The 72,089-nt window shown below is 46.4% G+C and overlaps 3 protein-coding genes across 4 annotated transcripts; 1 reads left to right on the top strand and 2 right to left on the bottom strand.

The window, feature by feature from the left end:
* Positions 1-16,766: 16,766 nt before the first annotated feature.
* Positions 16,767-18,520, bottom strand: LOC133910011 (protein trichome birefringence-like 20). Its single transcript, XM_062352533.1, has 2 exons — positions 17,892-18,520; positions 16,767-17,786 (listed from the first exon to the last, which is right to left on the bottom strand). Exons 1-2 carry the CDS (start codon positions 18,327-18,329, stop codon positions 17,040-17,042), a joined length of 1,185 nt encoding a protein of 394 aa, XP_062208517.1. The 5' UTR covers positions 18,330-18,520; the 3' UTR covers positions 16,767-17,039.
* A 17,226-nt stretch (positions 18,521-35,746) lies between these two features.
* On the top strand, positions 35,747-37,643 carry LOC133910012 (uncharacterized). The gene has a single exon (XM_062352534.1). The coding sequence runs from the start codon at positions 36,004-36,006 to the stop codon at positions 37,519-37,521; it is 1,518 nt and encodes a 505-aa protein (XP_062208518.1). The 5' UTR covers positions 35,747-36,003; the 3' UTR covers positions 37,522-37,643.
* Positions 37,644-38,595: 952 nt separating this feature from the next.
* On the bottom strand, positions 38,596-50,681 carry LOC133908388 (uncharacterized). 2 transcript variants are annotated; one of them, XM_062350384.1, is made up of 21 exons: positions 50,381-50,681; positions 50,170-50,251; positions 49,444-49,483; positions 49,104-49,352; positions 48,230-48,329; positions 48,067-48,141; positions 47,754-47,852; positions 47,507-47,623; positions 47,311-47,426; positions 47,113-47,212; positions 45,917-46,275; positions 44,919-45,249; positions 43,861-44,057; positions 43,178-43,396; positions 42,531-42,717; positions 41,429-41,676; positions 41,154-41,246; positions 40,978-41,079; positions 40,434-40,803; positions 39,839-39,976; positions 38,596-39,627 (listed from the first exon to the last, which is right to left on the bottom strand). In XM_062350384.1, the coding sequence occupies exons 1-21, from the start codon at positions 50,510-50,512 to the stop codon at positions 38,842-38,844; spliced, it is 4,140 nt and encodes a 1,379-aa protein (XP_062206368.1). In that variant the 5' UTR covers positions 50,513-50,681; the 3' UTR covers positions 38,596-38,841. The 2 variants fall into 2 exon arrangements, with proteins under 2 accessions (XP_062206368.1, XP_062206369.1); XM_062350385.1 differs by lacking the exon at positions 50,381-50,681 and having other exon boundaries at positions 49,104-49,342.
* Positions 50,682-72,089: the final 21,408 nt, after the last annotated feature.

Below are 72,089 nucleotides of genomic sequence, written 5' to 3' on the forward strand. Positions count from 1 at the left end.
GGGAGCCGACCGAGAGCTATTGGTTCCTCACGGTTAGGTGCGGCCTCCGCAGTTTGTTTAAGAGTCAGTTCATCAAGTCTTGCCCATAATGCATTGAACTTACGTTGTTGGTTCTGACTGCACAATTTCTTGAAGAGCTTCATTAACTCTTTGTTTTTAAACTGTCTGTAGAAGTTCGCACCCATATGGCGCATGCACAACCTGCTTTTGAGATCTGGCCACTGTACTGGTACACCCCGTCGCACGCTACCGTGTTGCATATCCAGCAAAGCCTGCAACAATCCTGCATGTCTATCATGAATGAGACACAAATCTAGTCAGTCAAGAACAATTGCATGCTTCACCCGCTCTAGGAACCAATACCAGCTGTCCCCATTCTCACTCTCCACGAACGCAAACCCTAGTGGCAGCACTTGGTTGTTATCGTCGACCCCTATTGCAGACAATATCTGCCCTTTGTATTTTTCAGTTAGGAATGTTCCATCTAGGCATATGATGGGTCGGCAATATCTAAATGCTTTGATAGTTGCACCGAATGCAAAGAAAGCACGCTGCAACACTCTTTTTCCGTTGTACTCCACATCAGTAGAGGGGTAATGCTTGATATCATAGTAGCTGCCTGGATTTCTTGCACAAATTGTGGCTAATTGACGAGGTAGATTGTGATACGAATCTTCATATGTACTGAACCTAATCTCAATAGCCTTTTGTTTCGCCCTCCATGCCTTCGCATAATTTATTGTGTACTGAAACCTTTGCTCAATAGCACGGATTATTGATCGTGGCTCCTACCTTAGGTTGTCCACAATCTCTCCGTACATAACATTTGCAATGAAAGCAGAAGACAGGTTTCGATGGGCGAACTCTATTTCCTCAATATGACAATTATGTTCCTTAACTATTGAGCATTGCCAGTAGTCTGCCCATTTCCCTCTAAATGTGTGCACCCGTCAAGGGTACTCAGGAACCAAGCACTTCACATCGTACTCTCTTTTACTTGATTTAATAATCTTGAATTGCCTACGAAGAGACAACGACCAGAATTTCACAGCATCAATAACTGCCTCTTTTGTAGGGTATATAGCACCCTGTGACACCTCATTCTCATGGTATGGCCATGGTGTCTGGTCAGCCTCGCTAACCACCAACTTTGAAAATTCTTGATCCCGCCACTCTGCAGGAACTGCAGCATTACCCTCCTCATCAGAAGAATCCCCCTCGGCAAGGCCTTCCTCCAACTCTTCATCCTCCAAATCCATATCTTCAATGATGCTAGGGACGTGCTCCCCTTCATCAGCTACACCCATCGGCTACAGGTCTGGAACATCACCAACCTCCTCTCTGGACCCTACATTAGCCGCCTCTGACTCATCTTCCACTGCCTCACTTGGTCCTGCTACTGTTTCTTCAGAGTTCACCTCATTTTGATCTTTCAGGTACGCCGCAGCTAATAAAACAAGCGGCATGCCACGTTCACAGCATATATCTACATACTGCCTCCAAGTTGATGTGGCTTCGATGTGAACAAGCTCACCAAAGTATCCATGACTAGCACGGCTCAGAACACCTTTCAACTTCAGCTCATATTGCTGCGGATCCAGTTGGAAAAACCGCATGAGCCATTTGCACACCCCCACAATAGTCCTCTCATGAGCCTTACTAAGCCCCTTCATAACATGGCGAAATCCAGAGAGATCTACACCGTTGGGACCGTACATAATTTCACCCTCACCATAATATATCTGAAAAATTAATTTATCTCCCATTCCTGGAAACACCCGCAAACATAGCACATGTTAAGACAACAAACTATATTTCTGATTATCGGATAAAATAGTTTTTAAATTCTACCCTAGGTTCGCAAATTATCATCTACTGTTGACTCATACATCCGCATGTACAAGTAATATACTATAAACTATATACTACAAACAACATACTGAAAATAATATACTACAAATAATATACTACAGGTAACAAATTGAAAATAATATACTAAAAATAATATTCTATATTCAACTATTATTGTGCAATTTTCTAACTAAATTTTACAATTTTCTAAACCCTAGATCTAAATATCTAAAATCTATATCATATATTACTACTGCACTAATTAACAACAATAAAAAGGATAAAAAGATTGACCTGAAATTTTTTTCAAAATCCGCAGCCCAAATGCAGCAGGGCTTCGCCGATCTCTCTTCCTCCCCTCTCCTCTCCTCTCTTCTCCTCTCTCTTCTCAACTTTTCTTTTTTTCCGAATTTTATGGTTTTTTCTCTAATTTTCGGAGTTTTTATAGACTCAGGGCGCAGGGGGCCGACGCGGGGCGACGGGCGGGAGGAGCCCTTACCGCCCTCTCAAGGGGCGGTAAGGACCTCTACCCGCCCCTTGAGGGGGCGGTAGGCTGTGGGCACCGGGCGGGAAGGCCTACCGCTCTCTCAGGGGGCGGTTAGCACCTGTACCCGTCCTCTGAGAGGGCGGTGGGCGCCTACTTTTACAAATCTTTTCGTCGGGAATCTATTTATTTAAATTTAAACTCGAAAAAATAAAAAAATAAAATAAAACTCGTAATAATAAAGGCCCTTCTAGCGTGCATACTTGTGGGCCATAGCTGTATCGCGCCTTGGTGTACTCTGACAACTCGGCCCAACTAACTTTCCTACGGCCATATGGGCTGCAAGTCTGCAACGGCTTCTCCATGCACCAGATATTATCCCTGACTAATCCTTGAACTTCCAATTTCCTAAAAAAACCTTTAAATCCCCCAAAAGAATAATCCTTCAAAAAAAATAACCACTGATTAATCAACGCGCACGTTTCAAAAAAAAAAAAAAATGCACATGTCTCTTCGTTTTGTGGAAATTATGATTTAGCCATAGCTAAACTCTATATCGAAAGCTTACGATTGCCTTAAACAGCGAGTTTAGGTTTTGCAAAGTACGGATAATGAAAAAAACAATTACTAACAAAGCAGCGGAGCAGGCCTAATCAACTTCCCAACGACGAAGAGTGCCTTCTGCAGCGGGTAGACAGGATAGTCTTGCTGGAGCAGCACGATTGGCACCAGTTAACAGCATCAATCAGCAGGAAGAAAACTGGAAGCAGGACGAATGAAAGAACGGTAGATGAACGCAGGGGCAGAGCTAATCCTGATCCAAGACCCGGGTAGTGTCCAGAGTTGAATACGAGCTGTGACCGATGGCCTATAGGAACTACAGGAAAATAAAGGGTAGTATACGAGCGGCGACCTGGACCACGGCCCAGGTGCCCCAGTAGTAGCTCTGCTCCTGGACGAACGGGTTATAACGGTATCAACAATGCTGGGTACTTATAGCTAGGTGCTTAAGAAAAAGATTGTTAATCATCTATATAAAAATTATAATTTTAATACAAACAAAGATTATAAATACTTAAATATAGTTAACTATCTTATTAGCACTAATATAAATCGTTACGCTTATCCTTGCAAAAAAAAAAAATAGTTACACTTAAATAAACATTTGCTCTCCGCTTAAGCACGTGTGTTACTGCAGTTGAGAAAAAAATGATTTTTTTCATAAATACTTCTCTAAATACCATATTTTACATGCTCTATGAGCCAAAATAGACATGATAGAGGAATGAACAGAACATACCATGAATCTACTGTATATATAACATGGGTATGTTCTCGGAAGATAGAAAGCATTGCAGCAGAGATGAAGATAACAACAGGGGAGAAACAGAGAATTGCTATGGAAGCAAGCTGCAGAGCATCTAGGGAAAAAAGATAATATTCAAATCAATTTAAAAAGGATAGGGAGTAAAATGTCCTCCGATCTTAACTAGAGGCAACAGGACGAGCCAAGATCTACCCAGATGCTCGAATCCTGACTGGTCAGCCATGTCTCTACTTGAGGAAGCAAAAATGTAAGCTATCGATAGGAAGAAAAAAAAAATGCAGGACGACAACCACACCAATAAACTCTTCCATTATGCAAAACCATGCCTGATAATGAGCTAGGAGTCACAAAGTACACGTATAACTTACATATTGCAGTTAGCTAATACTCACAAGCCAGTGGCAGGAGCCCCTTCTCAGTTCTCATGCACCACTCCTGTACAAGCTAACCATACAAAGACCTTGCAAAGGCCCCAGGACGAGGAACTAAACTTCCAATTCCCACGGGGGACTTAGGAGCGCAAGGCTTCAAAGCCTTCAACAACTAATTCATCCAACGATATCGAAGGACCAATACTGAACATATAGCAATGTAAAACAAATGATCCATCGAATACTTATTCCTGTTAAATAAACAACACCAGGCTGGAAGCAATTAGCAATTAGCGTTTCTTCAATCAATCTATAGCAGCAATCAAATAAATTCATAACTATTATTTAACTAATCCACCAATAAGCAATATAACCACAATTCCACTGACAAATGGCAGCCCTCTTTTTTTTTGGATCTAGGGTTACCTCTTTTTAGATGCCAGAAAATTGAAATCAAATAACAACTAGAAGTAATATGAAGGTGGCATGAATATATTTGCCAAGGCTCCTCAATCCACAATATCACAAAAAAGAGAGTCCACACCTGGAAATCAATGAAAGATGTGCTCTTGGTTGTATCCATAATGAGACAAATTACATCCTCACAGCGTGCATCCACGCTAGAACAATTTGGAGTGAGCTTCTAGTAAAGAAAGTTTTTGTTGCTCAAACTCGAGCAGGAGCTCAACATCCATTAGCAGTGGTACTTGGAAACGGACATGGATATCGGAATTTGACCTGAATTCGGATCTCCAATTGGAAAAAAAAAATTAGACACGCGAAATACAAGTCGGAATCCGACACGGGTGTTAAGAATCCAACTTAGATTCAGGGTTCATTAGTACAAGGGTTTACAACTTAAGAAGTGCAAAAGAAAACTGAAAACAACAAGGGGCAAATAGCGAAAAACCCACAAGAGGCATCGTAGAAACTACTCTTGGCTACGCACCATAGCAGAAACAACGATTAATTCTCGATATGAACAACAGACTTTGTTGCCAAATTTTACGGGACGTTAAAACCAAGACCTAATGGAATAAGAATGCACATTCGTAACTGATTACCGGTGGCTCTCATTAGATTTAGGATCATGAGAAATGAAGGCCCAATTGTCACTGCATTTTCGAAACGGTGGTGACAGAAACATTGCAATAGATGGCCAAGCGGTCGTCCCTGAGACACTCTGATTTCTCCACCCTTGAAGCTCCATGCGAAAAATTGTACATTGTGGTGTCAGAAGCCGAGCTAATCGAGCAAGCGCCCGGACGAGCTCGTCCATGGTATCACTGACAAGCTTGAGGTAGATAGCGATGTGGCGCCTGCATTTGGAGTGGCTGCCATTCGGGTAACATAGGAGACGCCAGCTGTGGCCGCCGACATCGAAGGTGCACGATTCGGTGCCCTCACAGTGGCGGATCATCTCTTACTTGTCCAGACCCAGACGCGACCTCAACATGGGGGCTGCCAGATGTATGGACTGAAGGAAACCAGCTGTGCGTGCTTCTCAGACAGCTAACGAAACGTCTTCTTCTCAGATTTACCTAGCAAGAAATGACATATTCCTCAGTTTCATTATCTCATCAAATTTCTTTACGCAAGCAATATACTGCAAATCATCTTAGGAAAACTGATACGGACCAATTCCAACCAATTTGGCCACGATTTTCGAAAAGAAAGGCCGCAGTACTTCCTGATTTATAAGATGACGAATAGAGCTTGATGTACATAGTGAAAAGCAACCCAAGTCCCAGAAAGGCCCTAGGTCAGATTGCAAACCAAAATTTTCCATTCTCGCATACCATCACAAAAAATAGACCACATACATGTGAAGGAACCGGGCAACCGGGACGAGCTGCTGCCCAAGGACAAAGGCGGCGGCGGCGGCTGCTGCTGCTTCCCTTGGCACGGACGGCGGCGCCTGCAAGCTACATGGACGGAGAGAGGATGACGCCGGCGGCGTTGCTGGGAGAGGAGCAACCGTAAGCGAGGACCACGGAGGTGGCTGCTGCCTTCGGCGCCGGAGCCGGCGGCCCAAACCCTACGCGAGTGGAGCAGCTACAGCGAGGAGTGAGTGATCGCGTCGGAAATTTGTTCTCCTGTTTTCCCGCCTAGAGGTCCACTTACTTTAAAGAGTAAAAACTAGTAATGTGATTAACATTAATAGTGTGATTAGTTTTATTATAATAATTTATTATGATAACTTTTAATTAATTGTATTTTATATGTACTTCTTATTTTGATATTTGATTTTATAATATTTTGATTTTTTTCCTAAAACTATATTTGTATGGATCCTTCTTTCTATTCTAACTCTAATTTCAATTATTATTTATTTTATTTTACTTGGATTTTTGTGAGGAATGATGACGTATTAAGAGAGTAGATAAATTAGGATATTTAGAAATTAAATCAATTGGCTTAAAAACTTCATAAGATAAACATATCTCAATTTCTATCTAACTGTGTTTTAGTTTTATTTAGTATGTCTACTCTACCGCTCAAGAGGATTGCAGCCTACTATAATAAGTTAAATTTCAAGTATATAAATATGAAAACGTAAATAAGGTAAAGAGACAAACTTAGCATAAGAGATTTTTATCCTGTGGTATTGATGATATGAATGTTATCTCTAATCCACATTGAAGCTCCACAAAGAATATACTCACATTCATCAAGTCTCTTCCGGTTACAGCTTTTGTGAGGAAACGTCTAAACAATATTTTAATTAATTATCAGGAGGATCATTATTCATAAATATCACCTCAATGATTAACTAGAATACCCTCCTGATAGTCCCGACACGTGTTTTGTGCCCAAGATCGGAACACATGCTTTTACAATATATACATCACAACATAGCTTAAAAAGAGCGAGTAGTTAAAGTTATATTACAAGTTCTTAAGCATGCAGCCATTTGTAACAGTTTACATAAAGAGAAACTACGCAGCGGAAGAATAAAACCTTAACAACAACAAAAGGAGAGTTGAGCTATATGCCCTTAGGCTCCACCCCAAAATCTACGTCTCACCAGAGTAGGATGCACTGCTCTTGCCCACCACCTGCATCGGCGGGCACGAAGTAGCCAAACATCGCATCACCCTCACTAGTAGAATCTGAAAGTGTATGCATGAGTATGAAAGTACTCGCAAGACTTAAACCATATAGAGCACATATACATAGCTCGACTCTAAAGATTATGCATTGAGCTGTTAGCAAGAGTAGGCCACAAGGTTAAGTAGAACATATGCGGTAAGCAATCTAGATACATATGTGTGAGCATCTATATTTAACTCAAAAACAACTACTTTTCTACCCTGTAAACCACAACTTGAACATGTATATATAATAACCATAGTATCTCATCAACAAACCACCAACCAATTCCATCATACCATAACCTTATCCCACATTCGTAAACTCTACGTCCGATACAAATGAAACAATAGCATGCTCATGACCGAGAGCGTGGCAATTCGAATTGTTCTTACACCCTGCAGGGGTACAACTTTACCCACACGACTCGAGGACCATTCGGCTCGTGCTACTCATGTAAGTACACACAAGGGGTACTCGAGTCAACATTTCTCATACCCAGAACCACCCACTTGCAATGCCCTTATATCAACGGGGTTACCGCGAGCGTGTCCCGGACACCTCCGGCTCCCTGCCACCTTGCTTCTCCTTTTCTTTTTCGGCAAGGCAAGTGTCGGCACGGCATATGATAATCGGCTTACCTTACCATTAGATCAACATGCGGTGAGTACGGAAAGTGCTAGAGGCAACTGTACCGACGAACGGCCTTAAACGATGCAAGCGGTCTATGACATCCGAGCTCCTCTCCCGAACTACCCAAAAGACTCCTCATGGGCAGAAGATACCCCTAACACCGCCCACATCTCGCCTCAATCTCACATCTCAACCTCATCTTTGTATCTATGAACAGTGATTAAGCTCTAAGCTCGCGAACAACGGCAGTATCGTCGCTCGACTTCTACCGAGGACCTAAGCATTGCTAAGCATTTCGAATAACCCTTGAAGCTAGACTCCAACTATATCATCAAGGCTACAAGGATAAGAATTCATCAATAAGTCAAGGTAGAGATAATGCATCAACATAAGTTTTACTCATATCAACCAGACACTAGACTCAACACATCAAACATACATAAAGTATAATTTATCAATTTAGACTCTAATTAATTTGAACAAAGGGTGCAATATGCTTAGATGCTTGCCTTTCTGCTCTGGGATTTGCTCGATACTTCCCGAACAGAACTCGCAGAAGTGGTGTGCATCGGTGTCACCCTCGATCACACTCACGTCACGCTCTGGACCTTCGTTCGCTTAAAGAAGAACGCGTGCAATGATGAGCATGAAGGAGGTGCAATGCTTCATGACATGAGTTTTAAAGCATTAACAATTTCCTTAACTTTACTTATTGTTAAATATTTAATATTTTCTGGATTAATTAAGCTTAAAACAAAGATTAGCCCTAATTAGAAAATTAACTATGCTTAGCATGAGTGTGTGTATTTTTAATGAATAGGGCATAAATTAACAAGATTTACAAAATTTATTTCATCAATTTTGGAGCTACCAATAATTAATTATGGATTAATGAAGCTCAAATATATTTTATTTACCCATGTAATTCAAATACACATTTCATAGCTTCCAGTATTTTTATCATGTACATTATGATCATACGAAGCCAACAAAATTGGTTTCACTATTTTTGGAGCAATATTCTATTTTCTATGCATTTTACGACTTTCAGCCGAATTACTAGTTATACACTAAATCCATTTCGCATTTTTTGGAATATCCGGATTAAAATGCTCTAAAACCTTTTTGCACCAGTCGGAAGCTAGCCATGGTGGCTGACAGCGGGCCCGATCGCTTTGACCCCGGTCAAAATCGACGAGGGCAGGGCGGCACAGTGCCAGTTGCACGGCCCGGCATCGCCGGCGGTGAGCGGTGGCGGAAATGGACAGACGAGGGAACCAATGGCATCAGCAAGTCCATGTGGATCCAGCTGGGGCACGGGTAGCTCGCGGTGATGACCGGAGGGTAGCAGCGGCGGCGCACAGAGGTGACAGCACGCTGGCGGCTCGGTTCCACGCACCGGCGACCAAATGGCGACATAATCGACTCGGACGAGTACTCCCACAGCATCTACGCAGGTATGTGGATTCAACGGCAAAGCTAGTTTCCGACGGGCCCAATGGTGGCCCGGTCGGCATAGTCGTGCGAGGTGGGACGTGCCGATGATGGGCCATAGGCAAAAGAGCACGCGAAAAAGGTAGTGGGGAGCGAGGCGAAGCTCACCGTGTAGCTGGCCGGAGCAGAGGAGCTTTGGACTAGCGGGCCGATGATGAGGTGCGAAGTGGGTGCGCTAGAGACGAGGAAGACGACGCAGCCAAGCTCAATCTGTGTGGGACAAGCCAGGGAAGTGACAGATGAGGTTTCTGTGAGGCTCCTTGAGCTTATTGGCAACTGGGAGGGCTTAACAATGGTAGGGCTTCGATGAATTTGGACAGCGGCGTGCTGTCGTGCTTGTGCTATGCTCTGGACATGGCCGAACAAGTGAGGGAGAGAGAGAAGAGAGCAGCGAGGGGGGGGGGAGGGTTAAGGACGGTAAACGTTTCCTCTCGAAGGCTCAGAGCTGTGGCCAGCTTCTCTGATGACATGGCATGGCCACCAAAGTCAGCAACGTTGGCGCCGCCCTCTGGAAGCAACTCGGCTAAGAGGCAGAGAGAGCGAAGAGGATGACAAGGTGGACCCGATGAACAGTAGCCGACTGAAGAAATTATCTTTTCCACTTTTCTAATTCATTTGTAGTTATTCCTGTGGTCCAAAATTTGTGGGACAAATTTTGTGTGAAACTATAATTCATGTGCAACCCATTTTAACTTGTTTGACCCATAATGCCTGAGCTAATTTCAAACTAAAATTCTCCAAACATGCAACCTTTTCTTACTTGTGGTAATTTTTATGCCTTCAAAAACATCCCCAAAAATTTGGGAAAATTCATTTATATTCTTCATATTGCATGTACTAATTTGTAAAATTATTTCCAACCCTATGTTATATAGAAATATTATGAGTTGTTTAACAAAGCACCACTTAACATTAATTTTCACAATTTAGGTTTAATTGAAACTGCATGTTAATAATTGTCCAAAACAATCAAACATGATGCTAATGATGCTTATGATGCTTAACAACATGCTTAAGCCATTCGGGCATTGACAGCTCTTGAGCTACTAAGTCATCAAGACAATATCTCAAACACGATAAGCTACCAAGATAAGTTCTTACCACTAGTCTTTCTTTCAGTCATTTGTTGTCGTGATCACTTCGGAGCTTGAGCCATCAAGGTAGGTCTCCATGTCCCCGTACACGTGTCTTGCAGTCGCCCTACACCAAGTCGGAGGATCAACAAGCTTGAACCACCAAATCTCAAGATGCCGGCGAGTCACCAAGACTCCAAGACGCTGACATACCACCCAATACAAGCTAAGATCACCCATTGATCTTTTTTTCAAGCTATAGCACCTAGCTACAACTCACTCTAGGACTATAAGCATTAAACACTCTTTAATCTTATGCTTAATTACCTTGGATGATCACTTTAAGCACTTTAGTGGCTTGTATGTCTTCTCAAATATGTATGAGCTTCCTCTAGACTCCAACAGCATGCCACACCTTCAAATAACTGAGTGGAAGCGTATTTATAGCCTCAAACACGCCAACTAGCCATTTTTCCAACTGTTCAGAAAAGTTGTTAAAACCAAATGATCCGGTGAGAACAGTAATACTTGTACAAACTCAGAAACTAGCCGTTAGAACTCCACTCACTGGCTCTGTGAACACCGTATACTCCGGTGTGCCTTCAAATCCATCATCGGATCTTCCGGTGATGGATCTTGAGTCATCCGAGGTTTTGCAGCCTCTCTGAGTAAAATACCCTGGTGTATTCATATGGTGTTCATTCCATTCACATCGGACCATCCGGTGAGTTAAACTTTCTCTTTTTTTTTTCCTGAAAATGCTCCGGTGCAACTATCTCTATGATTACCAGACTATCCGGTGAGTTGATCTCCATTCTTCAGTACTTGCAGTCGTCTTTGTAAGAAATACTCAGGTGTTATACTCCGGTGTGCACAAACCAAGCAACAGACCTTCCGATGGATTGATCTTCAGTCTTTTGCACTTACATTCTTCTCTGCAAGAAATGTTCCGGTATTACCTAGTGCAGATCATCAGACTATCCGGTGAGGTCATCAGCTTTCTCCCCCCTTGTCAGAAATACTTCGGTGAGTTTATAGAGTACCAGACCTTCTGGTGAAGTCATCAACCTTCACTTTGCCTCTGAACATAATGCTCCGGTGAATACAAACTCCTCTACACTAGACCTTCCGGTGGGATAAATATTCCTAGGATCTTTTCAATTCAATCAAACTTTGTCCCGACTACTGTGGCTCATTAATGTATTGTACTAACATATATTCTCGAAAAATATGTTAGTCTCAATGACTATATTATTATTAATCACTAAAATCACAATTATAATCTATTATGACTATTTTCGCTATAACTTTTTATTTAGATAATTCGTTTTCCAAATCATATGAAAGTGGAACTACTAATTTTTTTATAATTTTTAATTTTGAATCTAACTATTTATTAATCGTATTTGATATGAACTCTTTATTTAATATAGACTATTAAATATTCATAATAATAAATAACCTATACTTTTTTATATTTTTTAATTAATATGATAATTTCGTTATGTAACGAACGAACCTGATAACTCATTTTAACATTTTAAAAAAAATATAATAGATTAGCTCTATAAAAAAATCAAAGAACTAGTGGAATGGCCCGGACCGCAAGTCCGCAAGCACTGCGGATGGGCTCGGCTGGAGACAGGGAAGGCGCGGCGTACCACGGGCTCGGTCGGCGGGACGAGTCCGTCTTTAGGTAGACGTCGGCAGCTATCACGCAGTGGCCCCCGTCAGCGACCCCGCCGGTGGCGGTGACGGAGCTGCAGCGGAGAACCCACCACCGTGATCTACAGAGGATACAGAGGACGAGGAGGAGAACAAGTCCTTCTACTCTGACTTCGTCATGGTCAGCAATGCCATCCTCGATTCCCTCCCCGTGTATATTGACTTGTGTGATCATTGTTTAGATGCGCTTCTTCATGTTTTTTTCCTTTGTTGATGAAATAAAAACCAAGGATACGCATATCAGCATGTATATATAAATGTATATTTAAATTTTACCAAAATATGAATAATTGAATATGCCAGAGAATGGGATAGATGTAAAACTATATCATGCTCATATAGAGAGAGTTTTACGTAAATTTTATTCATCAACCACATTATTAGCACCATAACAGCTTGCGCATTATCTTGCACATTAGGAGTTTGTGGGTTTCCACTTGCCATCTCTATTATCTAATCTCTACATCAAAATCAAGATGACTTGATGGGTTTCAGTTGTGCTTTGAAATCAGATGTTACATGCTCATAAGTATCAGAATGTATCAGAGAAGCATCGACAATTATTTTATTTATTTTTAAATCAAAATTTCACGACACGATGCCGGGAAGTATCAGGGCATATTGACGTATTGGCAAGTATCGGATATGAGTACGGCGGCGTTTCTGACTGAAGTACCGGTGATTCATAGACGAGACGACAAACTAGATGTCCCAGTTGTTTGCTTGTAGACTCCATCGAAGTTTGATGGCCAAGGTTGAAAAATGTATTTGTGTGAGGTATGTATGATAAAAAAATAATTAAATATGAAATTAACCTAGTAAAGTGAGTTACTATAACGGTATAGGTGATATGTATATGTTGCTAATATGATGTTTGGATATATTTATGGTAGCGTGGTTATGATTTAGATATTGATGTAATACTCTCTAAGTATGAGCGTCGCTATATGGATTGATATTAAGTTAAGTTAAAAAGAATTTATTTAAAAAGTAGTTTTTTAGTTTTTTATGTGCAGTTGTGTCTTGAAGACAAACTTGATCGAGTATTAAAAGGCTTAGAAAGGAACTAAGATTAAATAATTAAGAATATCAATATAGCACATATGGGAGATGCGTGCGTTATGGAAACGTGATAGAATGCGTTGGCCAAGCTCGGAGCGTCATGGACCGGCAGCGCGTATGAGCGGCAGCAGTCGGACTTGAGGCCGATTGACGATTCGGTGCATGGCTGCATGCCTTGTCTTCGGTCCTGTACTTCTGTGCTTGGAGCGAATAAAAAAAGAGGAGTCTGTTTTTGTGCTTGGTTTGACCGGAGGAAAAAAAGTTGACCATGTGTGCTAGCTGGATGGTCACGATTTGATACAGTATTTACTGTCTAGGTTATAACTTTTGAACTATATATCTGATTGATATGATTCTGGTTGGATAGTTTCGTATTTTTGTCTAATTATTGCTATTAAAATTTGAGATTAATCAAAGCCACAGTTTAAAAATTACACCATTTTTTACTAATATGTATGTATTCTATCTAAATATATGTATTCCATCTCGAGTGGAATATTGAGGTTGAGTTAGGTTTTAATTAGAGTGAATTGTTAATCATTAAATTTGATTTTGATCTTCGCAGTTGTAGCATCTAGAATGACGATTAGAGAGAGGTGAATAGATGCTCAATAAATTTGTTTCAAAATTAATAATCTTATCCTATTTTCACCTAACACACCTTAAAGATCAAGCGGAAGCAAAACAAAAAGAAAGTTCAAAAAAGAAGGTATCGAGAAAATATGACTCTATAGATGGAATATTAATCCTAGATTCCATTTAAGACTATTCTATGTGTCTTAACACTTGAAAGCTCGTAACTTGCAAAGAAACTAAAAAAGATGATCACCGAGCAAAAAACTCTTCAGGTTGATGATCTAGAGGCAAAGGAACTCAAGACACTCTCATATATATGAGTATGTAAATTTTATACCTCTAGCAATAAGAAGAACGACTTCTCAAGGTGAAATGATTGCAACTCAAACGCAAAAATGAAAAACAACACGAAAATAGAAAAACTTACAAGGAAGACAAGCGAACCAAAAGGAGATGAGCATGAGCATATACAAGAGAATACTATTCATTAAGCACAGAGGTCAGCTATATTTTCAGCAGATTACAAAGTTGTTTTTTTTATAAAAGTTCTAGCCTATTACAAAGACCAAACATATCCTCTAATCTTCTCTAAACCAATCACTAAGCTCTCAAATGGTTAGCTCAAAGGTTGCAACCAGCCCTCCCCTCTATTTACAGGTCCAAAGGGGTTACTTAACCCTTAAGCTTTCTTGTTGCTAAAATACATCTCGCTTACAATAGTTTCCTACCTACAATGAGGGTATTTTGGTTTGAATTTTGCTTCATCCATCGAATGGCCGTGACACTTTCATGACTTACCTTCGCCTCGATGCTAACTTCAAGATGATGCCACTTGCACTCCATTTTTCCACGGTTTTGAGGCCAAACCACGAAACTCCCTCACACGCTTCTCAAAGCGTGACTCACAGCTGCTTGACTTAACCTTAAGCAAGCATCCCGATGTCAAAGTGTGTACTCTGTCTCGCGATCTTGACCACCGGTAAGTCTCTCTCTCCTGATTCCTTGGAGCGCCTTATCACTTGCACCGGTATCCCCTTCGTTTAACTTTGTCAATACGTCGTCTTCATCATTCCATCCATGCATTGCTTGACCTTTATGTGCATATCTAGGATCACCATTGACTCCACTTGACCTCCTTGATTGTTCGGCACCAACCACCCCGCTTGACCCCGATCTTCCTGCCATCGGCCGCCAAGTTACATCCATCACCTGCACATCATGAGAGAAACAAACATATTTCTCCAAACCTCCAAACCATCACAAGTTAGTCCATAATCATAGCTCTCAGCTCAAAGCACATCCCAGAAGAGATCATGAACGCCGGATGGTCTGGCGTGCACACCTCCTGAGATGCCGGACCATCTGGCACGTGCAATCCTTTAGACCCTCAGTCTTGTAATGTTCTCTGCAAGAAATGCTCTGGTGTGTCTTCACCCCATCGCCGAAACATCCGACATGTTCATCTTCGCCAGAGCACAGTTTTGCAACCTCTTTGTAAGAATTCCTCCGACGAAGCATCCGACATGTGTACAAAGCATCGCTAGATCATCTGGCGTGTGAAGGCCGCCAAACCCACCTTCCAGCCTCTCTGCAAGAAATTCTCTAGCGTTCACGAAGTCCATCGTCGGAACATCCATCGTGCACTTTCATTTTTGCCTCACAACAAAAAATGCTCCAGCGTGTACTTTGCCTGAACGCCAGACCTTCCGGTACATTCAATCTGCCAAGCGCTAGATCATCCGACATGTTCAAATTTTCTGGACTCAGAGACAAACACGCAAACTACAAATCCTTTGCCATTTTAGTTAGACAAGATCATTATTGCAGTACATATACATATCTAACTCAAGCAACAATTTGTCAATCACCCATCATACATAAATCAAGGCTCATCCCAACTTAGTTTCTCAGCAATCATTCACCTCCTTTGATTGCCATATTAGTGTGTATGATCCTACAATTTGCTAAAATTTTCTGAATTTTAGTTAATTGAAGCTCTCCCTTGAAACTTTAAAAGACTACGAAAATTAAAGATTCATTTCTGGAATTTGGACACATAGCGTTCTCTACTCTGGAACATATTTTCAATCCATCTCAAGATCTGAAAACGTACTTACATTTTGCATGAAGGTTGCTTTTTGAAAATCTTGAATTTTTGCCTGAACCTTTAAGCACAAGGCTCAAATCAAATCTCCTTCTGACTGCTTCATTCCATATCATCGAATGGCACATTTGAAACAAAAAGAAAACATCAAATGGGCTATAAAGTGGCAGTAAGAAAATTATTGTATGTATCTTTTTACATGTAATCCGATATAATTACGACGCTCTCCTTGACCAATGCTTAGGGATTAAGCAGCTGATTCGATTGTGCGATCATGAGGAGTTTGAGATGTTCTTGTATGTTTGATAAAAAAGAAAAAAGAAAAAAAGAAAGAGAGAGAGAAAGGATGCTCATGTCTAGGGGTGGAAATGGATGGCAGGAAATCCGAATTATCCGATTCTGTATCCGTTAAAATGCGAATATGGATATCCGTATTCGTATTCGTTTCTGAAATGGATACTAAAATGGATATATCCGAATTCGTTTTCGAGATTCGGATTCAAATGTGGATATCCGAATTCGAGATATATCCGATTCGTATCCGTATCCGCCAACCAGGGAACTAAATTTTGCTAAAGTTTTAGAAATTTCAGATATGAACGAAATTCCAACCCAATCAAATTGGAACAATTTCAGTCAAATTTCATCAAATTTTAGTTAAATTTGATCAAAAATTTAAATTTTCAACATGAATTTTGAACAAAATTTGTAAAATTCCGGCCCAATCAAAGTAGAACAAATTTCATTCAAATTTTATCAAATTTTAGTCAAATTTTTTCAAAAATTTAAATTTCCAACCTGAATTTCGAAGATCGAGTAGATATCCGAATGCGGATTCGTATTCGAACTATCCGATTCGTATTCGTATTCGAAGATATCCGGATCCGTATTCGTATTCGGATTAAAATGTGGTAAATCGTACTATCCGAATTCGATTCCATGCGTATCCGATCCGTTTCCATCCCTACTCATGTCTGCACTCTGCAGTAGCTGCTGTTCTGTTTCTTTCTGTTGTACGAACATCGGGAGAACTGTTTCTCTATTTGAAATGATGATCTATAAATAATATTATATGCTCCAATTAGTGCCTTACAGGTGGAGCAACTATGATCCAATGCTCATGCAAAAGAGGGCAAAATTCGAATAGACCTGTGCTCAAATACAGCGTGCATGGAGCACACTCTATAGAGGAAAAACTAGACTAAACCAAACCATTAACCACAGACGAGACCAACCTGTGTGTTAATTATTCTGACAGCATGTGAAGCAACATGTCGTTCCAGGCATCGACGGGACCGGGCAGGCACCAGTGGATGCAGTCGTTGTACAGCACCCGCTTCTCGTCCGGCCAGTGCCCGTACCGGCTGGGGTGGCCGTCCGGCCGCATCAGCATCGCGGCCGTGGGGTCCATGAGCACCATGTCCAGGCCCCTCACCGCCGCCGCCTCCCTGAACTCCTCTAGCTGCGACGTGTAGAAGTCCAGCTCCACCCCTTCCATTGGCGTCGTCTCGTTGGCCCGGTACGGCCGCGTGCGCCGGCAGTCCCCGCCGGCGTTGTACGGCCCGCCCTCGAAGTGCGACATCGGCGACAGCGTCCGCACGATCACCTTGCCCCGGAACCTGACGCCGCTGAGCGCCCGAAGCGCCGTCCGGAACGCCATCCGGTGCGAGTACCGGTTGGTGAGGCTGCTGGTGAAGTTTAGCTGGACGTACATGCCGCCGATGAGCTGCCCGCGCTCGTAGAAGTAGGACTGCCGCGTGAACCAGTTGGCCGCCGAGAGGAGCACGTAGTCGAACCGGGACGCGACGGAGAGCCACTTCTCCTCGGGCTCGTCCAGGTAGAGCCTGTACGCGCCGGGGCTGTCCGCGACCTCCTCCGCCCTCACCAGGAACGGCGACCAGAGGATGTAGATGGTGAAGTTGTAGCCGTCATAGTAGAGGATCTTGTCCGGGTGATGCTTCCCCGTCCCCGCCAGGTCCCTGGGCGTCGCCACCTGCCATCCATCCATGCGCGCGTCGCCTTGCGTGAGCCTTCCAACTTCCATGCGCAAGACTAGGAAACGACTGAAGCAAAAGGGAAATCACACGTGCGCACGCACCTTGGACAAGAGACAGAGCAGGGACTGCATGTGGTTCCTGGCCAGCGAGTCGCCGACGAACGCGAGCGTCTTGTTCCCGACGACCTGGAGGAACTTGTGCGGGTCGAACCGCGGGAGGTCGCACCCGTCCGGCTTCCACCGCCACATGAGGAACTCCAGGTCCGGTCGCCCGTAGTACATGCAGTTCTGGTGGTCCTGGATGTAGGAGCACGTCTCGTTGGTGTACTGCGGCGAGTCCGGGTCCGGCACCCACTCGCCCCGGAAGATGTCGCACTTGGATACCGGCGCCGGCGCGAAGTAGTAGGAGTGGCTGAGGGAGGGGAGGTCGGAGTAGCTGATCCTCAGGTACGGAAGGTTGGTGAAGCAGGAGACGATGACGACCGCCGAGAGGAAGATGGCGGCCGCGGGTCCGAAGAGGAGCTTGAGGCACAGAGCCATGGCTGCTCACCTCGAGCTAGCTCCAGTACACATGCGAGTGTGAGTGTGCAGTCAGTGGCATTTGGGAGTTGCTTAATACAGATTCAACTTTCAACACCGGATCGAGGTCACAAAGAATTTCATAATTTGGTACTACTCGCAAATAGGGGTGCAAGGGAACCTTCAGATCGATCAGTCACGTGCATGGCAACAGTAGTATATGGCAGACTCTCAGGGCTCTCGCGCGGTGTAGCATTGGTCTTGTAGGACCAAGACTTCGTTTTCTAAGTAGTAATTGAACTCCTTTCGAGAGCTGATACCCCACAATACCGACGCTAATCCTACTCTCCTAGTATTTTCTAATGCACCGAGTACCGTTTTGGCGTCAGTGTTATTAATGTCCAAATGGGAAACAGTAATCTAAGCTTTGAATTCAAGTAACAGTGTTATGTTACTCGAACTGCATGCATTTCTTTTTTGAGACAAGATCGAGAAGACTCGCACTACGTTTCTAGAAGCTACTTATGTAGATCAGATTCACCCATATCAGAATTCAGAACTTCAGGGAAAGAAAATACAAGGCATTGCTCGTCGGCGCCGATCGATCTAAGAACCTCATAGTCCACACAAAACTCTGGCAAGATCGCAAGGGGAAAAAAGGGGATCAACGTTTAAGGTCAACGATAATAAGGTCCGGTGAATAACAACGCTTGTTTAATCTTACCGAGGAGTTGAACTTGACAATGGAGGAGCAGCGTTTGCGGTGGAGAGTTGAGACTCACGTTGAGGAACGTTAATTTTAGCCCTTCGAGGAATCTGTTTTCAGCTATCAAGGCGGTACGGCATAGCCAGCTGCAATATAGTTTTCATATTCATCCAAAAAAATCGGTTACCATCTGTTGCTTTGATTCGTACTGTGTTCACCGCACCAGCCACTAGCTGTTAACAGTTCAGAGTTAGACTCGTTTGATACATTTTCAATCCAGAAAGGCAATGCAGCTGATAGGACATGTTCTTCTTAGTGTTGATGTACTGAGCACCTCGTTTATAATCCGTAGCATCATACGTAAGGCGTTCAACAACAGAAATAACTATTGCACTTTCGCGGCAACGAACGACCGATTTACAAGCAAGGATAACTAACCCGGCGAGCAGCACATAAAAAACCCAGTCTGACACTACGGCGACAGATCTTCGTCAGCAAATCGCACCCAAGATGGAGCCCGTTAGGGCACGGTCAGCCAGCGGCTTGTCTTTGGTCATCGAGATCAAGAACCAGTAGCAGCAGTAGGAGGAGGAAGAAGGAGGAACATGCTAAGTAGAAAATTAGTAGATGCATATTGATATTTGATCGATTATTTTTATGTTTCAATCGGCCATGACCGTCTCATATTTAAAGGACGGCAGGTCTTAGCCGTACAAGATTACGATTCATAATCCAAACTAAACAAGATTTACAGATATGATTCGGCTATAACACATGAGTTCAAACTTTCTATAACTAACTTATCTTTCCTATTCAACCACGTAAATTCATATATACCCACTCGAGTATATTTTATTGCAGTTCGACCTTCTTCGTTTCGACTACGTTAAACATCTGTCTATATCGCCTGCTTATAGTCATGGCTACCGTTTATCTGATCAGAGGTACTGTTCATCTAATTGGAAGTATTGTTCATCTGAAGGTACTGTTTATCTAATCGAAAATACTATTTATCTGATCTAATTGAATATACATATCGCTGCAATAACCACTATAGATAGTGAATCTTATCATGAAGACTTAGATAGTACCTGTGCTTCACAGCCAATCTCGGCTTGAGTGACCTGCTAGTAGGCGCCGTGGTTACCCCTTGTAATCACGGCAGAGAAGGAGAAGAGAGAGAGAGGGCACAGGGAGGGCACCAGAGGGAAGACAGATCAGAATTCAGAAGAGAGGGCAGAGAGAAGCAGCCGAGAGGGAGGTAGAGATGAGAGAGCAGCAAGATGATTTCTTTATTGATCTCTTCGGCCAGAGGGGCCTCTCCTATATGTAGTCGGCTAGATAAGATCCCAGCGGGTTCACAATATCTCCCTAATATCTATCTATATCTCTAATTTAAACTGAATCTATCTCTAACCCTTTATCTCTAATTTAAATAAATATACTCTATCTCTTATTCTAATTTAAAAATAATTTAATCCCTAGCCGACTGGATATGCCTCTAGTGCTGGTGCTGGACTCTCCCCTTGGCGCTGCTAGCCTCCTTTGTTGCGCCGGCTATAAACCTTGCCGGTCATAACAGCATCATTCCCATCAAGAAATTGTATGGTAAACGATACCGCACGACTTTTTACTAGATTCAGTGTAATCAATCGCCCATGTTAATTTTCACATACCTTTTATAAATGTTCTATATCCAACAAGTTGGAGGTGATACCAAAGCAAAGCTAATGCAACTGTTTGTTCTGTCAGAAAAAAACTTCTGCATCTTATAACTCTGTGGATCTTGATCGCAACTTAGCTGCATTAGTCTCAAGATATGTACTAGAGATAGATGTGGACTGCAGGAATCAGTTACTTTTTATGTGGCTCTTCGCAAGATTAAGTATTTCCAAATTCCAAAGCCAAGCACGACATATCATCTGTTAAACTCCCTGGCGGGGTTGGCACTCAGACGTGCATGAGCTGATGAGCGATAGCGTTTTTCCTTTTTTTCCCCCCCGATAAAAAAACAGTAGGACAGCATCCTACTGTGCATATGTTAAATAAAAAAAGAGTAGGTAAAAAAAACAGAAAATAAAATGGAAAATAGGTTATATAAAGAGCTTTTTTACGGTGATCCATACTACTAAAGGTAGAAGATAATATAAATTTAATCCGACGATTTACATACTTGGATATTTTTGGTAATTATGATAATTTTGTTAAAATTACCCATCATGCCATTAAAGGTTAGGACAGTAATTTGCCGATCCAATAGAAAAGAAAGTATTGCATCGGCCTCCCGCTCCCGCCGCCCCCTCGCCCACGGCCGCTCCGCTCCCGCTCCCGCTCTCGTCGCCCCTCCGCACGGCGCCCCCGCGCTACCGTGGTAGGCATTGTCGACGCGCCAGCCCCGCCCCTCCTGCTCCTTCTCCCGCATCCGCCGCCGTCGCGCTAGCCCCGCCCCTCCCGCTCCCGCATCCGCCACCCAATTGCCCCCTCCTGCTCCCACATCCGCCGCTGACGCTCCAGCCACGCCCCTTCCGCTTTTGCTCCGCCGCCTGATGCATCTAGGGGTCTTTCCCTCCGACCGGAGCCGCAGCGACTAAACGACGCAAGCCCCCCTGTGGCCAGTGATGTCGCGTCTCCCACGCGACTTTCTTGGCCGTAGCGTGTACGCGTGCAAGGGGCAGGGTGGCGAGGGCGCTCGTGACCGATATCTAAAGCGAGGGCGGAGGTGTGCGAGGACTCCGTCCTGGGCCTACACGTCGAAGCCTCCGCCGCCAAGGCTATCCGCACCAACCCTAACTTGAACCCGGTCATCGCCAAGGTTACCCAAGGTTAGAACCATGCTGCCTTTTCACTTTCTTCATGATGCATGCATGTATTTCGTCTTCTCGATTTGCCTTAAATTCGTCTACAGACGATTTCAAAATCACTTGGTGGTGGTGGTGGCGGTGTGAGTAGAAGCAAATCATTACTGGTCTACGTTTGGTGATTGTTTTTATTACTAAAATGATGGCTGGAGGGAGTACTACACCATCTAATAAGCTTCAATAGTTAGTAACTGCTTGCTAGCCAACTTCACCAAATCATCTCCAGCATATATTTTGATGCCAGATATGTTGCGTGAAAATTTATAATTTCTGAATTTTATTATGAGATTTGGTGCACCCTACTTATGAAGGAATTGGAAGCCTAGCCACTTAGTTGCTTTTAGGGCCCTTAGTCCCCACTCGTGTGTTTAACTGGTAATTGGTATGGTCAATGTGTTATTTCCACATATTCGGCTGTTTATTGAACTGCGGAGGATGTTTCTATTAATATTATGTACTATGCTTTATTTTTCCTATTGGACAAATACGGTTACACAATGCAATTACCGCCATTTGTATAAAATTAAACTGCATTCATGTTTCAGGCCATTGTTGATGCATTAGTCGTATAATGTGTATATTAAAATCTTATGTCACGAGTTTAATAACATGGTTGCATTTGTTCTTAAATAACATATTAGCGTAATGGGTGGCAAAGAGCACGTTAGCTTGGAGGAAGTGGAAGAATATAGAATGGTGGTAAACAAGACTTTTTGCAGCGAGGAGGATGGCTATGAGTTTTATAATTCATATGCAAAAGTGAAAGGGTTTGGTGTTAGAATGGGCAAGACGAGGAAGAAAGGAAGAAAGGTGATATGGAGGGGATTATTGTGCTAGTGTGAAGGATATAGGTCCACTGAACACTTTGAAAAGTCTGTTCAAGTAAGGGAGCCACGGCCACTCACCCGTTGTGGATGCGAGGCTAGGCTTGACATTCAGCTAAATGAAGAGAGTGGCATGTGGTTCGTTACGGATTTTAAGGATTCACATTGTCATGAACTTGCTAAGCCTGGTGAGGCTTTTGTCTTGCGGTCTCACCGGGGCCTAAGTGAAGCACAGAAAGCAGAGGCCATTGAGCTGAGAATCGGCGGCCTTTGTACCTGTCAGATAATGGATGCCATGGAGAAGAACCACGGCGGTTTTGAGAAGACTGGGTTTCTAGCTCGAGACCTGTACAATTTCTTTGCAAGGAAGAAGAAAAAGGTTGAAGGTAGTGACACTGACTTTGTTCTGAATTATATGAGGGAGAAGCAAGCAGAAGACTCAGAGTATTTCTTCAAATACACCCAGGACGCTCAAGGGCGGCTGGAAAATATATTTTGGGCGGATTCGCAATCTCAGATTGATTATGATTCCTTTGGTGATGTTATGGTCTTTGACAGCACGTACCGCGTGAACCGGTACAACCTTCCTTTTGTTCCCTTCATTGGAGTTAACCATCACCAAAGTACGGTTGTATTTGTGTGCGGTATCATTTCGAATGAGAGTGTGTCATCGTATGTGTGGTTGCTTGATACTTTTTTGGAGGCGATAAACCAGAAGCATCCAAAGTCACTGATCACTGATGGGGACGCCTCAATGGCAAGGGCGATTGAGATGGTTATGCCCGGGGCAGATCACCATCTGTGCAGTTGGCATATAGAACAAAATATTGTGAAGTACCTCAAGGGTGAAAAGCTTAAGGAGTTCAAAAAATTCATTTACCATTCAATGGAGGTTGCTGAGTTCGAGAGGCAATGAGTAGATTTCAAGGAGAGCCACAAAATAACTGAAAATGACATATGGATATGGAAGATGTATGAACTCAGGAACAAGTGGTCCGCCGCACACACGAATGGGAGACACTTCCTAGGCATGCATAGTAACCAACAAAGCGAGAGCTTGAACTCTAGGCTTCACAAGCATTTAGACCGGACTATGTCGCTTGTTGATCTGGTCGAGCATTATGAGTTATGTTTGTCGCGCATTCACAGGAATGAGGCTGAGCTTGATGCAAAAGCTTCGTTGTCCGTCCCATTCACTAGGATAACTACGGACATATATGAGAAAAGGGCTGCTCGTATCTACACGCCGACGATATTCAGGAAGGTTAGGGTGCAGATTAGGAAGCTACCTGAATGGGAGGTTAAAGAGGTGACGATGGTAGACGGAGTTGTGAGTTATCAAGTCGCATCCATAGGTAACAGTGAGAACAACTTTGATGTCAGTTGTACTTTTGATGGCTCAATGATGATGACAGCTAGCTGCCCTTGCTGGATGATAGAGTGTGAAGCCATTCCATGCCCACAAATATTTGCTGTTATGCGATCTGTGGGTCTGGACACCATTCCTACTTGCTGTGTTCAAAATAGGTGGACAATTGTAGCGAAGCTCGCATTCGTCTCGAATAGATGTAGCAATACCCATGTGTTGTCAGAACAGATGGACCGTTTCCATAACCTCCGTAACCCTAGTCACTGTAAAAGGATGGGCTGACCTCAACTAACCCTAGTCGCCGTCAAATGGATGGGCCAGATTGGTTCTCGGCCAGTCTATACATTGAACACATGACTTTGCACGATATAACTTCAATGCCATTTCTTTTTTTCCCCATAAATACCCTTATACTATCTATACTCCTCACATATACTACCCATACTACCTTTAAATAATAGGTATTATTCTAACAAATCTGGACCATTTGATCCAAAAAAAATGTATAGCCCACGTTCCTTTGTGACCACCGTAAAAATTTTCTATATAAAATTGTCTAGCCATGTTTGAGTTGCTAAGGAGACTGTTGAGTTTGCGATATGGACAGCCAAGGCAAATTCTTTTCTGAAAGTTTTTTCCCTATCTTGTATACTCGGCTGAACGCCATTGAAAACCATGTTGTTACGACTTTCAAGTGATCCAGGATTCCAGATACTCCACGCTCCCAAGATGATTATCTCCATATAGCATTCCACGTTCAGCTTCTATTTCATGTCACAATGCATTTTGTACTGATACTCGCCTAACTGTATGAGGGCATATTTTACCCAACATTGCTGTCCAAAGGAGCAATCAAAGAAGAGGCGTTCTAAGTTCTTCAGTTCCTTGGAGATAGCAGACACAGTTATATGAATGCAGGTGATAGTTCTTACGGTTCAATAGGTTCCCTGTGTTTAGACGATCTTAGGAGCAACCAGAAGAAGATTTTGTCTCTTTTGACAGGCATTTTTCCACAACCATCTGTAGGTGATTGGCACTTGAATTTGACCCGTTGAAAGCTTGTACAATTTAATTGATGAATATTTTTGTCCAGGTTTCCTTGTCATCAATGTATGGCAATTCTACCCGAACTTCTTAAGGCCCTATTTAGCACAGATTCTAGCTTAGCTTCTTAAAAAAAGCGATTGTGCTCCCAAATAGCTCGCTTTTGGGTGGCTTCTCCCAGCAGCGCTTCTCTCCGTTGCACTAGAAGCGAGAAGCGGCCCAGCACCCACTTCTCCCACAACCCACCGCTTTTGTGGAATGGTAAAATGAAACTGCCCCTCTAGTTTAGAGAAAATTTCCCACATTGCCATTTCTATACCTCTATCGGCCGGGAACAAATTCCATAGGATCCTATCTAAAAAGACCCTCGTGAGACCCTATGCATGCTATCCATCCTATGATTCAATGGTTGAGCTGAGAAGGAGAGAGAGGGAATAGATACGTGTCATCGCAGGAGACAAGATCCTATAAAATTTGCTTACCCTATTAGCCCGAGCGCTCCCTCCACACGCACACCCCGACTCGCATTTCATTAGAGCTCTGGCAATTAGGGTTTGGCCCCCTGCCCTCATTTTCTTGACTGTGTCATCCTCCCTCTCCGCCGCCCCTCTCCCCTCTCCGTCACCCCTCAAGTCTTGTGCTCGAGGTCGAGGAGGACCCACGCCATGTGGTGCCACAACAGAGCCTGCAGCACGAATCCAAGCAACAAACCATACGACGTTGCTTGGTCACCCATCCTCCTGCGCGCGAGGTAAGCCCGGCCCTCAAATCTCGTGCTTAGATTTGTGCATCAAGTTGTTGACTGACGGAGTTTCATGCTCAGATTTGTGCCTGGTCTTGTGCTCAGATTTGTGCCAGGTCGCCGCAGCCCACAGCCCCATTGTACCAAGTCATCCATGCCGCTAACAAGGTGAGGTCTTGTGCTTAGATTTATCCATTCCAGTATCGAGCAAACTTCCAGTATGTTTGTTTGATTCGAGGGGTTTTCTATTCACGCGATGATGCCAACTTGTTTATATCAATTTCTTTTTCTGTTAAAATAAAATCAGCCTTTTGTCCCTTATAGAAAGAAACACCACGAATTCCATTTTATTTTGGGCACTTTCCTTATACTGTCATGGATTGGGAATTCAGAAAACTTATGCTTGCATAAATAGCACCTAAAACTACGTTCACACTTGTGAATTTGGGAGAGTTTATGGTCTCGAAAATTTGGTTCTTGGCTTCTTGCCATATGTATTTTCAGTGAATTCTTGCACAGTGGACAATCAGCTCCCATTAGAAATCCTGTGAAGTTTCTGTGTTCCAAATGGGGCATGTTGGTGTATGGGTAAAACCATAATCCATTATGGTATCTGATCGAGCAAACTTGCAGTACAATGGTGCCCTTTATCCAGCACACTAACAGATGGTGCTTGAAGATATCTGATAGAAACTGTAGTGCTATGAGAATCTCACTTTTCATACCTTGGATGAAGTTGTCTATTCTTTAGAATAAAGAAAGCTGATTTTCTAGCATCCATCTGTGTGGATAATTGTACATCTTAAAATATTCTATTAAGGGTGCAATAACTAGAGAAGTCTTGTCCCTTCTACTATACATGCTATTTACTATTTCATATAACATTTTGCTGCAGTGCTCATACGAATATCAAGGCTACATAGTGGTCAATTGGTCATGAATTCATAACTCAGTTCCATCCTTAGGTAGTTTGTTCTGGGCTGATATTGCTCACGATAACCGCTTCCATGATTTGTTTTGGGCTGATATTGCTCTCTTGGCTCAAATTTTAAGCAAAAAACATTGCATCTGCTATCTTTTGAACTGTAGTAGTAAAACTCTGTTTAGCTCATATCAAATAGAACGTAAAGAAGTAATATATCATAGCTCTAACACCATTTGCAAAGCAACAACAAATAGTAATAGCATGGAGCATATGTACCCTATAGAATTTCTCAACAGCTTGAAGTTCCCTAGGATCCCAAACCACGAGCTGAAGCTAAAAGTTGGCTTGTCAGTTGTGAGGAACGGTGATGTCCTAAAAGGAGGGTGAATTAGGACACTTAGAAACTAAAATCTCCAAAAATTTCACAAGATAAATCTATCTCAATTTCTATCTAAATATGCTCTAGATTTATTTAGTGTGTCTACTCTACCGCTCAAGATAATTGTAATATATTATAACAAGGTAAATTACAAGTATATAAATACGAAAATGTAAATAGAGTAGAAAGACAAATTTGACATAAGAGATTTTTATCTCGTGTTATCGATGGTATGAATGTCACTCATAGTCCACATTAGAGCTCTACTAAGAATATGCTCCTGGTCGACACCAGGTCATGACTCTTGAGCCATTAAGATAAGGTCTCAAGCCAGATGAGCCACCAAGGTAAGGTCTCACCACTATTCTCTCTTCCAGTCACTTGTCGTTGTGATCACTTCAGAGCTTGAGTCACTAAGGCAAGGGTCTCCGCGTCCCTATACATGTGTCTTGTCGCTATTTCACACCAAGTCGAAGAGTAAACAAGCTTGCATGCGAGTCACCAAGACTCCAATCTGCCGACATACCTCTTGATATAAAGTTGGATCACTCCTTGATCCACTTTCTTGGTTGGAGCACATAGCAACATTTCTCTCTAGGTCTAATAGCACTAATTACTCTATAATAGTGTGCTAAATTATCTTGGATGATCACTTTAAGCACTTTAATAGCTTAGATGTCTTCTCAAGTATCTATGAGATTCTCTAGACTCCAGCAGCATGCCACACCTTCAAAAGATTGAGTGGAGGGGTATTTATAGCCTCAAACCCACCAACTAGTTATTTTCCCAACGACTCAGAAAAGCTATTAACACTGGATGATCCGGTGAGAACAATAATACTAACACCGGATCATCCGGTGAGTACAAACTCAGAAACTAGCCGTTTGAACTCCACTCAATGCCTCTGTCAATACCGAACACTCCGGTGTACTTTCAAATCCATCACCGGATCTTTCGGTAAATTATCTTGAGTTATCCGAGCCTTTGCAGCATCTTTGTGTAAAATGCTCCTGTGCATTCATCCAATGTTCGTTCCATTCACACCGGATCATCCGGTGAGTTAAACATTCTCTTCTTTTCCCTAGAAATACTCCGGTGCAACTATCTCTGTGATCACCAAACTATCCATTGAGTTGATCTTCATTCTTCAGCACTTAGAATCGTCTCTGCAAGAAATACTTTGGTGCTTTATACCCTTCATCACTGGACTATCTGGTGCGATCCTCAGTCTTCTCCCCCTTTGTCAGAAATACTCTGGTGAGTTCAACACACAGAGCACCGGACCATCCGGTGGGTTGATCTTCAGTCTTTTGCACTTGCATTTTTCTCTGCAGAAAATACTCTGATGTTACCCAGTGCAGATCACCGGACCATTTGTGGGTTGATCTTCAGTTTTCTGCACTTCCATTCTTCTCTGCAGGAAATACTCTGGTGTTACCCAATGCAGATCACCGAACTATCCAGTAAGATCATTGGCCTTCTCCCTCTTTATCAGAAACACTCTGGTGGTCTCATATTCTATTCACTGGACTATCCGGTGAGGCTATCAGCATTTAGACACAATATTTCGATGAGTGCAAACTTCTCTACATCAGACCATCCTATGATGTAAATCTTCTTGGAATTTTTCTAATTTAATGAAATTTTGTATCGGTTTCGGTGGCTTTTTGATGTATTGCATCCATGAGACCTACTAACATATATTCTTGACAAATATGTTAGTTTCAATAACTATATTTTTATTAATCACCAAAATCACAATTATGATCAAATAGGATTATTTTCGCTACACCGGTGATGCTCCTTCGAAACATTAACCAGTCAGTAGGTTTATGGAATTGAACGAGAGTGAAAATCACTTAACATGGAAATAAATACATCGAGACAAAAATAATTACATGAACATATGTGGACGATAAAGTATACATACTCAAATCATTATGTCATTGAGCGATTCTAAGTGGTCGTTCGTGCTGAAAAGAATGCAATATCTTCTATCCAGCTGCTTCACAATGAGCATCAATAAGAGCAAGGGTCAATCGCTTAACAAGGTCGGACTTTATTTGCCTAAATAAATATTCTGCCATCAATGATTATACATGGCGTTATCTGAGGTCACAAACAGAAAATGGCTGAATGTGCTAATCAACGACTCAGAATGTCCAAGTGAAGATAAAGACAAAAACATTTTATATAAAGAGATCTTCTAATTAATTTTCCAATATAGGTTTTGTAAACATAGATATGGGATGTTAAAGATGATCCTTTTCTGAAATATCATTTCAAACACATACATCACATGCAAAGAATCATATTAGTTCACTGCGTATATTATCATTTAGACATTCGAATACATTACCACCAGAATATCCATGCCTTTTTTGAGTAAAAACAAGACATGTACGATGCTAATGTGATTTCAACACCATCTGTTATGTCTATACTTCACTCACTACTATAAACTGCAACAACAAAAACTTGGCCTACATACTTTTTGCTAACTCGCAATTTTTCAATCTGTGGGACAATTCATTGAACAAGTTGCATACGCTCACCTTAACAAAATAAAACAACAGCAAATTCGTTTCTTATGCTGCTCCAATAAGAATTTCACAAATAAAAAAATATTTACGAATTGAAATCAACGGTTCAGCTCATACCAAATCAATTGCATCCATTCGGATTTCAACTGGAGGAAGATATCTCGCTGCTTGACCACCATGCGTTGTGATTGCCTTCTCGGCCACCTGCATCGGTGCACTCCACCTGGGTGACTCCGTCCTCAAGGTGGAACCCAGAATCGGCAACCTCACCTCGCGTCATGGTGCTCGAGCCCTCCTCCTCCCCCCCTCTGCGGCCGCTACTCCTCTCCTCACCTCCTGCAGCGATTGAACAGTCCACGCCCGCCGCTCCTGTGCCCCACCGCGGAGCCAGAACTCACCGCGCATGTTGTCTTCCCAGAAGCCACGCTGTCCAACGCTCCAAGCTCTTCATCTTTGTGTGAGATAGTGGTCGAGAGAATCGTAAGGTGGCATTGTGGCAACGAAGGTGAGGGGCACGGAGAGGAAAGAAGTAGGCAGAAAAGCAAGCGAGGTGTGAGTAACACGGAGAGGAACGAGTTGTGACTTGTGAGTACCATGTCTCTATTTTTTTTTTTTTTGGTGAAGTCATTCTGATCGGTAAAAGAGAAAACCACTCCGAACTTGGCCAGATTTGTGCACTGGATTGGGCCTAGCTACAAATGATCTGCACATGGAAGTTGGAACTCCTGATAGATTTTTTGTTCTTATTTTTTAATCCTCATAGTTTCGGCAACAAACAAACATTTACGAAACGGATAGCTTACCGAATAGGATACAATTAATTTTTTTTGGATTTCCTCACAGTTTCGGTGAGAAACAAAAATTTACGGATCAGACAGCTTGACGAACAGGATACAATACATATTTCTTCGATCTACCTGTATAAATATTGCTACGCACGGTGCACAAGGCTTCTCAGAATTGAAACTCAGCGCTAGCCGCTAGGTGAAATATACAAGTTATAAAATATTTCAGAATGGAAACCACGATTAATGACAGCGACAAAGCAACATCAACGAAGCCATGGATCAACATGACAGGTCGCAGGAGCCGGCTAGGCTATGCAGAATGCGGTCACAGCAGCAGTAGGCAAGTAATGGCAGGTATATTTGAAAGAAACAGAAATTTGAAGTTAGATCGCCACTTAAGCACTTACTTATTTTATACTCTATAAAAATATTGTGATCTATTTGATGAAGTATGACATATTTCTACTAATTTGCTAAAAAGATACTTTAACGAGTCTAGCCGTTCTATTTGCACAGGTAACCTTCCTAGTTTCACAAAAGAAAATAAAAAAAATGGCGTCATATTGAAGAACATCAGATGCAACCAGACAATGTTTAGCGTTGATGAAACATACAGTGAGCGCGATCAATAGCTTAAGGAGAGTACACAAGATCAGATTGGATTCTCAGAGGTGAACTGGGACGGGATTTCCGGAAGGTTGCAACTCTCATGGAATCTGAGTTTTCTCGCCAGTTTCAACCTCAGCTATATCAGAACTCTGAAGGTTCATGTGATGATCTTGCAAGTGTGTCCATACTGTTGGTGCTAAGCCAGATAGGCCTATTATCTTTTCGAATTTCTTGGGCCTAAGCCCAAAGCGACCTCAGATTCACACCTAGCTGCCCAAACAAAGCCCGATGGTTTCATATGATAGGCCCAGAACGATGCGTTCTGAGCCAACGGTGGTGGTAGAGTTTATTGGGGGTGATGCGTTCTCAAGGCTCAGAGCTTGTGCTGGTCACACCACCACCGAGGCGGCGCCCACTCTCAAACGCACCTTCGGACGTTGAAGAGGTGTCCTTGCCTCGATGTAGTAAGCGGGTGGCTGCGCAGAGGTTGCGCGTGTACAACCTTGTAACCCAGGTGCAAAACATGTTGATGAGGAGCTTCTGCATCACCTCCGAATGCAGCTATATTGGCCGTGTATGAACGGTTGTTTAATGCACCTTTGTCGGCCTCGCACCAGGTGGCGATTCGTAAGCTTTTCCCTGGCAGTACATGAGGGGTTCGCTAGGGCTGTTGGTGCAGGCTGGTGTAGCTTGAAGTCGGTGGTCGTTTGCAGTAGCCTGTCGCTGTTTTGTTTCCATGGATTGTGTAAACATCCTAGTGTGGAACGTCCGTGGCCTTAATGCCCGGGTGCGTCGTGACACAGTTCGCAAAATCACCGATTAGGAGCGTGTTTCCCTGCTTTGCTTGCAGGAGATAAAGCTAAATGTAATTGATGATATGACTATGTTGGGAATGCTAGGAAGTGCTTTTGACTATTGTTCTTGCCGGCTGTAAATACTCAGGGTGGAATTATTGTCGCGTGGCGCACAGATAAATGGGTGGTTTCACATATCACTGCCAAGGTTCATTCGCTTACTATCAAAGTGTCCTTGGCGGGAGGGTCGTCTTGGTGGCTCACTTCAGTATACAGTCCTCAAAGGGAGCACGAGAAGGTCGCCTTCCTGCAAGAGCTCCGTGATTTGAGGCAAGGTTGCATTGGGACATGGATGGTCTGCGACGACTTCAACATGATATATAAGGCTGAGGACAAAAGCAACGGTGTCTTGCATCAACGCTCCATGGGTTGCTTCCGATGCTTCCTCGATGACTTGGAACTCAAAGAGCTCCACCTTCATGGTCGCCTTTTTTCATGGAGCAACGAGTGTGCTCACCCAACCCTCGAACGTATTGATCTTGTGTTTGTCTCCCTGGACTGGGAAGATGAGTTCCCTGATCATCGACTGCGGGGCCTCTTGTCGGATTGCTCCGATCATGCTCCAATCATGTTGCATACAAATATGTACTCAGCTTTCAAGAACCACTTTCGGTTCGAGTCCATCTAGCCGTGGTACCTCAGGTACTTAGATGCAGTTCGTGAGGCATGGCATTGCCAGTTTGAGGACGCTGATGCTTTTCGCGTTTTGGATTGCAAATTGCATAACACCGCCAAGGCACTCAAATGGTGGAGTCAGCGTTTCGTCGGTAGCGTGCGCTTGCAATTAGCTGTTGCCAAGGAAGTTGTTTATCACCTGGATCTTGCTATGGACAGGCGCCTGCTCTCTACTAATGAGCACGATCTGCGGAAGAACTTAAAATGTAAATGTTTAGGCCTAGCTTCATTGGCGCGCACCATCGTGAGGTAGCGTTGTGTGTTCTGTTCCTGGCCGAAGGGGATGCAAATACGAGGTTTTTTTCACCTCCAGGCTTGTCACCGACGACACAAGAATTACATTGAGTCCCTACAGGTCAATGGACCGACTGTTGTGAATGAGGATGAGAAAGCCAATGCAGTGTTCGCCTACTTCAGTGATGCTCTGGGTACTCATATGACGCGTTCGTTGGCACACAAGTTCGGAGCCCTGTCCATTCCAACTCTTGAACTCGCTAGCATCGATGTTTGCTTTTCGGAGGATGAAATTTGGAGGACCGTCCAGGAGATCCAGGCTAAGAAAGCTCCGGGCCCCGATGGGTTTACAAGCATGTTTTACAAGATGGCATGGGAGGTGATTAAGGAGGACATCATCCGTGCCCTCAACGTGCTTTGGTTGCTTGATGGAAGGAGCTTCAATCTCGTCAATGAGTCACTCATGATTTTTCTTAGGAAGAAGAAAGAAGCTCAGGGCATCTGGGACTATCGGCCAATCAGCCTAATACATAGCTTTAGCAAATTATTCACTAAGTCCCTGGCCTTGCGGTTCGCTCCGAAGATGCCTCAGCTTGTGTAGCCGAACCAATCCGCATTCATCAAGGGCCACCACATTCATGACAATTTCAGAGCCGTGCAGCTTGGTGCTAGGCTTCTGCACCAGAAAAAGCAGTCATGCATTTTGATGCGGTTTGACATTGCGAGAGCCTTCGATACAGTGTATTGGATCTTTCTATTTGACATACTTCGACACCTTGGCTTCTCTCGGCGGTGGATCAACTAGATTGCTATTTTACTTTCCACTGTGAGCACTAAGGTTCTTCTCAATGGGCGTCTGGGCCGACGGATTTGTTATGCCCGTGGACTGCGCCAGGGCGACCCTCTCCCGCCGCTCCTATTTGTGCTCGTAATGGAAGCACTCAACGCTCTGATCTCTAAGGCCAACAGCCTCCTGCTATTTAGAGACCTGCATGCTATGGAGATCAAGAACAGAGCCTCGCTTTACGTCAACGATTCGGTTATCTTTCCCTCACTATGCGAGCAAGATTTGGTGTTGCTCGGAGTTATCCTTGGTATGTTTGCTGCAGCTTCAGGCCTCCACACTAATTTGAGCAAGTGTCAGGCATCGCCAATTCGGTGCGGTCATGATGGTTTGGTGACCGTAACTCGTTTCTTCCCTTGCCAGGTCGTGGAATTCCCTGTGAGATACCTCGGAGTCCCCTTGTCGCTAAGGAAGCTACGCAAATGCGAGGTTCAACCTCTCATCGATGCCATTGCTGACAGACTTCCAACATGGAAAGCAAACCTCCTCACGACTGTTGGTTGTGTCCTCCTCACCAAAACTACCATCACGACCATTCCTATTTTCTTGTCCATCGCTTGATGTTTGCTGCCGTGGGCTTTGCAGGCAATTAACAAGCGTCGACGCGCTTTCGTTTGGCGTGGCTCAAGCTCTGTGAACGGTGGTCAGTGCCTGGGCTCCTGATCGAGTGTCTGTCGCCCACTTTCGCTTGGCGGTTTGGGGATCCTTGATCTCTCTTACATCGGGTTCGCGCTCCGCCTTCGCTGGGAGTGGCTTCGCCGAGTGGACAAGTCACGCACCTGGGTTTCCCTTCCATCCACTACCGAGCACGTTGTCAACACTATGTTTGACGCCTCCTTCATGGTCAATATCGGGAATGGCTCCAAGACCTTTTTTTTGGACTGACAAATGGTTGAATGGAGACTCAATCAGACGGAGGGCACCACACTTGTTCTAGGCGGTCGACAAACGCGCCACCTGCTCGTGCTCTATTGCAGAGGCATTGTGCAATCGCCGCTGGGTTCGTGATATAGCGGGCTCCCTCAGCGTCCCGGTTTTGGTCAATTTTCTGAATGTTTGGGATTCAGTCAAGCAGGTGGTTCTATCGGTTGCGCCTGACATGTTCATTTGGCAATGGACTAGTGGACATCAGTACTCTTCCTCGTCGGCATACAGGGCTTTTTTCCATTGGCAGATGAAACTTGCTGGAGAAAAGCAGCTATGGAAGACTAAAGAGTTGGTGAAATGCAAATTTTTCTTTTGGCTGGCTCTCCTTGGCTGTTGCTGGACGAATGACCGCTTGCAAAGACACAATCTCAGGAATGGCGGCCCTTGCTCCCTGTGTTCTCAGGCCAGTGAAACCATTTAGCACCTGCTCCTTGGTTGTGTTTATAGCCTTGAGGTAAGGTTCCATATTCTGAGGCTAGCTGGACTCCATCGTTTTGTTCCGAGGATGGACATGGCACCGGTTGACTGGTGGCTTTCAATGAATAAGCATCTTCTGAAAGAAACAAGGCGTGGCTTTGACTCCCTCTTCATTTTGGGATGTTGGTCCCTCTAGAAGGAAAGGAACAACTGAGTTTTCAATCGTTCAAGGGCATTGGCAGGTGATTTGAGCAGATCTATCTTATCGAACGCGCGTTTTTGGGTCCTGGCCAGCAACCGTAGCCTCATGGAGCTCCTAAGGCCACCTTGAGCTTCCTTCCTTTGCTTGTTTTTTTTTCTTTTCTTCTCTGTTTGTCATTTTTGTTGGACGTTGTCTAGTCCTCCTCATCTCGACTAAGGGTGTCGATCCGATCGCTTGTATTCGTTTCTCTCCTCTTAATGAAACAATATGCTTAGGCGCGTTCTTGGGCCCAACAAAAATCATATGCCCAATAACTCTGTTTTTACCTCTCAAAAAAGAAGAAGAAAAAAACTCTGTTTTGGTTGACACAGGTCATATGCTTAGGTGCTCGGCGACTAGTACTCTGCAGCCTACACTATAGAAGTACATGGAATTCCGTATGGATCACATGAAAATTCACAGTGCATCAGCACCTCTGGCCACAGCTAATCACACCCCTTGCATGCATGGCCTCCTTCGTAAGTTACTTCAGCCATGGAAAGGAACCATGCATGATGCAGCTGGAGTGAAGTCAAATGCCTGTAAAGCACTCCACCTCCATTCCCTCCTCTCCAAAACCTGCGCTGAAGTCTGAACTGCCCGTAAAAACCAGCCCATTTCCCTCCACATTCCCTCTCCTCTGCCGCCATTTCGCATTGCATTCCGTGCATGCGGCCATGCACGCCTAGCTAGCCAGCTCGCGCACGGCGTGATCGATGGCCCTGCTCACCTCCCTGCCGAGGCCCAGGAAGCAGAGGTGCCCCTCCCACACAATGCTCTCCCTGTCTCCGTCCCTGCTCTCCTTCCTCCTGCTCCTCCCCTTCCTCTCCCTCCTCCTCCTCCACCGCTCCTCCTTCCCGGGCTCCTCCTGCTCCCCGGCCCTAGCGCACCTGGCGGGAACCGTCTCCCGCTCGTCGCGCCCGGGCTCGGGAGGATTCACGGGCGACCTGCGCGACATCGAGTTCTCGTGGAACCACCTGCCGTTCTCCGCGTCGAGGCCGCCCCTGGCCAAGCTCAAGATCGCCGTGTTCTCCCGGAAGTGGCCCGTGGCCTCGGCGCCCGGCGGCATGGAGCGGCACGCGCACACGCTGCACACGGCGCTCGCCGCGCGGGGCCACCGCGTCCACGTGTTCACCTCCCCGCCGCCGCACACCGAGGCCGCGCCCTCGCCCTCCGCCATCGGGCCGCAGCTCCACTTCCTCGACGGCGAGCCGGGACAGTGGCGCTGCGACGAGGCGTGGAAGCTGTACGAGGCCGAGGGCGAGAACGACCCCTTCGACGTCATCCACTCCGAGAGCGTCGCCGTGTTCCACCGCTGGGCGCGCGGGATGGACAACCTGGTCGTGTCCTGGCACGGCATCTCGCTGGAGGCTCTGCACTCGGGCATATACCAGGACCTCGCCCGCGGCGAGGAGGAGCCCATGTCGCCGGCGTTGAACCAGACCCTGGGCCAGTCGGTGTACCGCGTGCTGTCCGAGGTGCGCTTCTTCCGCAGCTACGCGCACCAGGTGGCCATCAGTGACTCCACGGGGGAGATGCTGCGCGACGTGTACCAGATCCCCTCCCGCCGCGTGCACGTCATCCTCAACGGCGTGGACGAGGCGCAGTTCGAGCCGGACCCCGCACTCGGCCGCGCGTTCCGGGAGGAAGTCGGTGTCCCGAAAGGCGCCGACCTCGTGCTCGGCGTGTCGGGCCGACTGGTCAAGGACAAGGGCCACCCGCTGCTGTACGAGGCCTTCTCCAAGCTGGTGCTGCGCCACCCGAACGTGTACCTCCTCATCGCCGGCAAGGGCCCCTGGGAGAACCGGTACCTGGACCTGGGCCGCAACGCCAAGGTGCTGGGCGCCGTGCCTCCCGGGAGGCTCAAGGCGTTCTACAACGCGCTGGACGTGTTCGTGGACCCGACGCTGCGGCCGCAGGGGCTGGACCTGACGCTGATGGAGGCGATGCAGTGCGGGAAGCCGGTGGTGGCGACGCGGTTCCCGAGCATCAAGGGCAGCATCGTGGTGGACGACGAGTTCGGCTACATGTTCGCGCCCAACGTGGAGTCGCTGCTGGAGAGGCTGGAGGCCGTGGTGGCGGAGGGCGCGCGCCGCGCAGTGCAGCGGGGGCGCGCGTGCCGGGAGTACGCCAAGTCCATGTTCGCGGCCACCAAGATGGCGCTGGCGTACGAGAGGCTCTTCCTGTGCGTCAAGAACGAGACCTTCTGCGGCTACCCCGCCGAGTTAGATTAGTTTTCCTCATCACTGTCCATGCGTTTTCCTAATAATCATGAAATGCTATACGGTGCTTTCTCTCGTTTTTGCATTGAACTCCCAGCTATAGATATTTGGAGATGATTTCTTATGAATATAAATTGAACAAAATCTACGGAACTTTTTTTGTGAATCCAATACGAACTACTTGATGTACGTGGTAGGAGTTTGTCTCTTGGCACCTCGTTTTGGACCTAGTAAATAGACGCAAAGTACTTTGGAAGCATCAAGCATGTAGGTTGATGTGTACGTTGTACGAAAACTATCATAGCTTTTTCGAGTTGACGAGTGCTTTTGTGGCAAGCAAACAAATAAATCACCACGGCGTTGACCTGCTGCATGTTAGAATTACTGACTTCCAGGGACGTCTCGGGATTGGCTTGCTACTTTGCTAGTTTCTTGTTCCCCCCTTCTACGCCTTTACGGCATCCATTTCAGAGGCACCACAAAACTTCCGCTTTCCTCCGTGAAACAGGAGCTACGTGACGGCGGCGGTTACGCATCGCGAACAGGATAGTGAAGAGGGGGAGGTCACGCATCGCGAACAGGAGTGGTGATCGTACGGAGATAGATACGTGACAGCTGACAGGATAGTGAAGAGGGGGAGGTCACGCATCGCGGCGGCTGCTGCGCCGCATATTCTCATCTCATGCCAAATCAAGTAATACCGGTGCGTCGCCGGCCGGCCGGCCGGCGGGGGGGGGGGGGGGGGGGCTGCTGCTGTTCGCTGGTCAGAATACTGCTCTCACCTTGCTGTTGCCTACTTGGCTTTTGATATGCGTCGACCTATGAAAACCAACGGGCGACGCCCAAAACGTGGGGCGCTTTTGCTCTCGAGCAGACGCATTCTTCTTACGGGGCCGACATAGCGGCTTCGGCACGGACGGATTCTCGAGTAAGATGACCCAACAAGAAATTTGCGCATCTCAGCACTTGCGATAAATCGGCTAAAGAATATGATATTTCAGGGCGAATCAGTCGTGGCAGTCAAAGGAAATAAACAGGTCGTGTGTGCAGCCACATCGGTGGTTCAGCACGATTAACTCATCAAGCAAAAATCAAACTGTGGTCCTCTCGGTTGATCACAAACAACATAAGCTATGCTCACACAATGGTAGTAGTTCTCGTGAGACGCAGGCAGTTGATGATGTACAAGGCTACTCACATACTGCCTGGCGCCTTCTGAAATCTGAATACCACAGATAGCAAATACATATACCAGTATGTGAAAAATTACAGTGGAGTGAACGCATCAGCATACAAAAAATTGGCACACTGCTAACGAATCAAAAACAAAAATTATACAGCAGGAACACCGGGTGGCGGCGATGCCTCCGTTGAAGATGGCTTCTCCGTTGACTCAGGTGCCTCCGTTGAGGGGGCAGAAGCTGTAGCTTCACCTGGAGTAACAACAGGTGCATCGGTGCCACTGGAATCAGCTGCAGGAGCTGGAGTAGCAGCAGCAGGATCAGGGCTGTTTGCTGCATCTGTAACTGGCGCTGCTGTAGTATCGTTGCCTGGCGCTGCTGTAGTATCGTTGCCTGGCGCTGCTGTAGCTTCCTCATTGCCAGGAGCTACTTTAGCTTCCTCAGTGGAGGGAGCTGCTCTAACTTCTGCATTGGCAGGAGCTGCATCGGACGCTGTAGCTTCTGATGGCTTTGCCTCACCGGTGCCCTGTGATGCAGCAGGAGCACCTTGATCCATGGGGACTCCTTGCACCCCAGGAGTACCTTGAGCCATGGGAGTGCCCTGAACCATTGGGGTGCCTTGAGGCACCGTGGCACCTTGAGCCATCGGAGCACTTATAGCTCCATTTGGGGCCTGTGTTGCATTAGGAACCCCAGGTTTTGCACCAGCCTTTTTAATTATGATGGGAGGTGCAGATAGAGGAGGCATCCCAGGAGGAAGTATTTCAATGGGAGGCTTTTTCTCAGTTTCTCCCAAGCTGGTGAGCTTTGGATCCTCAAGAGATGCCAAGAACGCTGCCGCAGCGTCAGTTTTCACAGTTGGTGTGCGATCCAGCTCCTTTTGTAGCATCTTGTTCCATGTTATAACTAAGTTCCTTAATGATGGACGACCATGTGCCTGGAGAGTGAATGATGCTTGTAAGCATTTTGCAATCATATTTATTATGGGTAAGTTCAGCCATATAATAGAGAACGGATATTACAATAACAGCAATGGAATAAAATGAAGAGACAAGAAAATACTTCATTCTGCAAAACTATGATAGTTCTTCTCATTAACTGGGGGATTGGGCAATGCATGAAAGAATTGAATTCAATGGAGAACTTACTTGAGAATGTAAAACAGCCTCAGCCAACATCCCCGTGTCCTGCCATGCTTTCTCCATTAGGGCATTATCCCCCAGAACTGCAGCTGCAAATGCTGCTTCGCGCCCATGACCAGCTGCAATTAAATTGTTTACCAAACCCTGGGAAAGTACACTGGCATTAGTGGTTATTCCTGTGAATTTCTGGCGATTCATAGATAACAATGCACTGAATTTCCAACATGTGAGGTCATAGAAAACTCCATAGTCTTCATAATTATAAGAATATGCTTGGGGACACATTCATGCACATAAGTCGAGTGAGTGCAAGGTGGTGTGTGCACATGTACTTCCATCATTGCAATCTCAAAAAAGGCACAATGCAACACCACGACAGAAAACACGAAATCAGGCTTCAGGACGCACTTGCGCATGAACTTTGTGTCATGCTACGTCCCATAAAGGTGTACTAGAAAAATTCAGCAACGATACACACTGCCAAGCCTTTCGCTATTTTGGATGGGAATTTGAGTTATTTATCACCAATTACGATTATGGATAAGAATCTGATTTTCCAATGTTCAATTTATAGCCATAAGTTTTGTGCAAAGTAACATACCGATAGTCTAGTAAGCTCCCCATGGTTTGCAAGCCGGAGTGCCAGGCCTCGCAGCATCTGTCCATGCAGAGCTCCTTTTACAGAAGCTGCAGCCGCTAATCTCTTTAAAACTTCACGAGCAATGTCAGACTGCCCAGTGGCATCTGCTGCATCAATAAGGTCAAAAAACTCCTTGACAAATTTCACTATTCCCTGCACCGCATCTGCGAGACTTTCTTGCTTAGCTTGCTTAGCTACTGCTAAATTAAGAATCTGTGTAACATCAGTAGCGGCAGTTTCTTGTCCCACATCTCGGCTATTGCTCATTGTCAATAAACATGCAAGTGCTCTTTTCAGGTCATTGCTCTGCATTGCAAGGTCGAACTCCAACCTGAGGGTTATCAACACAAATTCAAACTTATTAAAAAAAATATATACATATGTCCATTAATATTACTTGATATTCTTACTTTGAGAATACAATCAAATTGAGACTGTGCTGTCATATATTTTTTTAACGTCATCTATAGCAGAATACTCAAATAGGCACAAAAGAAAGTCTTACCTCTTAGAAATTCCAGGTAAATGAAGAGCTTCAGTGGCATAGCCCATTCCCAGCATAAACTGAGCGAGGTCATCATGGTGCTCTCGGCCAAGTCTAGTTGCCCTGCACAATTGGTTATACGTTACTATTATTCTCGGATCCCAAAGATAACAAGATGCAAAGCTCTGCAGACATACCATTTCACAGCACTAACAGGATCCCCATATGCTGCAAGGCAACGACATCTTATACCAGGATGGCTGAGTGACAAGGCATGTGCACACATATACCTTCAAGAACACGGAACATTTCAGAATTACATCCAACTGAACACATCAAATAGACTAATAACTAAAGGTAACAATGTAATTTGTTTGAATAAACTTTAATTTCTCAGCACTTTATTGTGCATGAAGGAACTGCTATTTCTCTCTTAAGAAACACATGTGATAGTTAAGTGGGTATAAATTACCTATCAACAAGCCAGAGAACTCCATCTCTGACACCAACCACGACAAGAGGTCCAATAGGTCTCTTCTGCTCAGGAGGGAAACGAGTTACAGCAACAGACACCCCTCCTCCGGCAACAGCAACTTCAGCATATCTTCTGTCATCCAATTCTTTCTGAAATACTGAATCCTCTCCATCTATTTTGGATTGCTTTGGCACTATAAATGGTGGTATAGATGGAGCATGCTGAAAGGAAGCTAAACGAACAACCTGGAAAAAAGAACAAAGGGAAGGATGTAAGAACAATACCAGTCTGATTAACACTGCAGAATATTAATGAAGAATGCATTACCGCATTAGCTAGATGCATTCTGAAGAGCCAAATTGCAGCTCAAACGAAAACTGCAAGGTTACACATCGTCCTGATTTTTAATTTTAAACAATAGGCTTATGTTCACAGAAGATTTGACAATAAATTGCAGCTGTGGAGAACTATAATCCCTTCCATTTGTAAGGGGCAGAATCGAAGTTCAGGCTTCAGGATAGATACTTGCAACAATGAAAAAGACTAACTTTTCAACTGATGTTCTAAGCAATAAGCAACCAGTCACCTCAAGATAGCACAAAACAATAATTATTTTTTTGTCAAATTCAAAGAGACAACCTCGAAATATTGGCTATGGTGTGGAAAATAAGAACGCCCCACCTTTTATTGTTTGATGCTACGAGTGGAAACAAATCTTTTTTTATTTGATATAGGATCTCAATAACACACAGCTACATCTTCTTAAAGGGCTGCCCGCCTGCCCCTACCTCATTTAGTGTATGGTACATTTTACAAGGCTCAATGTTTTTGTTAATGGTCACGAAGATTAAGAACCAGTGTTTTGGGAAATAAAAAATAATAATGATATAAGTCATATTTTCTTTTTCCTCAATAAGTGTGACAAGTCTAAAATATCAAATAAAAAACAAGAAAGTACATATAGAATAAAAGTAGGTTATGCTATTTTTAATTAATGACAACTTTGGATAACACTTATGATTTATGAAAATAGAAGACAATAATCTAGAAATAAAGTAGAAAATGAGTACCAAAAGCATCCAGCTACTGAAAATCGTACCTGCAACATTGGAGGTCTTAATGCTACTTTTTCACTCGCTGTAACCTGGGGAGCTTCAACTGTGATAAGAGCCAAATCTCCATGCTCTACAACTGCCCGACTCTGAGCTTCTCTTGCTTTCATTTCTTCTTTTCTCCTTTTTGTTTCAATGTCAATTGCTGCGACCCCAGCATCGACAAAGACACACCTGGGAAGTATTGTTTACAAGATCAAGGGACAGAAGGTATGTTTTCTTAACACATAACTAAGACTAAAACTTCCACCTAAAATGCAACTAAATTCTATATATAACAAAACCTCTTCAGGGAATAAATAATAAAATATGAATAGATCAGATAGAATTAGCTGCAAGCTGCCATGGTCAATATCCTAGCACTGTCACTTTCTATACTCTTTGACGCATTTCAAGTTTCAACTCCTAAAAAGGGTTTGTGAAAAATGAAATCCTTTATTATGAGCTGCTAATTGGAAAATGTAATTTCAATTATACAAGAAATCATTTCTATCTACAAGGTTGCATCACATAAGTATAGCATTATTGATGTAACTGATTTAAACAGGTAATGGAAAACAAGATAATGTTAACATGGATGCACAGAAAGAACATTAGGACTGAACTAATTGCATGCAAAAGATGAATAGCTTACTCGATAGTTGTTGGTGTAGCCACAAATAACTGTCTACGGTGCCAAACAGCACCAGTTGCAAAGGGAATTGAAACATCTCCAAGATATCTAAATTGGGGCCGCAACGAAGAAATTACAATATACTGCTGATAACCAAATGCACAGTACTCAACAGTTTGGTCCCACACAGTCCACTCAGGTTGTGCAAGTAGGCCGCTTACAGGCTGATAGGTTTCCCAACTGCACCAATCAAATGTAATTTTAGTCTAGCATAGATGTTAGCTGCAAAGAACAATGTTCCAGAAAGCAAATGTATTAGCAAACACCAATTTTACAGTCACATAAGAACATTGTACTCCCTCCGTTTCTTTTTATAAGGTGGGCACACATTTCAAAATTCAAATTTTGGAAACTTTGACGAACAATTAGAAGAACGACATGTAAACTTTGTGATAAAAAATGATACCTTGGATACGTATTTGAAAGTTCTTTTATATGACAATGATTTTATTGTTTTAAACACTGTACTATAGAGAAACTGATGGACTAAGTTCAGTTTAGGAGATTGTGCCAAGTCAAACCACGCCTTATATTCTGAAACGGGGGGAGTATAAGCCAAGAAATAAAGTATCTGTATACCAAAGGAATCAGGAAGCAATGAGCTCTAGCATGAAATATCTCAAGAACAACAAGCACATCTATACCTGTATAGCTGGAAATTTTGTGGAGGCCCTTCTTTAGAGGAAAATGGATCATCAGAAGCAAAAGACGACACACTTCCTCCAAAACCTGATAGAGGCATTGATTGAACAGTTGATATGGCTGTTGCCGTCACAGGACTGATTCTACGAGATGTCCGGTATGTGACACCAAGCAAGGCACCACCATGCAACCCAATAACCTGAACGATCACAAATTCACAACCATAAATATCATTTTCTTTATGAAATATTAGCATGCCAAGAGCAGCACATTAAACTGGAGAGAAAAGTTCCTGCTGATGAATTCCTGGCAATAGCAAGAAAATCAACGTTCTCTTTCACTGGTCAACCAAAGATACATGCTCAAAGTAGAAAGCAAGAATACCTAACCAAGCAAACACCTACATTGCTATTGCTGATATGCAATGCAGCTAGAGCTCGATATAATAGCACAGCAGATGATCTTCCAAATATCACCAGCATGACAAGATACAATAATGTAAAAATAAAATAGCATTTCAAACAAAGAATAGTCAGTATGTTATCTTTCTATCCATCAATGGAAACTTCGGTAAATTAAGCAAGCATAATAAAAAACACAAAAGAACCAATGATTAGAAATCAGTCACAAATTGTAATTTCGATAATAGAGATCAATAACACTAAATTGCTATAAATGTTTGCACCATGTAAGTTAGAATAAAACATTTTCTTATGTGACATAAGTAGGTATCGAGAGTTCAGTTGTGCCCCAAAAATAAAACAGCACTGTGCCACTGTCCCAAAAAATGCAGGCTAAGTCTGTTAGAAATAAGAACAATGTTTCAAATGTAATTAAACTTCTTTGAGCCAGAAAATTTCAGCACATAGTTGCCAATGTCTGCAGCAAGTTTAGGACACAGTATGGGGGTATCTACAATTGATGGTGCTTCATAAGTTCATTTTTACACCAAGTTATAAATAAAAAAGAAATTAGAACTGCAAATCGCCATGGCAAACTAAAAAAAGAAAAGAAAAACTCCACATGAAAGGGGAAAAAATGTGAGGAGATGATTACCGACCGGTTCACTACGGCCATCAATTGATCTCTGCAAAACATGTGCTGTTCCATCATCTAATAAGATGCGCACTTGTACTGTGGCTGCAGAAGCAGCACTAGCTGCTGCAGCTGCTGCTTGAGCTGCAGCAGCAGCTGCTTCTTTTGCTTTTTTAGAAGAACCACCTTTCACAACAAGTGGCATTCTTGGAGGCAATGCACTCTCTACCAAAGCATATCTGTCACGACAGGTGTCCCAGGCAAAAAGCTTTCCTGTGCCTGAATCAACAACTGACCAATCACTTGCTTTGTATACAGCAAAAGAAGGGATATCTGGCCATACAATTGCAACATACCTGCAAGGAAATCAAAGCATTCATTTTTTGGAAAATTCATTTTAATCTAGGGAGGAATTAACAATAGAGTTTGCAGGTACAAAGCACCGGGATATTGAAAAACTGAACAGAACCTCAAACTAGACTAAGGGCTTTTCCCATTTTCAGACGGTTCGAGAACAAAAAAAACAGCCGGTTTGTTTTCCAAATTATGGTCTATGTATTTTAGTTTCTCAAGATTTAATCCCCAAAGGCCCAAACCATATCAAGTAATAATATAAATATTCCACCTAAATTGGGGAAAAGTGGTGTTCTTTTCTGGACCTAAACCAGTTTCTTTCAGAAAACTGATTCCAGATTGATTTGACATGAAATCGGTAGAAATCAGCCGATTGACCAGTTTTTGGGACCCTGCACAGCACTAAGTTGTAAATGCGAAGTAGATTAGACATAAGAGACAATACATGCTCATAACAGCAAATGACTACCTCGTACTACTGGACAATACATGCAGTTGATGAATAATGCAACAATAACCAGAATGAAGCCTAGTGCAAATTCAGATAGGGCCAATGTATATTGTAGCCACCACAAGATGGTTGAAATAAGGTAAACCAAGTACAGAACTGCTTATACTGTTGTATGGTAGTCAAGTTCTAGATGAGAAGATAACATGCATATCACTTACTTTCCAGAGCTGCTAACTGAAAGGATCGAATAGGAATCATGGGGAGCAGGAGTGCTGATATGCTTCTTGGTCTGCTTTACTATCAGCTGTTCTGTTGATTCATTCCTCGATCTTCCTGTATCAGATGCAACACCAGCATTTCCAAGGGATGGATTTGCTGTGTTTGACAATTGGAAATTCACTAACTTAAGTTCTCTTTCAACTATGTAAACAGCAGAATGTTCCTTGCTCCCTGTTGGTGATGGTAAAGGAGCAACAGCTGGAAGTGCTCTTGGATCAAACTCACTTAATATAATACCAATATTAGTTCCAGTAGCAACAAGATGTGGTTGTAAGGGGTGCGCCACCATGCAATAAACCTAGAATAACCACAAAATTCAGTCTATTATTAGCTTTTGTAAGGGGTGTATCACACTTGAGGAAACTGCAGCACATGGCTTTTTTGTATGTAGAAGCCACCATTTCCACAATGGAGAGTACCATTGAGAAAAAAGAATGGACATCAAGCAAATTCGGGGAAAAGGTTATCTTCCAGCTTTCTGTTAGGAGTTAGCCATAAGGAAAAGGGGGACATCAAGCTCAAAGTACAATAATGAGCTTCCACCTTTCTTTATGTACTAGTTGTGTGTTTTCCAAGAGGGCAGTTATTTATACTCAGAAAACAAGCTTTGATTTGTAGAATGTTCTACTCAGAAAACAAGCTTCGATTTGTAGAATGTAGATCAAAGATTGTAACAAGGGTCGTATCACCCTGTCTCTGCGTATATCCAGCTGACATCAACACTTCAATTTTAAAGCACACATCCTACTAAAAGAGAGGACTGCCCTTTATCCGTAACTAATCAAGCGATGTGAGACTAAACCACCACTATCAACTTTAACATGGACTAATCATCCTTAAAGATCAAATCAATTCTATGAAAGTATGTGCATGTCCCACTCCCACAGACCCTCAAAGTACCGACAGTGAGACAGTACTCAATCTCTTCAAGTATTGCAACCAAAAAATATTCATCATACTAAGTATGGCCTAACGCTGGAGCATTACAGTTAGTAAAGAAGAGAAAAGAGAATAAGATAATCCATATTTACATGATCCGTTAAATTGTCAAATCAGACACAGCAGGTTGTCCACATAACCGAAAATATCGTGCTGAGATGACAAATAATTATGTTCCATCAGAACAGCAACATACCCTCAGTTTCTTATGCTGTGCAAGGACTTGCGGAGGAACTAATGATGACAATTCACAGAGCGGTCTTGTTAAAGCAGAATAAGTTGGATGCTCTATGGCCCTGTAACAATATAAAGTGCAGAACAGTGCAGATAAACCTTATTATCATCATTACATTATCTTCAATTAATATTTATTTATACTCACAGAGAAACGTACCAAATATGAGAGTCCTTGACACAAGTTAGAATATCAAGGTTTGGTGCACGAGGATGACACCATGATGCAACACTATGACAAGCAAGTTTAGGTACTGGTTTAATGCGTCTTATTTCCTGCACAGCAAATGCAGTACTGTGAGCTCTTCTTGAAATAATAAAGAAATATAACTCATATTAATATCTAGTGTAAGTACCTTGAAAGTAACAGTATCCCATATGGCTAAAGTTTTATCAGCCCCTATCGTAATGAGCTGTGGAGCACTGCCCATCACCCTTGAAAGTTCAACTGCAACTACACCTCCATCATGGGCCTTGAGAAAGACACCAAAAAAGGAATCCAGTATTAACCAACCCACAAGCTAAGTAACGTTATTTACTAGTTATCCACAAATACTTATTTTTTGTGGAGACATAAACAACTGAATGTGTCGAAACTGATACCTTCAAACTAATCTTAGGAACAAGCTCACGAGAGTCATGGATATGATCAGCACTCCATAATATCAGCAGGCCATCATTGCCACCAGAAACTAAATGTACCTGAAATAAAATGTAATCATCATTAAAGGAAACATGTAACAGTAGTATCAGGAGTAAAATGAAAATGCAACAGAAACAAACAACAATGAAATATCAAAAATGTACAACAGGCAATATAAATTTGCTGCATAAGAACACAACAGGCAAAAGACAGACTTGTGACCACCAAAATGAAGCAACCAGAATCGAAGACAACAGTTATGTGACCGTTTACCTCGCCAGCTGCTGACATGAATGTCATTAAGCAAGCTATTGCTCCTTTATGTCCACCAGTATACCTTCGCACAAGCTGCAAGGACCAAACTGCTCACTTTAAACTGCAGTAATGAAGGAACTGGAGACAATAAGAGGGAAATCAGTAGATGTTTATGTTTAACCTTCCATGTCAACATTGAAAGAACTCTTATCACACCATCAGATGACCCAAAGGCAACGAGAGGGGCATCAGTAGAAGATGACCTAGCAAGGAATTCCATACTGCAAAAATGAAAGCAATCTAAGTTAACTTTCAATCCCCAGCACTAATCTAAAGTTTCAAATTACTTGCTATGCAACAGATGAATGTTGAGTGGCCAGAACATGAGCCATTTGTATCATACAAACTAAAGAATATGGGGAAAACAGGAGCTGGCGAGCAGCTCATTTGCTAATTCTGTAGTACTAGTGGTAACTGATTTATTTTTCTCACGCATCTCTGTAAGGTCGATATGTGGCTGTAAAGGTGTCAACAGCACCAATAAAGTGTGTATATAAGGTTTATGAACAAGTAAAATGCCATGAAAGGTCATGGAGAATAACCGAGCCATTAGTTGATGAATAATACAATTCAACTCAGTTCAGGTCCAGGTTGCAATTGATAAAATAATGTTTTAATTCCCACAGTACCAAAATCAGATGCCTATGTGCTACTGCCACCAAAATACCCAGCAAAATCATTATATAGCTTACTGAATCCTGTATACCAAAAGGAGTCAATCTACTTAGGCCACTTCACAATACATACATAAAATGGGGTGAAGTTGCCAACATGCAGGAAATATAGCCTATAGGCCTTAAGCGATGTAGGTCAAATGTGACAAAAGTCTAATGGTTCTGTTTATTTTGCTGCTTGAATCGCCTACCCAAATCTATCATTGTTAAAGCAAATCAAACCCTATATGGATAATTCAATCAGGCTCATCTAAACACCAGGAATAAATGAACAGAAAGATGTAGCCATAAACATGAATAGCTAGAGCAAAGTAACCATACCATAGAAGTGATCTGTTGTCAAGCTCCTGTTTAGGAACGTCACGGCCCCGCATGGTCACCAAATCCAGAAATATCACTTTGTTCTCACAGCAAATGACAACAAAGTGCCTTCCTCTTGTAGATGGTGCAGGTGCACTAAAAGTGGAAGATTGTTGATTGACTGCAGTTGGAGCCTCAGCAGCAGCAGAGCAATTGCGCCAATGTTGCCAAAAGCGGACATCGTCGTCATAAAAGCTAACCTGCTTTACACTTGGGGAAGAACAGTAGGCCCATCAGGAGTCAGGTAAAGATACTCCCAAATGATCATCATAATAAGGGGACAAAAAATTCAAATCGATACCTTCCCCCTCGGATGGCCTCAGTGGGCTTCCCTTTTGAATCTGCACAAAATGTTGCAAAGGGTAGAGTAAACGAAAAGCACATGTTCCTTCCACAGGGGCAGCTTGAAAAAAGAAAATCAAAAGACGAAGTTGACAACCAAATGCCATCAATAGGGAAAGTTGACGGGAAGCATGTGAAGGCAGAAAGGATGAAACAACAATACAACTAGCTTCACCAGGATCAAGATTTAGGCCCCATTTAGGAATGAAGGGTGTTGTAGATAAGCAAGTTTAACAAATAACTTTTGAAAATACTGACTATGGTGGTAAGATCAAAACATGCTTGATACAACATTTCTTCCTGTTCCATTCGAACATTTGTGCAATTCCAACAAAGTACAAGTTGCATTTGAACATACAGTACAAGTTGATACAGTATTTGGCATCGTTCCTTCTAATAGTAAGTACATGAGAAGAAGGCTGTTCATCAAATTTTACGGTTTACACACTACTATGAGATTACATTATTACAGGAAATTAATCAAAGTATCCCAGCTCAACGAGGACAGAGAAATGACTTATCTACAGATCAGAATTGTGGCAATCAGTGAAAAAAACAACCATTTCAACAAATTAAGCATCCATCCGTCACAACTCAACAGCATGAATAGCATTACCCCTATGCATAACAAGCACATGGCATGCCCAAATCACCAATAACAAAAGAGAACTACCGCACCACATACCGTCGCCCTCGGCGAGCTTCTCGAGCTTCGCGCCGACTAATCGCCGCTCGTCGACACCACCTGCCTTCAGTTCATAGATAACCTAGCCACACCAGAAAATTCAGAAGCACCGTGAGATCAACTGGACCCGAAGCAAAGCTTGCGCCCCGTACCACGACTCCACGAGATCAAATGGGCCGTCAACTAGAGGGTCGCGAGAGGCAATCGGTACCTGGCGGTGCTCCCAGTCCCAGACGGAGACGCGGTCGTTGGCCTCGGCGGTGACGAGCCAGGGGTGGGTGGGGTGGAGCTGGATCTTCACGACCTTGTCGCTCGTCGGCCGGAACGCCCGCAGGCGGAGCATCTCGTCGCGACCGCCGCGTGCGGCGGCGTGGTCGCCGCGGGTGAGAGGTGGGCGGAGGCCGGAGCAGAGATCTGGATTCTGGAGATCTGGGGAAGCGGTACTGATGCGGGTGGTGGCAGGTCGGAGAGATCTGAGTCGTGGAGTTGCAACGGCGAGACAGAGGAAGAGGAGTGCAAGGTGAGCTGGACGATGGGCTGGTAGTAGGCCTCTCGTGTTGGACTGTTGGGCCTCTCGTGAAGTAAATAGGCTGAGATCTTGAAAGGCCTCTTACCAAAGTCTTTAGTGTTTAGGCCCAAAGGATGGCTTGCAAATGAAAATGGGGTGAAATGATTTCCTTTTCAGTGTTGCTCAGATCATTTTCGAATACCTGAACACATGAAACTTGCTTATCTGCGTGCTTTAATCAAATGTGAAAGAAACGTTAACGGCACAAGAGTGACATGAGTAGTAGTCCGTCCTATGATTACATATACGCGCGGTAGATAAGGAGCAGGGATATTTCACGCTGATATAAACAATTAGTGCACATGGCTAGCCAGTGAGCATTGGTAGATAAATCCCCAGACGGCAGAGCTATCGCCATCCTTCGGTAGTTCAGTCCTCGCTTCGTCGGCAACATATCGTATATATATAACAATTGAGAGATATCTCAAATTGAATATGTACGAAGCCACCTATGATTTATGTTGGTAAATATATACTGTGTTGAACTTGTATATGAATTCAGGAATCAAGAGCTAAAAGTTAAAACCAGATCATCGTGACTCTAGATTCCAGCTTGTTGGAGAGGATGATCACCGTGGCTCTAGATTCCTAAATTGCTCACCTCGTGCCATCATCTCCACATCCTAATCCAAACGTTACTGCATATCTTCTTGTCGCCGTCGCCATCACCTTCTACTTGTGAGGAGGGGATCCATGGATGGGGGTGGAGCGGCGAGGGATGGAGACGGTGGTGGGAGTAGGAGGTGCGTAGGGGATGTCCACGACCCGCCGCCGACGGCAACATGAGAGGCAGGTCGAGGGGTATAGAATATATATATAGGAAAAGTAATTTGTACTAGTATGAGTGTATATTTCCTGTCACATCTATATTGATGAGTATTATCAAGTTTGCACTCATGCACCCGTTCTGGATTTAGCTAAGCTGATAACATTTGAAAACTGAAAGGTTGTTGAGATATGTTTGCTGGGCGCATATACGGAGCCGCCGCCGCCACCTTGCTTCTCTAAGGTTGCCGCGCGAGAGTACCAGTCGCCACACGAGATTAGATCGGAGTCCCCTCCACGGCAAGGCGGGCGGTGGCGCACGGATTCAATTTGTCACAGGATGCTCGGCGAGAGTGCTCCATGGCTGTCTCTCATGACAGCGCGACCTGCTCAGGCGAGGTTGAGCGCGCGACCTAAGTGCTCGGTGGTGGTGCCGCCTGCTCGGGCGAGCGGCCGCCCGTGGTGCCCGGCGGTGGATCCCTCACCCCCGGCGGAGCTCGACCATCCGCGGCCGCGATGGATTCTACCGCAGCCTCACTGCCCCAACGCCCTTCCTCAGTTGTGATTTCACTCCTCCCTCTGCCCTCTGCCCCTCTCCCTTTTCTGAGTGTAGTGGCGATTTTGTGTTTCATTGGTTGTCGAATTTTCAATCTTGCATGTTACTTAGAGATTTTGTATGTACTGCCTCACTTGTTTTTAGCTTCTTCTCAGCTTGGACCAGTTCTTGCTTCGGTAGAAGCTCCTGATTCAGCCTCATTATATTCATCCAAGATTGTTTTTTTTCCCTTGGAGTCTTTTCAGCTGGCGATCACAAACTGTCGTGCATCTCTGAACTTCTCTAACATGTCATCTCACAAATATCTCTGAACATGTGCATCTATGAAGATATACATCAACATCTGATGATCACATACTATTGTGCATGCCTGAACTTCTCTGAACATGAGCACATGATTATGGATGCAGTTTGTCAATTCAAGGTTTTGAATAATTACAACATTCAGCCGAGGGAAACAGAATAGCTACAGACTCAAAGAATGAATTTACTCTGCAATATATGGCAATTGTCATCGTCCGTGCCATGACTAAATTAACAAAAAAAAAAAGATGGGACACATCCCTTGGTATTAGCTTATTCCAATAGAGAAGATGGTTTATTTTAACGGTGACAACATTTCAACCGTCTCACTCATGGCCTTCCAGTTTTACACTTCATGATGGGAGGCAATACCTTATCAGGCCCGTATTCACACTCACTTAGCTCTTCAACAGGTATGTCAGCCTCCATTTCTTCATCTCCTTACTGCTATGTTCCCATCTTCATTGTCCTGTGTTGGATCTATTGCTTTACGTTGCAGCTCAAGTCTCCTTGAGTCATGGTCTTGTAAACATAACTTCTTCAGTGCATCAGCTAGTTGATATATAGCATCCATGGTTTCCTTATCATAACTTCTTCATCATTACAGTATTTCCTAATCTTACGACCTCCATCAATGACATGTGCAGCATAACATGCATGTATGTCCTAGATGCTGCAGCATCCTCATCATCTTTGTAACCTTGCAGATGCAATGATATGTAGTCCCTTGCATTCATTGTCCACCTCTTAAGCACATACCTTCCAGGTATTTCAGGAATTTCATACTGAAACATAACCTGTCAAAAATGGTATGTCCCGTATTTAACAATTGAATAGATGCGTACAATAAGATTACGTATAAACGAACAAAGCATACATACCCTTAGTGTGTGACAGCATAATATACCCTTGTGCTCAAATATTTTGCAATGACATGAGAACTCCTTGTTAGCAACGTTAGCATACACCTCATGTTCCCCACTGGTTACACAAATTGTTGCCCATGCGTACAACTTTGTGTACCCTTTCATTCTCCGATGGCTCAAGCTTGAATGAGAACTCTCATTAAAATTTATGTTGAATAAGTTAAACACATGCATTGTATATATTTCCACAACATGTTTTTCAATCGACGAGCTTGTCTTTGTCTCAACCTTTCCCTGCATTTCCGAACAACCGTGAGTAGCATACCAACACGAGTTTTAAAACATTGGGTCATTAGTGATCGACTACTCACATTTTCAGTATGGAGTTCTTCCGTGTCCTCAACCTGCAATCTATCATGTAAGTATCTTTCATAACCCTTAACAAACCCAATCATGGAGCTTGACGGCTCCAAGAATTTCTTGAAAACATGATTTGTTGACTCGCTTCTCTGTGTCATTGTCATGGCGGCATAGAAATTATATGCAAAAAACAACGCCCACTTCTCCCTGATATCCCAAATCTGTTTAAGATAGACACTCTTTTTTGCAATGCATATCTTGAAACTAGGTTTCGCCATGCATATTCAAACTCCTCCACCGTGAGTGATTGGTTCAGAACTTTGTGAAATTCTTCTTTGAAGGTAGAACGCTTGTTGTATATGTTGCCGAGCCGTTCTTTAGCATTCTTTAGTACATACCACTTGCACACACAATGTGAAGCACTTGGAAATGCTTCTGCTATTACTACCTCCATGGCTCGACAGTTGTCTAACAACAAAAATAAACTAAACATATTTCAGACACTCAACTCAATGTACTACTTTTATTACAAATACATATCATCCAAACGAAAATAGGATTGCAAAACAAACATTGAGTATTACCTGTAAGTATGGATTTTGGCTCCTTCCATCCCATGCACTTCTTGAAGGTCTTAAAGAGCCACTTGAATGCTTCGATTGTCTCCTCCCTCATCAAGGCACCACCAAAGAGCATGCCTTGAAAATAATTATGTCGAAGATTAGTTCCCGACAATATGTCTGTAGATTGACTGGGTACCTTCGAGTGCAGCGATTAATCACGAGACGAGACACACACGATGTATACAGGTTCGGGCCTCCGATTGGAGTAATACCCTACGTCCTGTGGGGGTGTTGCTGCTAAATATTGATGATCTCGAGTACAAGCAATGTGGCTAAGACTATTACAAGGAGTAGATCGAATCTAATCTAAACTAGGGCTAAAGTTGCCGAGTAACTCCTCTGTTGGGATCTTGATGCTTGCCTCTCTCTTTTTTCGTATTCTCTTTTAGTCGTGTCCTCTTCCCCTTAGCTTTTCCGCCTTATATAGGGGTGAGGTATCGACTCCTATTCAGCTATAGTCGATAGGGAGTTGTCTTTCTTGACGTCCAAGTAGACAAATCTATTTTGAATCCTGATCGTATCGAGTGGAGCGGCGGCGGCACCGGTGGACAAAGGAAAGCGCCCCCGGACATTCGTGCCCCAGCCGTCGTCCTCGTCCTCGCCGTCGCCTCCTCGGCAACGGCCGTCGGCGGGCGGCGCGAAGGAGGGAGGTCGTGGCGCCCAGTTGTCCGGCGCGGAGTCTGTGATGGAGGTGAGGTCCATGGCTCAGAAACCTGGAGACCAAGGCCGGCGCGGGAGCACGTCTACAGCGAGTGCCCAAGCCGGCCCACCGCCGGAGACGGGCTCCACGGCGGAGGCGAGGCCCCAGGCGCCGGAGCCCAGAGACCAAGGCCGGCACGGGAGTGTGTCTACAGTGAGTGCCCAAGCCGGCCCGCCGCCGGAGACGGGCTCCATGGCGGAGGCAAGGCCCCGGGCGCCAGAGCCCAGAGACCAAGGCCGGCACGGGAACGCGTCTACAGCGAGTGCCCAAGCCGACCCGCCACCGGAGACGGGCTCCGCAGCGGCCCCACAGAGCCCCCCGCCGAAGAGGAGGAGGGCAGACTTTGGGCCGAAGCCGTCGGGCCCGGAGTTCAAGATCCCAGAATCGCGATGGCAATATCGAGGACCAAAGACTGCGTAAGTGTTCTTTTTTCCCCGAGCATGTTTCGTCCGGAGTAAGTTCGGGGACTGACCTGTTTTTTGCTCTCAGGCCGCCCAAGGACGCCGTCGGAGACCAAAGGCGACCGGAAGCGCCAAGGCCGGCTCCCGCCCCTGAGCCGAGCGCGCCTGAGCCGAGCGCGCCGGCCGAGCCAGAGCCGCAGGCGCCGCCGTGCCCTGAGCCAAGGGCAATGGTCGCGCCCGAGTCGCCGGCGCAGGCCGAGCCTGCCCCGAGTACTTCGAGGGCGGGGCAAATGGCAGCGGCGAGGGCGGCGCCGACATGGCAGCAGTCGGGGACCCCGAGCGCCTCTACAGAGAGGGCTCGCAGGGGACCCAGCGCCCGGCCGCCATCCAACCAGGCCGCGGAACCCCTCCCGGACGTGTTAGGAAGTGCCCGGGAGGTGATCGAGTGGCTGGAGGCGGCCGTGGCAGGGGAACGAGCACAACTCGTGGCCGAGCGTGCCGCCCTCGTAGAGGAGAGGGGGCGGCTGGAGGAGGTCGGCCGTTTTTTGGAGGCCTGCATCGCCTCGGCCCGCGCCGCCCATGAGAGGGAGAGGCGCGCGATGGCCGAGGAGCGGGAGACCCTGGATGAAGTGCGCGAGGAGGCTGTCGCCGCGCAAGAGGAAGCCACCCACTTGGGTGAGATATCGCGGCGGCGGGCCGCAGAGCTGCTCGCTAGGGAGCGGCTGGTGCGCGCTCGGGAGGATGCCATCCTACCGCGCGAGAAGGCGGTGGAGGCCTCCCAGGCAGACTTAGCCCGCCGGAATGACGAGCTCGAGCGGAGCCGCGCCGAAGTCCACCATCGGGAGGAGGAGGCCGCGATCCGCGAGACCAACGTCGGAATCACGGCGACGGCTCTGGATGCCCGGGAGGAGCATCTAACTCGTTGTGAAGCGGAGGCCGCCTCGGCGTTGGCGGCTTTAACTGCTCGGGAGGAGCAGGCCGCCAAGTGGGAGGTGGAGCTGATTGCCCGGGAGTAGGCCCTTACTGCCCTCGCCGAGCAGGTGAAGCAGAAGCAAGCCGAAGCCCCGGCGACCAGCGCCATCCCGACAAGCGGGGCCGAGGAGATAACCCTTGAGGAGTGACTGCAGATCGTGAAGGACGAGCTCGAGACCGTTACCGCCGAGCAGGCCAACGTCAAGCTGATGATGCGAGACATCCTTCGGCAAGTACGGAGGTCTGTGAGGGTGGTCGGGCTCGGGCGAGTCAACATGGGCGAGAAGGGGATGGAGTGAGAGACCATCGGCCACATCGCCCTCGGCTTCGAGGAGATCAGTCGGTGACTGAAGGCACTTCCCCGGGCCGTGCAGGAATTAGCCTCCCGGGAAGGGCGTGGTCTGGCCCAAGCGGTGGTCGAGCACGTCCTGGACTGTTACCGGAGCCAGGACCCCAACTTCTTGCTGGAGCCAGCCCAGCAGGGGGTGGTCGAGGCCGAGGAGGGGGCCGCCCGGGAGGCTATCCGGGGCGTCGTCGCCGAGGTGGCGGCTTGCTTTACGAGGGAGCCACCACCGGTGCCAAGCAGTGGTAGCAACAGCGAGGACTCCTCGCAGCCTCCAGAGCCCGCCGACCTAGATTAGGCTTTTGCTTTTTTTCTTTTTCTTTGACTTAATGTAAATATGGGAGTGATCCCTTTGAATAGCTATCCTTTTTTTGAATATAATGGAAGCCTTTTCTTGGGATCGCAACTCCAATGTTATCTTGATGCTTGATGAAGTCTTTCCTTTTTTCACTTGGTGTCCCGAGGAGTACTTAGTCGGATCGAGCCCGACCTTCCTCCCCCCCCGGGCCGAGAACGAAGTCGCCTCGACCACTCATCGCCCGAGTAGTGAGGCCTCTCTGCGCGTTTAGCCCCTGAGCCCTCGCGAGTCCGCAACGGCTAAGTCAAGAGACAAGGGCACGAACTTCCTTGCTCGGGAGATAGTCGATCCAGCACGGAGCACGCCACGTCTAGTGAATGCTTTTCCACTTCGCGACCACTCAAACAAGCAGTCCGGAGTCACGTGCAGGAGGAAATGCGACCAAGAGTCCCCACGGTTTGGTGGTGCCCGGGCTAGGACGGACCGGATCGAGCACCGACAGCCCGCCCCCAGGGTCTAGGCTCCCGACCGCTCTTTGCTCGAGCGGTAGGATTACCTGAGAACCCCAGAAGCTCGGTAGTGCCCGGGGTACTTTCAAGCGGGCCGAACACCACGACCACCATGAAGAACTTCGGTCAGACATTGCCGTTCATACGGTACACCTTTCTACTGTCTGTTCTGTCGTTCCGAAAAAAGCAGACACGTGGGCAGGGTTTTGTGCGCGAGGAGACCATCTCGCCGAACAGATTAGAATGCGAGGGTACCGAGGATAACTCGGGAACAGTAGATTGCTGAGTATGTAAGAATGTAAATTCGTACAACTTTAGCCACTCACCGGACACCTGTCAGCCTTTCGGCCGACCGATCCAGGAGGGGTATGCACTCCGAGCTCGGGGTGCCCGGGAACCTGGTTCCTTGGGTCGGAGCGCCCGAGCACTGCGAAGCATGAGAAGGAGCCACGGGCCAGGCGGTCCCGACCACTCATGCCCGAGCGGTAGGACTACCCGAGGACCCCCTAGGCTTGAGCAGCGACCTAGGCACTAAGACCCTTGCGGTCGAGCTGCTTTTGTTATCGGTTGTCGATCTGTAACTTCAGAAAATAGGAAAAGATTCTTTGTTTGGTGCACTTTGTTAGTACGGTACTCATTACAGACTGCTCCCGTTTTTGACCCGAGACCTCTCGAATACCCGGACCGGCGAAGTATGCAGACAGAGGCATAACCCAAAGGTCCTATTGCTTGGTGGCGCCCAGGAAGGACTTACCAGGCCGAGCACCGATAGCCCGCCCTTGGGGTCTAGGCTCTCAACCACTCTTTGCTCGAGTGGTAGGATTACCCGAGAACCCCAGAGGCTCGGTGATGCTCGGGGTACTGCCATGACACCGAACACCACAGCCTACCACAACAGACTTAGGTTAGGCGGCAACTGCCTACCGCATACCGATCGGGATTCTTTATCAACGGGAAAAATGAGATTCCAGAGAAAAAAATAAAATTTGAAATAAGAGCTGGACAATGATAATATATATTGACAATTTTATACAAGACTGGGTGACTTACATGGTTAGTGGTAGCCCCCGGCCAACTTGGGCAGGGGGGGACCCCCGGCCTGGTTGGCCCGAGCACATACATGCCACCTACGGATAGAACTTACGCAGTGCTCGATGTTCCACACGTTTGGGAGCAGCTGCCCGTCCTCTACAGCCAGCCGAAAAGAGCCTTCTTGCGGGAACCGATCACGGTAAAGGGGCCTTCCCACATAGGGGACAGTTTATTCCTCCTTCGCGCGATTGGACGCATCGGAGAACTAGATCCCCCACCTCGAGAGACCGGGCCCGGATGTGACGCTGATGATAGCGCCGCAGGCTTTGCTGGTATCGGGCTGCTCGGACGGCGGCACGCCACCGGCGCTCCTCCAAGTAGTTGACATCATTGCGCCTTCGCTGTCCCTGTTCACCTTCGGAGTAGGCATGCACCCGAGGGGAGCTGAGAGTGAGCTCAGAGGGGAGGACCGCCTCAGCGCCGTACACGAGGAAGAAAGGAGTCTCCCTAATGGCGCGACTTGGCGTGGTCCGATTGGCCCATAGCACAGCAGACAGCTCGTCGATCCACCCTTTCCCGTGCTTTGCGAGCACGTTGTAGGTCCGGGTTTTGAGCCCCTTCAGTATCTCATCATTGGCACGCTTGACCTTGCCATTGCTCTGAGGATGAGCGACAGAGACGAAGCAGAGCTTGATGCCGAGGTCCTCGCAGTAGTCCCCGAACAGGGCACTAGTGAGCTGAGTGCCATTGTCGGTGATGATCCTGTTCGGGACGCCGAAGCGACTTGTGATACCGTGGATGAACTGAAGCGTCGTGTTCTTGGTAACCTTGATGACTGGAACCGCCTCCGGCCACTTGGTAAACTTGTCGATGGCGACGTAGAGGTACTCATAGCCCCTGATTGCTCGGGGGAATGGACCGAGGATGTCCAGCCCCCAGACCGCGAAGGGCCATGACAGGGGGATGGTTTGAAGAGCTTGAGCTGGCTGGTGAATCTGCTTTGCGTGGAACTGGCACGCCCTGCAGCGCCGAACCAACTCGGAAGCATCCTGAAGAGCTGTAGGCCAGTAGAAACCTTGCCGGAAGGCCTTCCCGACCAGTGTGCGGAACGATGCATGGCTACCGCACTCGCCCTCGTGGATCTCAGTGAGAAGCTCACCGCCTTCTGCCCGGGTGATGCATTTCAGGAGGACACCGTCCGTGCCGCGCCGGTAGAGACCCCCGTCTACTATGGCATAGCGTTTGGACTACCGTGCAATTCTCTCGGCAGAGGCATCATCCCTGGGGAGGAACTTTTCTTTCACGTACCCTCGGATCTCGTCCATCCACGAGGCATTTTGAGAACCGCCAGCAAGCGCAGCGCACTCGCCGGACGGCGGCACCCTGACGGGGCTCCCCACTGAGGGCGCCGCCTGGGTCCCCTGAACTAGGCTCGAGGGTTCCCATTCGTCCTGGTCGGCAAGCAGGACGGAAGGCCGTGTAAGCCTTTCTTCAAAGACTCTGGCGGGGACGCGCGCACGGGAATAGGCCAGGCTTGAAAGGTCATCGGCCAGAGCGTTGTCGCGGCGAGATATATACCGCAGCTCCAGGCCGTCGAAGTGCCTCTCGAGCCTCCTGACTTCCGCCACGTACGCTGCCATTTGAGGATCCATGCACTGGTACTCTTTTGACACCTGGTTGACCACCAGCTGGGAGTCTCCCTTGACCAGGAGGCGACGAATACCGAGGCCCACTGCGGCTCGAAGGCCAGCGACGAGGCCCTCATATTCCGCCATGTTGTTGGTTGCTCGGAACTGCAGCTGCACGACGTACCGGAGTTCTTCACCCATTGGGGAGGTGAAAACCACTCCGGCCCCTGCGCCTTTCAGCGTGAGGGAACCGTCGAAGTGCATAACCCAGTACCCGGCGCATCGTGCCCGGGATATGTAGAAATCTCTTCTTGGTCAATCTCAGGGACGAGCGTCCACTCCGCCACAAAGTTAGAGAGCGCCTGGCTTTTGATCGCCTAGCGGCTGACAAAATGCAGATCGAACTCCGCCAGCTCCACCACCCACTTAACGATGTGCCCAGTGCCTTCTCGGTTCCGGAGGATCAGCCCCAGCGGATACGTGGTAACCACCGAGACCTTGTGCGCCTGGAAGTAGTGGTGCAGCTTCCGGGAAGCAATGAGCACGGCATAGAGCAGCTTCTGGGCTTGGGGATATCTCGTCTTGGCGTCTCGGAGGACTTCACTGACGAAGTACACCGGTCGCTGTACACAGCGGATCCGGACTGCGGCTTCACCAGAGGGCTTGTCACAGCTCCCGAGCTCAGCAGCGTGGTCGGGGCTGGCCGCGTACTCGGGCTCGACTCCCTGGTCGGGAGGAGCCGAGTGCTCGGGCTTGACCCTCTGCTCAAGGGGGGCCGCGAGGACTGGGGAGTGCTCGGGGGCGGTCGGGAGCTGGGACCCAGCACCTTGCCCCGAGCACTCATCACGCTCCACCACCAGTACTATGCTCACGACCTGAGGAGTGGCCGAGACGTAGAGTAGTGGCTCACCCTCGGAGGGGGCCACGAGTACGGGCGGCGAGGTGAGGTATTTCTTCAAGTCACGGAAGGCTTGCTCGGCCTCCGGTGTCCAGTCGAAGTTACCGGTCTTCTTCAGGAGTTTGAAGAGGGGGAGTCCTCGCTCCCCGAGCTTGGAGATAAAGCGCCCGAGGGCCGCCATGCAGCCGGTGAGGCGCTGAACTTTCTTGAGTCGAGCCGGGGGTCGCATCAGTTCGATGGCCCGGATCTTCTCTGGGTTGGCCTCGATTCCTCGGCTAGAGACCAAGAAACCGAGGAGCTTGCCCGCAGGTACCCCGAAAACACACTTCTCGAGGTTGAGCTTCAAGCGGGTAGTGCGGAGACTATTGAAAGTCTCGGCCAGATCTTCGAGCAGGGTGGCGCGATCTCGGGATTTGACCATGAGATCGTCGATGTAAGCCTCGACGTTGCGGCCAACGTGCGAATCAAGGGTAATGCGCACAGCGCGCTGGAAAGACGACCCAGCGTTGCGCAGACCAAATGGCATCAATACATAACAATAAGTCCCCATCGGAGTGGTAAATGAAGTTTTTTCTTCATCCTCTACGACCATGCGAATTTGGTGATAACCAGAGTTTGCATCTAGAAAACATAAAAGATCGCACCCCGCGGTTGCATCTGCAATCTGATCTATGCGGGGTAAAGGAAAAGGATCTTGTGGGCAAGCCTTGTTTAGGTCGGTGTAGTCGACGCACATGCAGAGCTTGCCGTTGGCCTTCGGGACGATGATTGGGTTCGCCAGCCACTCGGGGTGGAGGACTTCTCGGATGAAGCCGGCGTCAACGAGCTTACTTGCTCCCGGATGAACTCCTGACGCTCGGGCGCCTGCCACCGGACTTTTTACTTCACGGGCCATGCGTCCGGACGCACAGACAGGTGGTGCTCGATCACCTCCCTAGGGATCCCGGGCATATCAGACGGCTACTATGCAAACACGTCAACGGTAGCCAGGAGGAAGGCGACGAGCGCGCTTTCCTATTTGCCGCCCAGGTCACCGCCGATTCGGACGACCTAGGAAGCGTCTTCGCCCACCACGACCTCCTTTGTTGGAACGGAGGTGTCGGCAGCGAGTCGGGGTTTGGATGAAGAGGGTCCCGGGCCCCCTGGACGACCTTCGACCTCGGCCCGAGCTGAGATCAAGGCCGAGTATAACTGCTTGGCGCAGGAGACGGTGCTGCCGGTCTCGGCAGACACGGAGATGGGGCCCGCAGGGCCCGACATCTTGACCGTGAGGTAAGCATAGTGGGTGACCACCATGAACCAAGCGAGCGTTGGGCGCCCAAGGATGGCGTTGTAGGGGAGGGGAAGTTCCACGACATCGAAGATGACGTTCTCCGTTTGGAAGTTATCCCGGCTCCCGAATGTCACGGGCAGCTCGACCTTCCTGAAGGGCAGGGAGTGCCCGGGCGTCACCCCGTAAAAGGGGAGCGACGGCTTTAGGCGCCTAGAAGGTACCTGCATCTTCTCGAAGGCCTCCCGGAAAAGGAGGTTCAGGCCTACACCCCCGTTGATCAGCACCCTGCTGACCTTTACGTTGCAGATGGTGGGGGACACTACCAGGGGTAGTCGCCCCACGCCTGCAGTACTGGCGGGGTGGTCGGCCAGGCTGAACGTGATCGGGGAGTCCAACCACTTCAGGGGCCTTGCGGCCTCTTCGCTCGGGGTCACCGAGCACACCTCATGCCGCATGGTCTTGACGCTGCGGCGGGAGGAGGGCGTGTACGCGCCTCTATCGATGAAGGTGACGGTGTGCTCAGGCTCCTGGAAGCCGAGCTTTTGGTTGTCGGGGGCGGCTCTGTCGTCGCCGCCCCTGTGGGGTTCCTCGCGGTCCCTCTGGCGCTGCTCGATGAGACCTTTGACCATGCGGCACTCCGTGAGGTCATGCCACTTGGTCTGGTGGATCTGGCACCACTTCCCCGGCTCGGGCCTCGCAGGAGTGGGTCCCGTGCGGGAGCGGGAGCCCTTGCGGGAGCCAGAGCCCTAGGAGGGGCTTGGGCCGGAGCCCTCACTGGCGCGAGCCTTCTGTCGACGGCCGCCCGGCAAGCTGGCTGGCGGTCAGGCTCTGGGCTGGCCCATGGGCGGGGCCCTGGGCCGGCTCGACGGGGACAGCCTCACGCCTCCTTCTCTTTTTCTTTTCCCGCCTGTCGGAGCGGGAAGGACCTGGTTGATTGGCGGTAGGATGCTCAGGGTGCGGAACATGCCATGCCTGAGCCTCCTCTGCCTTGGCGCACTTGTCGGCCAGCGCGAAGAGTTCCGCGGTGGTTTCAACTTTGTGCGAGCCCAGCTTCTCGAGCATCCGCTCGTCGCGGACACCCTGTCGGAACTCGACAATGATAGCGTGGGGGGTTTTCCGCGGGGATGGTGTTGCGGACCTGGCTGAAGCGCTATATGATGCGTCGTATGAAGCGCCGCAGCATCTCCCCCTCCTGTTGTTTGATGGCGTGGAGGTCGCACTCTAGGCCGGGGCGTGTGAATGTGCCCTGAAAGTTTGTCACAAACTGGTGGCAGAGGTCATCCCAGGAGCCGATGGATCCTGGGGGTAAGTTCATAAGCCAAGAGCGGGCAGAGCCCCTCAAGGCAACATGGAAATAATTGGCCATCACCTTTTCACTGCCCCCAGCCGCTTGGACGGTGGTGGTGTAGATCTGATGGAACTCGACGGGGTTGATGGACCCGTCGTACTTCTCCGGCAGTTCTGGCTGGAACTTGGTGGGCCATTTGACCCGGCGGAGCTCGCTGGTGATGGCACGGCAGCCTGTGTCGTACCCTGCTGCGCGGGCAGCGCCTTTGGGTGGTGAATGCCAGCGAGCCGGGGAGCCCCGACGGTCATGGGTCAGCATGGAGCAGGCCTGGTCCTCGGCTTTGGCCTCATGCCGGGACTCCCGTTGACGCTTAAGGGTAACACGTGCGTCTTCAATGGCCCTCCGCTCGTTGAGGTGCAAGCGGAGGTCCTGAGCTCTGGTAGTGGCCAGGGGGGCGGCACTCCGCTTAGAGGCCCCCCGGCCGGTTCGGCCGCCACCCGAGGATGGGCTGGCCTTGGTTGCGCCGAGATGGGAGGTAGCGCGAGAGCTCTCGGCCAGCACCTGACGGTGAGCCATGCCGACCAAAGTAGCCACCTCCTGGAGCCAGCGGCCTTCTGGGGTTTTCCCCGCCGCCTGGACTAGCGGGTGCCTGAGGAGAGCCTGCGCCGCAAGCAGCGCACTCCCAGGGATGGTCTCGCCAAAGGCGAGTCTACGCCGCAACGACACCCGGCGCTGTCCAAACGCGGATCTGGCGGCAGGAGTTTCTGCCGCCTGTTGAGGGTTAGGCGATGCTCTAGCGACGGCGGCGGCGGCCCTACTGGGCCCAGTGCCATGGTCCCCATGAGAGGGGAGCGCCGTGCGTGCGGACCGTGGCTGCTGCTGAGGAGCAGTAGCGACTGGGGGCTCCTGCGCGAGGGGCTCCATTTCCTCACTGGAGCTGGAGCCGGTGTGTCGGAGGCGATGGCCACCCGCCATTTTTTCTGCAGGAAAAAACAAACAAATTCAGGGATGCAACCCCCTACCTAGCGCGCCAGCTGTCGGAGGGTGAACTCCTATCGCAGGGATCCGGAGGGACCCCTTTTTGAGATTCGACCGGGGGGATGATTCTGAATATGTTTGCGGGAGAAATAAATGGGTGTAAATGCGATGGCAAGTGGGATGGAATGATCGAATGCAGAATGCAGTAAATGCACTAGAGGGATTTTTAGACAGGTTCGGGCCGCACTGAGCGTAAGACCCTACTCATGTGTGGATGCTATAAATGCCCTGAGATTGTCCATCAGTGATGTTGCTGGTTACAAGAATGTTTGTCTATCCTAGAGCTTCGGGCTCCTTGTTCTTCGGTGGTGTCAGCTTATGTGCTTGTACTGAGTGTTCTTCTGTCTTCGCTCGAGATTCTTCGCCTTTGATAGCCTAAAAATCCCTCTTCTTGTCCGTGCCCGTCGGCTCTCTTAAATACTCGCCGGTGGTGTGTGCCCCGAAAGGGAGGGCACGAGTTCCAAGGCACCATAAATGGAAAGACAATCATCATGGCCTGCTACGCGAAGTGACGAGGGGTTGAAAACGCGCCCCCCGCCCTGTCTTGGTCGTCATGATGGCGTTGGCAATGGGCGTCGTGGAGAGGGCCCACCGGGCAGCGACAGAGCAGCCCGGCGTGCTGGCCCGGTCTTGTTCGCTTGACACAGCAGGGTGGCAGGCGGGGCGCCTTGGGCCTTGCGATGCTATCCCGAGGCGCGCCGGATGACGCGGGATGGGACCCGTGCATTAAATGTCCCCACGCCCTCCTGCTAGTTTGTGGCAGGGACTGACACCGAGCGTGGCAGGAGCAGTTGGAGGTGATAGGCCACGTGCCCTCTTAAATGCGGCATCGGCCTTTCACTGGCTGACACCTCACCGGTGGACCCCTGTGGGGGCCACTGGCGAAGGACTTCTTGGGCCGTCGGGGAACCGAGTGCTCGGGGGTCACTGTTCATATCCCCGAGCACTCTCTCCCGGAAACGCCATTTCTTGGTTCTCGGGGAACCGAGTGCTCGGGGGCCACTGTTCACGGCCCCGAGCACTCTCTCCCGGAATTGACTGTTCGGGTCCTCGGGGAACCGAGTGCTCGGGGCCGCTGTTCGTAGCCCTGAACACTCTCTCTCGGAACTACCTTCCTTGGATCCTTGGGGTAGTCGGGTGCCACTGTTCGCAGCCCCGAGCACACCCTTCCCGGTACTCGGCTTTTCTGGTCGTCGGGGGACTTGGGTGCTCGGGGGGGCCACTGTTCATGGCCTCGAGCCCCCTCTCCCGGGACTTAGCCTTTTCGTACTTCGCGGAGATGACCCCCGCGGGAGGGCGCCACGTGGCGGATTGCTGACCTGGCCTCGGGATTCGGGGACCCCTGGTTCCTGATTCACCGACAATCACCGATTGCGTTGCTTGCCAAAAAACCTAGGGTCATACTTGGCCACTCATAAGTGACGGGTCAAGTTGTGACCCGTTACTAATGACTAACTCATCAGTGAAGGGTTATCCTAAAGAGACATTAGTGATATATAAGTTGTGATCCATCATTAATGATTAGTTTGATGAAACAGAGCAGGTGAAGAAATTTAATCAATCAATTATTAGATATATTAGTCAATCAATTTCTATCACAACTTAATTTTTGCTTATATATTAAATATGTACATAGTGCTATAATTATTTTATTTTATTTTTCTTAGTTTTTCTCACCTTAGCAGCAATAGAATAGGAACTATTGTACATTTTCGCTCAAGTTCCAAAAATGATGTAGAAATTTCAAGAGGGCGAGAACTCAATCTTCCACGCCGTTTTTGGTCTCAAAAAATTCGCCGAACATGACAAGGTCGGGGAGAAACAGATGTAACATTTTTTAGATGTCCGTAGAGTAAAAAAAAAGTCTTAATCAGAGTTCGTATGCAAAAGTTATGTCTATTTTATCGAAAGTCACTTCGATCACCTATCAAATTACAATTTGGCAAAAAACAGTCATAAGTGACAGGTCACGGTTATGACCTGTCGCTTATGACCGGTAAAAAATATTAAAAGGATTTGGCTTTCTTCAGAATGCACACGAGGAAGTGGTGGTAAGAGGCAACGCACGTGAGCAGAGGTCGTGAGTTCGATTCCTACGTAATGGAGAGTTTAAAAATAGTGTGAAAAATAGCATGTGACACGTGGCGAGTGGTGATAACCCTTGCGTTGGGATGGCTCAGGTAAAAAAAATATATTTTTTTGACTTTTTTATGTTCAAAAAATACAAAAAATATTCATCAGTCATAAGTGACGGGTCATAACTGTGACATAGATCAAGTTGTAACCCATCACCAATGATCTCATTAGTGATAGATCCTTACTCATCACTTATAATCATTAGTGACGCATTTAGGGCAAGACCCATCATCCATGACGATTATCATCCATCGCTTATGTCTTTTTTTTCACTTAGCGCAAGGTACAACGGTACCCTTGGGATCACTTCACTGACTCACCTCTAGGTACCTAGGCACAGCGTCACATCAGTCAAGGACACCAGCAGTCTGTTGAATATCTAACTATGAGCTATATATGCATAAAGGGTATACCATATAGGGATAAAATATGTCGTGTGCATACTTAACAACTTCAGACATTATAGAACCGAATCTGCAATACTTGATACTCCTGGAGATCTAGAAGACGTATACTAGGAAGGTCTTGATTGGTTACCCAACTCAAGAATAACTAGTATCCTAGCCAGATTTATCTGATCTTTTTTGGTGGACAAGATAAAGGATTCCCTATCGACTACAATGAGATAGGAGGCTATACAAGACCCCTATATAAGGCGGGGATCCAGACCCTCGAAAGGACTCTTTTTTCGGAGGAACACAACACATCTGCAACTCGACGCAAGTACTAGAGCCATAGAAGATACTTGGCAACTTTGTCATTAGTCTAGTTTGGATCCCATCTACACCTTGTAATAGATCTAGATACATTGCATGTACTCGAGTGAATACAAATACATCATCAACCGCACATGATGTATGGTATTACTCCAATCGGGGGCACAAACCCGTATACATCGTGTGTGCCTCATCTTTTGTTTGATTCCTGGATTATGATGAAGACACCTCGTTATTCTTATGGACATATTGTCAGGGAAAACCCTCAACAGTTAGCGTGCCAGCTAAGGGTCTTATAGACATAATGGCACAGCAATCTCTGAGGATCAGACGGCGGCGATAGCCAACACCGGCAATGTTGGAGATATACCGCTGGGGACATCTGCTGTCGGAGCTCTATATGCTCCTAATATCATCGATCATCAATGAACCACAGGAAGACCAGCACCTCCACTAGCACTGGTCCCAAGATCGAGGAACAAACTCCCTCACGGTAGCCATCACGAGGCTTCATCAGCTCGACCATAGCTAAGCCTCGACAGTGACATTTTTAGCACTCTAGATGATAATGTCTAGAGAGCCCATATGATTATGAGATCTCTTTCAGAGTTGGATCTGGTGAATCCTTTAACTCCTATGGTTAATCAGGTCAGGACCCTACTTGATGTGGCTTAGATCCAAGTTGCTCGAGTGAACAATCCTAGCGCCTAAGGTGCTGGTTCAAGGAGCCATGGACGTGGACACTCTCGAGTAGAAGGGTCACAAGCAGGCGGCCTTGGAGGTCGACCCCGAGTATAGCTCTATAGGTCGAACTACAATGCCCTGTGCATGAGCGCAGAAATCAGGGAGATCTAAGGAATCTCATCCCTCACAATAGACGTAACTTACGGGATGTCATCAATAACAATCGTGAGGAGCACCGTGAGGATGATCGACTCTACAACAATTGCAGATCTCTAGGATGGAACGGTTAACGTGACTCCCCTATTCGATAGGACAGGTGTGATAGTCCTCCTCCTCCGCCTCCTGAAGAATTCGACGGAGGTTGTTAAGCCTTCATCCTAGAGCTCCGCTCGATATGGTGGCCTAAGAAGGTCAAGGTGGGCCTGATCCAAAAGTATGATGGGAAGCTCAACCCTAACAAGTGGTTGCAGATCTATACCACCGTTATCTGAGTAGTAGGTGAAGATAACAAGGTAATGGACAATTACCTGCTAACTGCGCTTGATAGACCGACAAGGTCCTGGTTGTTGAACCTGCCACCCAACTCGATCCGATCATGGGCCGAGTTGAAGGCTCAGTTCATAGCCAACTTCTAGTGTACTTTCGAGCGCCTAGGAACGAAGAATGATATCCAAAAAGTAAACCAAGGAAAGGATGAGTCCCTCTGAGACTTCATCTGATGATTCAGTGACATGAGAAACACGATCCTGAATAGTTTCAACTAATCGGTCATCATCTCTTTCAAGAGAGGTGTCAAGAACACAAGTCTGGTCGGGAAGTTTGCTACTTGAAGGATCCAGACAATCAAAGAGCTCTTTGAGTTGGCCAACAAATCTGCAAAGAAATTCGAAGCTTAGGCACATACCAAAAACCCTCAGCCTAGCAAGGACAATCTCGAGTCCTTGAAGAACGAGGGGAAGAAGGGCAAACCTGGTGACAAGCGCAAGGGTCCGAACATAACCGTAGCCACGGTCTGATAGGAGAAAGTCACGCAACACCAGGGACAGTAAAGTCCTGAGTCAAGGTGGCAAGAAGTGGTTCCCCGTTCATCGGACCAATCAACATGACTTTGAAAAATGCGATGTCCTCAAAAAGGTCGAAGAAAAGCTCAAAGCTGCTACTATCGATCACAAGGAAAACGGGCTAAGCTAGACGCAGAAGGTGATGAGCCCGAGTTCCATGAGCCTGACCAAAATTTGACACGCATCTTTGGAGGATCCGCCACGTACGAGTCCAAAACACAATACAAGGCGGTCGAACGAGAAGTCAACTTGGCTCTCACCAGGCCTACTCAGTACCTCAGATGGTGGGACGTTTCAATTACCTTTAACCAACTCAGCCATTTTCCCGTGGTCCCACATCCTAATCGACTATCCTCAACATCAAAGTTTCTCGAACCTTAGTTGATGAGGGTAGTTCGCTTAACCTAATCTTCGCCAAGACTTTAGACAAGATGGGGATTGAGAGGTCGGATCTCAAGAAGGGAGTCGAGCCTTTCCATAGCATAACCCCAATCCATTGATGATTCCCCTTAGCTAGCCATGTTTTCTAGATGCCTAATCTAGGTATCACCAAATTAGCAGGGAGTTAAGGATGAGGAGAAAACTGTTTTTACTACTCCTCTCGGTATATTTTGTTATATAAAGATACCTTTTGGTTTGAAGAATGATGGTCTATGTATCAAAGATGTATTCAGAATTATCTACAGCCCTAGATTAGGCGCAATGTAGAACCTTATGTCATTGATATTGTAGTCGAGTCTAGAACCAAAGATGCATTGATTAATGACCTCAAGGAAACATTTGACAACCTCAGAAAGTATCGCATGATACTCAACCCTAAAAAGTGCACGTTTCGCATGCCGTCTGGCAAGCTTATCGGCTTCTTGGTGTCAAGTTGATGCATTAAAGCTAATCCACGTAAAATCGAGGCTCTCAATCAGATGCGATCACCTCGAACACTGAAGAAGGTTCAAAAACTAACAGGATGTATAGCAGCCCTTAGTCGATTCATTTCCAGGATGGGCGAACGAAGGATGTCATTCTTTAAGTTGCTAAAGAAACATGACTGGTTCAAGTGGACGGAAGAAGCGGAGAATGCGTTCAAGGACTTAAAAAGGTATTTATCATCTCCATTAATTCCTACCCTGCCTAATGAAATAGATGAGCTCTTTTTGCACATTGCACCTACCCCACAAGTTGTAAGCAGGGTTCTGGTGGTCGAACGGGAATGCCTCAACAAAAATGCCAAAGTCCAAAAACCTATTTACTACGTGAGCAAGGTCCTACACGATGCGAAACTACGATGCCCACAAGTGCAAAAATTGCTTTATGCAGTCTTGATGTCTTTCCGGGCTACGACACTATTTCTAGGTGCATAAGGTCATTATCATGACGACGTGTCCATTGAAGGATGTCATACACAATAGGGAGGCTACTAGACGAATCGCCCAATGGGCGCTTGAACTCAATGAGTTCGATATACACTATGCACCATGCATAAGTGTGAAGTTAGGAGTATTGGGAGAATTCATCGTTGAATGGACAAGCATTGACGAAACTAAGCCAAGTGTGGTCGAGGACCATTGAACACTCTTCTTTGATGGATCGCTCACACTTCAAGGCTCCGAGGCTGGCATCATACTCAAATCTCCGACGTGCGATGAGCTCCGGTACGTTGTTCAATTATATTTTAAAGCTTGCAACAATGTTGTATTATACGAGAGACTGGTAAATGACCTCTACATAGCTGCGTCACTTGGAATCAGACGACTTCTCATGAAAGGGGACTCACAACTAGTTGTAAACCAAGTGCAAAAGGAGAACTGATGCTTAGATGATAACATAGCGGCTTACTTGTACGAGGTGCGAAAGCTTAAGGAAAAGTTCGAAGGGCTAGAAGTAATGCACATCAAAAGGAGTGATAACTCTGGTGCGGGTGAACTTGCTATACTCGCTTCTTCTCAAGCACTAGTGCTCGTAGGAGTCTTCGTTGAGAAAATCCTCAAACCATCTATCCTAATAGTTCGGCGAACAGATGCTGCCTAACCCGACCAATAGTCTAGCCTGGTCAGCGAGGCAGAAACCGCAGACACGGTAGCTACACTACACAAATGCGAGCCGACTTGGATGACTCCGTATGATGAGCCCATGGCTCCTTCGGATACGATCAATACCGCTAATAATCCTCAAATCATACAAGGTCCAATTACAAGAGCACGTGCATGACAATTAGACCACTGGGTAAACTCGTCCATTAAATTCTTATGATGTTTTATTGCTTAGGAATGTGGGAGAAGCAGCACAATCTTACCCAAACATCACCCCTTGAAGGCCAAGTCTACTCAGACTCGAGGCTGAGCTCTAGTTGTGGTCGTGGTCGAGGTTGAGATCGTGGTCGTGGTCGAGTCCTAGAACAGTACGTCAGTAAAACGGACACAACTCTCTCATACGAAGTCCATTTAAGTTAATCTTGGACATTCTGGAAAGCTTATGATGAGCCTTTTCCAATGGATATAAGTTTGACCAAATATTCCTTATTGTGTAGTTAGAATCGAAGGAATAAGGTGTTGTGCCACCGTTTTGGACCTAGTTGGGTCTTGTAATCGTGTCGGAATCAGAGTTCAGGTTGTGTACGCCTCTTTCCACGACTATACAACTCTAGGTTGACCCCCTCATGCCCCTCTATAAATATACGGTAGCAATCATAGTTTAGGCTCGAATTTAGCTTAGATTATTTTGTTTTAGACAGTTTCACCATTTATCGGTTTATTGAACCCCAAACTCGAGTACTTCATTGATAATTAGCAATATTCAAATTGCATATACCTGTTCTTGCTCGTGTTCTCGATTCGCTTGCAGGAAAAACCTTTTTGGTGAGGTCAACCGCGTCTTAGCACGGTTGATAACCACGGAGTAGTGGTGT

Source organism: Phragmites australis, chromosome 2, assembly GCF_958298935.1.
Source record: "Phragmites australis chromosome 2, lpPhrAust1.1, whole genome shotgun sequence".
NCBI classification, from domain to species: Eukaryota; Viridiplantae; Streptophyta; class Magnoliopsida; order Poales; family Poaceae; genus Phragmites; species Phragmites australis.

Excerpts from the sequence above, each read along its gene's own strand:
- LOC133908388 (XM_062350384.1), bottom strand. The coding sequence starts at position 50,512 with ATGCTCCGCCTGCGGGCGTTCCGGCCGACGAGCGACAAGGTCGTGAAG. Across the intron at positions 47,853-48,066 it reads TCATGTCAGCAGCTGGCGAG|GTACATTTAGTTTCTGGTGG; the intron begins GTAAACGGTCAC and ends ATTTTATTTCAG. Across the intron at positions 41,247-41,428 it reads GTTCTCTGGCTTGTTGATAG|GTATATGTGTGCACATGCCT; the intron begins GTAATTTATACC and ends GTGTTCTTGAAG.
- LOC133910012 (XM_062352534.1), top strand. The coding sequence starts at position 36,004 with ATGGCCCTGCTCACCTCCCTGCCGAGGCCCAGGAAGCAGAGGTGCCCC.
- LOC133910011 (XM_062352533.1), bottom strand. The coding sequence starts at position 18,329 with ATGGCTCTGTGCCTCAAGCTCCTCTTCGGACCCGCGGCCGCCATCTTC. Across the intron at positions 17,787-17,891 it reads TGCTCTGTCTCTTGTCCAAG|GTGGCGACGCCCAGGGACCT; the intron begins GTGCGTGCGCAC and ends GATGGATGGCAG.